The 63366-nt window shown below is 43.7% G+C and overlaps 2 protein-coding genes across 2 annotated transcripts; one reads left to right on the top strand and one right to left on the bottom strand.

Moving 5' to 3' along the window:
* Positions 1-5398: 5398 nt before the first annotated feature.
* Positions 5399-14641, bottom strand: TYW5 (tRNA-yW synthesizing protein 5). Its single transcript, XM_054381347.1, has 8 exons — positions 14555-14641; positions 13525-13679; positions 11053-11122; positions 9016-9060; positions 8399-8536; positions 7186-7273; positions 6221-6337; positions 5399-5668 (listed from the first exon to the last, which is right to left on the bottom strand). Exons 1-8 carry the CDS (start codon positions 14639-14641, stop codon positions 5412-5414), a joined length of 957 nt encoding a protein of 318 aa, XP_054237322.1. The 3' UTR covers positions 5399-5411.
* A 320-nt stretch (positions 14642-14961) lies between these two features.
* Positions 14962-24019, top strand: MAIP1 (matrix AAA peptidase interacting protein 1). The gene is made up of 5 exons (XM_054381165.1): positions 14962-15384; positions 17005-17076; positions 19645-19771; positions 21168-21318; positions 23098-24019. Exons 1-5 carry the CDS (start codon positions 14962-14964, stop codon positions 23174-23176), a joined length of 852 nt encoding a protein of 283 aa, XP_054237140.1. The 3' UTR covers positions 23177-24019.
* Positions 24020-63366: the final 39347 nt, after the last annotated feature.

The following is a 63366-nucleotide window of genomic DNA, read 5'->3' as shown; positions in this document are numbered from 1 at the left end:
AACTAACTTCTCTGAGGACCAGCAGTAACACCAGATTTTTTCAAGTCAAGAGGTGTCTCTATAGCCCTGCCTTGGACTGGTGAGGCTTTTCTGGCTAATGGCTGCATTAGTTTTGATCTAAATCGAGCAATAAGTATCTAAAACATAAGTTGCACAAAACACTTTAGACAATGTTGACTGTAGCTGGTTCAAAATGCTTTGTTTTTTAAAACGATCATCTCCTTTAGGTCTAGTGCAGTAGTTCCTTCCAGAGCCACCCAAAAATCTATTTCCCAAGCCTAACTTTTCATACAGAAAAGGTCCAACCCTGCTGTAATTAAACCCAAAGCTGGACAAATCAGATGAAGATGTAAGCTAGTTCAAAAACCTGAATGTTCTTCAGAATTACTGAAAGATGGACAAATGAGGATATTAATGGAACTGCATTGTTCCAAAACAAAATCTTAGGATCACTCTTAAAGCCAGCTGCAGCTATTAACAGTGAGCCAGTAGCTGAAACCAGTCCTGGATTCCCTGGAAGTAGAGGATTACAAAAGCAAGTTAGCAAAATGCTGTGAAGATGACACAAATGTGGTTCCATTCTGAAAAGACTCAACTTTGTCCTGTGTTTGATGGCTTAGCAAAATCTTCTCCATGCTTACTCCCATACTGGAAGGAAAGTCTGTTTGCATCATTAAAACTTAGGAGGTTCATTGCAGGCAGTATTTTCACAGCTTCTCTAGAGGCTGTGCTTACATTGGTGATCGCTGAAGCATGAGAAAAGTGCATTGAACTCTCAAGGAAATGTTCTTAATACTCAAAATATGAAGGGTGGTAGAAAGGGTTAGGCATACAGCATGCACTTTACAATATAGAAGCGAACTCTGTTGCTAATAATAAATGTACCTAGTTGATCAAAAGGAGAATAATCTATTTTAGTTGATGGAGAGAAAAAAGCACAATGTGCCACGCAACATTTTACAGAAGAATCCGAAACCTAATTCCATCTGTTGGAGTTTTTTAACAGCTCTTTCCTGGAGGTTTTGTTCAACCTTTGTTGATTACCTTCCCAGTGGGCTTAAAACAGCTTGTTGATGCTATCAAAGAAAGGCTGTGTCCCTTTCTGGTCCTTCTGATAACCTTTGCAGCATGTGCAAGGACTTCTTTCTATAAAGGAAATGTGGGTCTCCTAACCCTGTGGTTTTAGTAGCCTACAAATTGATTAAAATCTTTAATTATCCACCTATAAAATTAAGGTAACCAAACCCCCGGACACACCACTGATCTTGCTCCCTCAGTTTTGTACTGACAGCATTAACTTGGGTATGCTAAAACTTGCCCTGGCCAGTAACAGTGCAGATCACAGACCGATTTCTGAATGCTTCTGTGCCAGGCAGAGCAGGAGGAGCAGCTTGTTGCAAGCTTTTGGAAAAGGCTATTAAAATATTGACTTTGTTTTCAGAAGTTTCTGGATGGCTGTGCTATGAAAATAGCATTAACCTGTTTGATGGAGGCTGCTTACAATAACTGTTAAAATGGAATGAGTGTGGCTGTATTAAGGTGAAGAATAAGCACTTTGTTGTGGAACTAATCTTGCTGTGAGACCTCACGTTGTGGAGGGGGAGCCGACGGGTTGTTTTTCATTCTCTGAACAGTTGTAGTGTGCTGTTGGAATGTGCCTCTGTCACTCACCACAATGCATGCTAAAAATAAATTCTGCACACAACGTAGAAAATAAATTATTGCTGATGGGTGAAACCACTTTGTGACTGTAAAGCAAACAAGGAATGTCCAGTTAGGTTTTGTGGATTGAGCTTTATCAGGTGAAAACCTAGTTTAAAAAAAAAAATCGGACTTGATAGCTTTTCTTCAAGGAGGAGGCTCTTTTTTTTTATTTGTGCATCAGCACCTGTGATTCTGAAACAGCAGATGGGAGAGTGGCATGGAGCACCCAAGGGTGTAAATATTTCAGTGTTAAGATAGCATAGACCATGGTTTCTGTGTGCCTGTGTATTGACATGGACTGGAGAGGCAGTTTTTAATAACCTGAGATGCACATGCCTGAAATTAGAGGATTTTCATGCTTACAGTGGTTTCGTTCAAGATACTTCTGGGTTTGATTGAGTGAGCAGCCTGATGCAGCCTGGTAGGTACTAGCTGCTCTTCTTTGTATTTCATGTTTGTTTCTTGTGCAGTAGACATTCAGACTTGGAGAACTGCTAAAATATTTTAAGCTGTGCCTGTTAAATTCCTTCAAAACACATCTTGAGAGACTAAGGGGCCTGAGAATGTTTAGTCCAGAAGAGAAAGCTGAGAGGGGATCTTTATAAATATCTGAGGGGTGGGTGTCAGGATGAAGGTGCCAGGCTCTTTTCAGTGGTGCCGAGTGGTAGGATAAGGAACAATGGGTATGAGCTGGAACACAAGAGGTTCCACCTCAACATAAGGAAGAATTTTACAGTGAGGGTGCTGGAGCCCTGGAACAGGCTGCCTAGAGATGTTGTGAAGTCGTCTTCTCTGGAGACTCTCAAAACCCACCTGAATGCATTCCTGTGTGACCTGCCCTAGGTGATCCTGCTTTGGCAGGGAGGTTGGACTAGATAATGTGTGGAGGTCCATTCCAACCCCTAACATTCTATGATTCTGTTAAATTGTCTAGATTCTCTATGACTTAAATGATTTTTATTTTGTGTATAGCTTAAATATGAGAAAGTGGTAACCTTCTTCCTATCTAGGACTAATTTAATTGCATCTCTGTAAAGGCTGCTGTATAAATCAGCACTGGCCCCTAATTTTGAAAGGTAATTAAGGGTCTAAGTCTTAACATGTTGCTGAGAGGAGCAATCTTTTTTATCATCGCATTGATAGCACTTGATGCCTCCCTTATATTAGCTCAAGCATTTCATGGGGAGCTGTTCTAATTACCTGTGAATTGTCCCACACAAATTTTCTTGTTGTACTTTCTCCACTCCCCAGGAGCCCCAAATGCCTCTCACCCTCCCTTTGGAGCACAGCAGGTACTTCTCACCAGCTGAGACATGATCAGATTGTTCATAGACTAACTACTGTTCCATGGAGCTTTCCTTCTTCGTGCTGGAGTACAGAGGGGGGCCCAAGAACACCAAGTAGGTAGCTCTCTTTTGGGAATGGGGAATTAAGGAATGGCAGAATGAGGCATCAGCACAGCACTTCTCTGTACTAGCATACAGAGAAACTGCCAGTAGTTAGAGTTAACAGTGGTGGCTGTGCAGGCAGTGCTGGAACAGCTTTGCCTAGCCCTGCAGGCTCCCCATGCTTCACCATTTAGTCCTGACACACAAAGTATACACTCTATACACCTCTGCAGTTCAGAAAGGGCCCTCAACATTGCCAAGAGGCTTCCCTGGCCCAAGACACAGAAAGCCTGTCTCACCAGTAAGCACAACTAACCCTTGTTCCTTTTTGAACAAAACAAAAAAAAAAATTGGGAGACCTAGTTGTGATCCCAAATTTAAATTCTGCCCTCAGAACGTACAATGATGCCCATCAGGATCGCCTGGCTGGTTCCATTCATGCCTATTCATCAGGATGGCTGGGTGCCCACTCACATGGTAGCTGACTATTTCACTAAGTCAGACTGCCAAGGAGAGCAGGTTTAGAAGAATAATCTGCATAGTGTTGCAGTGTCTCCTGCTCTTGGACAACGTTCTTTCCAGCACTTTATTACCACCACACATCTTGGTCTAAGAGCCTTTGACAAGTCACAGTTTTTAAAAAGCACTGCTAGGAGGAGCAGACTGACCTAAGCCAGATAAATGCTGCATGCCCCAAACAGTGCAATAACAACATCAGAGGGACAATGAAAATCTCTTTCTTATGAGATACTCTCTTTTCTTTCTTTATCTTTTTTTTCACTGCAACCTCCTGTAAAGTAGCCATCTACAACACCTGTGGTGATGCAGTCCCTTATCTTGGGGTAAGGTAATGCACTGGGGCAGTGGCAGACAAACAAGGCTTCCTGCATGGTTCACTTAGGACAGGGGTAAATAATTTACCTTGCGGTTAAGCTGCCACACAGTTCTAAGCTTCTACCTTGCACCATTAGTTTCTGCTTTTTCCTCTTGCCCACTGTCAGTTTCAATGCAAGAGGGAGGGGAACTCCCCACACTTACCATAGAAGCACGGAATCCTTCAGGTTGGAAAAGACACTTGAGATCATCAGGTCCAACAACTAACCCTACTCTACCAAGTTCACCACTAAACCATATTGCTAAGCACTGCATCTAAATAATCTTGAAACGCTTTCAGGCATGGTGACTCCACCACCTCTCTGGGCATCCTATTCCAATGCTTGACCACTCCTTCAGAGAAAATATTTTTCCTAATGTCTAGCCTAAACCTACCCTGGTATAGCTAGAGGCCATTTCCCTCTTGCTCTATCACAAATTACCTGTGAGACCAGCACCTATCTCTCTACCTTGTCCGTTCAGGTAGCTGTAGAGGGTGACAAGGTCTCCCTTCAGCCTCCTCTTCCTCAAACTAAACAGTCCCGATTCCCTCAGCTGCTCTTCATCAGTCTCATTCTCTAGGCCCTTCCCCAGCTTAGTTGCTCTTCTTTGCATCTGCTCCAGCACCTCAATGTCCTTCTTGTATTGGTGCTCAAAACTGAACACAGCAGTCGAGGTGTGGCCTTAACTAATGCTGAGTATAGGAGGACAATCACTTCCCTTCTCCTGCTGCTCACACCATTGCTGATCCAAGCCAGGACACCATTGGCTTTCTTTGCTACCGGGGCACACACTGGTGGCCACTTGTCCATTAGAATCCCCAGGTCCCTTTCTGCCACGTAACTTTCCAGCCACACTTTCCCCAGCCTGTAGTATTGCATGTGGTTCTTGTGGCCCAAGGGCAGGACGTGGCCCTTGGCTTTGCTGCAGCACATCCCATTGACCTCAGCTCATTGATCCAATCTGCCTAAGCCTCTCTGCAGAGCCTCCAGGCTGATAGTCTAAAAGAAACCATTACCCTTACAACCAACACCAATGGCTTTTCTGAGCCTTCTCAGAAACCACTATGGTTCTATTAAACTTCAGTACACAAGGTGGCATTCACGAACAGGGGCAGTTACGTGCTGGCAGATACCAAAACATGTTCAGAAAAGTTTTAAGTGGAACAACACTCCAAAAAAGGCAGAATTGTAAATGCAGGCAGTGCAAATGTACACCTGGTTGTAGAAAAGGGAGCACCTCCAATTCAGGCAGACTGTGCACTCACTGAGCAGGAAGACCAAAAAAAGGAAAAATCTACAAGGTAAGCTTTATTCCACATGGATGTTTATCAACATCAATTTCACCAGTCTTACATAAAGCATATGTATGTACAAAGGGACAGTTTGCATATGAACACACAATTTTCCGCTCTTCCAGGAGCCTGCTGGATCACAAGGGCTTACTCTATCCATAATCATTCCTATAGGCTTTCTCTTGGATGCGCAACACCATTCTCCGAGCGTAAAAGTCCCTGTATTCCTCAGGTAGTTCCTCAAGTGTTTTCAAGGCTCTGTCCAAGATCTGGATGGCTCGAGAGGCTGCTGTGGGGTCTTTATTTCCGTAAGTGTCGCTCTTATCATAGGACTCAGCAGGAAGGTGCTTCCAAAACACATTCACTGCCACTCCAAATTCCTCAGAAACTACATTGTGGAACCACAGAGCTGTGGGAAGAAGAATGCCAAAATGAAAACTACCATCTGAAACTTCTATGTGACTCATAGACTCAGAGTCTAGTTGAGGAAGAGCCTTGGGAACTGTATATTTTATTTATTTATCAATTTATCTGCTTGTGCAGAAAAATGATTAGGACTTGTCTTTCCATTCCTTAAAAGCACAATAACTCTAACACCCACATTCTTCGTCAGATCATGTGCCTCACAGTTCCTAAGTGGCAGAGCCACAGAAGAACAGAAATGGCACTTCATTCACATTGTGTCATTGGAGAGCTCAGGCCACTGAAGTAATTTCAGATTTCAGAAGGTGATTTTACAGTGCTAACCTATTAAGACAAATTTAGAAGCATACAGTGTACTCTTGAGGGAAGGCAGGATTTGTGGGTAGATACAATAATACTTTTTATTAGGCTAATCAGTGTAGTTGGAAGAAGTAGATGAGTTTTGCCAATGTCTTTCTGATTTGTAACATGGAAACACTTTGGTAACACGGAAAGCAGAAACTACAAACAGAAGTGTTTAAAACCATTTGTTGCTTACCTGGAATGAACAATACATCTCCTGCTTCCAGCAGACACTGATAGCGCTTGGCTCTCGCAAAGAGGGGATATTTCTCTAGGTCTGGGTTATCCACGTCCAGCACTTCTGACTTACTACCTAGAAGAATGTTCAGAAGTAGTGAATAAACATTGCAACAGTAACAACGCATTACCATGCTGCTGGAAGTGGCAGTTCCTGAATCCAATTTCATACTGGTTTGTTGTTGTGGAACTCCTCTATGAACCAGTAAGACCTGACAGCACTCCTACTGAAGGGACATGTTCTGCTGCTGGATTTCTCCTGCAACTGCAACCTTACCAACACTTGCTCAGCCTGGAGAAGAGAAGGCTCTGGGGGGACCTAACAGCAGCCTTCCAGTACCTGAAGGGGGCCAACAAGAAGGATGGAAACTATTTACAAAGACCTGTAGTGATAGGACAAGGAGCAATGGTTTGAAGTTTGAGTAGATTTAGACTGCAAGTTCTTTAGCATAAGGGTGGTGGAACACTGCAACAGGTTGCCCAGGGAGGTAGTTGAGGCCCCATCCCTGGAGATATTCAAGGTGAGGCTTGACAGAGCTCTCAGCAACCTGATCTAGTGTAGGATGTCCCTACTGACTGCAGGGGGGTAGGAGTAGATGGCCTTTGGAGGTCCCTTCCAACCCAAACCATTCTACGATTGTATGTTTAAAACACATTTGAAATCCAAACAGACCACTCTACTCCTCCACAGTTAGGTGCTGAGAACAGAACCAAGCAAACCTAGTGTGCTCTCCTGCAAATTTCCTAACCTGCCCCACTAACATGATTATTTTCCACTAAAGCAAACAGGATCAGAGTTAAACGACAAAATGACTTCTTGCACATGACTATTGGTGATCTTTTCTTTCTACAGTGCAACACTTGTGTGCTGGAAAGGCAACTACAACCCCCAGACTTTGAACTAGACATGCATGGCATCCATACCTGATAAATATAAATAGGGTGCATCTCGAGGACTATAGAGGACAACTCGTTTCTTCCCTGTTATCTGGATTAAGAAGTTATCCATTACCTGGAATAAGAGAGATGTCAGCCAGGAGTTAAAAATGAGCATGCAGCCTGCAACTACACCAAAAGAGCATCAGCTTAACCAAAGAAATTATTAACAACTTCACAGGTTGAAAATTAGCTGAAAGAGCTTCCTTCCAAATGCGGTTAATCTAAAAACCTCAGGAATGGGAGCTACTCTATCCCTAGAGCTGCACATTCTTGACAGTGTATCTGAAAACACAGTATTGCTTTTCCAAGAGCTTTGTGTTTTCCTTTAAATAGGAATCAAGTTCTTCCATCTTGAAACACAAAGACACAGCACACTCTAGACAGGAACCAACACATGGAGTTCCACTTCAACATGAGGTCAAAACTTCTTTGCTGTGAGGGTGCTGAAGGCCTGGAGCAGGCTGCCCAGATAGGTTGTGGAATCTCCTTCTCTGGAGATATTCCAAACCTCCTTGGACACTGTGATCCTCGGCAATCTGCTGTGGGTGACCCTGCTTTATCAGGGGGACGATCTCCAGAGGTCCCTTTTAACCTCTACAATTCTATGATTCTATACAAATATGATAACAAATTATATTTAAAATTCCTTTTCTTTTGCAGTGTTACTCCTAACACATTTTGCTAACTTTCTATTGACAAAGGATTCTTTTTCCTAATTAAAGTGCAAACCCCCTATTTTTCTTATACATCAGTGTGTTCAGAATCATGCTGAACAAGGTTAGAAGACAATCTGATTTGGAGTCTACCACATTGCAGCACCAGATCACCACAATCAATGTACAATTACATAATCTGGCCATTAGAATTGAAAAAAAAAAAAAAAAGAAGAAGAAGGTAGTCTTGGAGATGAAAATTATGTTTCACATTTTTAACTGAAACTCAAAACAATAATAAAAAAAAGAACAAAATCAAACATTTCACCTGGTAAGTATGGAATCAAGACATAAACCCAGTAAAATGTTATGCCCACACAGTGTATCTGTTTAAAATTCACTGTACCACGGAACGTGAATCGTTTCACTACTACAAAATATATGTGAAGTATGTCATTAACTGACTTCAGTCAGAGATTTGTACCCTAACACCAGACCTCCATCATGCCATCTGCAGCATTTTATGCTAACCACCTGTTACCTACATCATAATGTGTCCACAACTGTAATCCAGCTGAGCTGATGCGGAAGACGCTGGAGAAAAACTGCTCCTTCTCAAAATACTCTGGAATTTGAACATCTGCTGCCAAAACAGGAAACTCCTTTCTGATATCTGCAATATCCTGAAGCAAAAAGGACACAACTCTTAGAGAACCATGTATGCACGTTAAGATAAGGGAGCACTTCACTATCACTTCCCATCATATGAAACACAGCAGCACTGGCAAGCAGCTGGAAGCAGCAGTGCTCTTGCAGTGCTGACTTGCTCAATGATATTACTAAGAACAGACAGACAGCTGCTTTGTACCTTGGCTGCTAGAAATCACATTGAAGGAGAAAGAGATCAGAAATCCTTTTACATTAGTTCACAACAAAAGCTAAAGAATGGGAGGTGAGGAACATACTCTTCAGTGATTAGCTAAGCCCTCAAACAACAGCAACTATTTTAGACATTTGGGTTTAAATATTTTGACCTAAATCCAGCCAGATTCACAGACCAAGTGACCATAAACAAGTTGTATGTCTGTCTGACAACAGGCTTTTAGAAATATTGCCACAATGTGACTTTCCAGTGTTAGAACTGAAGTCCCAAGAAGCTCACCTTCCTAGCATCTTCTCCCACTGATCGCAAATAGTACTTTTCATCCTGCAGAGAAGACAAAAAGAGAATTGTTTTGCTTTTTAAACAAGAATTACAAACACACTTAAACAAAGAGCCTGTATTTTCCCATTCATCTACTGCAAGGCTTCATCACAATATACAAATGCAAATGTCATTTACAATGTGCTCTTGTGGCCAAGAAGGCTAATGCCATCCTGGGATGTATTAGAAGGGGTGTGGTCAGTAGGTCCAGAGAGGTTCTCCTCCCCCTCTACTCTGCCCTGGTAAGGCTGCATCTCAAATATTGTATCCAGTTCTGGGCCCTTCAGTTCAAGAAGCACAGGGAACTGCTTGAAAGAGTCCAACATAGAGCCACAGAAATGATTAAGGGAGTGGAACATCTTTCTTATTAGGGGAGACTGAGGGTGCTGGGTCTCTTTAGCTTGGAAAAGATGAGAGGAGACTGAGGGGTGACCTCATTCGTGGTTATAAATATGTAAAAGGTGAGTGCCAAGAGGATGGAGTCAGGCTCTGCTTGGTGATGCCCAATGACAGGACAAGGGACAATGGGTGGAAATTGAAGCATAGGAAGTTCCATGGAAACACGAGGAAAAAATTTTCACCGTGAGGGTTACAAAACACTTGGAACAGGCTGCCCAGGGGGCTTGTGGAGTCTCCCTTTCTGGAGATATTCAAAACCTGCCTGGATGAATTCCTGTGTGATCTGGTATAGGTGATCCTGCTCTGGCAGGAGGGTTGGACTGGATAATCTTTCGCGGACTCTTCCAACCCCTAATATTATGTGATCCTGTGAAATTCAGCGTCTGTGCTATGCTGCCGTGACTCTGCTGCTCCCTGCTGTTCAATTCAAGAAACGGGGAAAATAGGTTCAGAGCAGAAGAGTGAAGTGGGGGGAGGCTTGACAACTGCTTCAGCACTGCTGTTACTTGGAGTCAAAGCAAATGAACATTATAATTGAAATTCTTCGGCAGCCTGATGCAAGAAGCCTTTTCAATTGGCTTCCAAATTTAACAGTATCCTACATCACATAAAAGGTGGAAAGCATGTCCGCATGTCAAGCTGTTTGCTTCCTCATCACAGCTATCTGAAACATGCCCAGTTTGAACAATGCTATGTAAAGCTAATAGCCACACTACTGCTATCACAAACTGTGTTACAATAAATATTTGTGGTTGGATAGCAGATGTAATCAAGCAAATACTTCCATGACATTTTCTAACAAAATGCATAAATGACACAGTTCTTACTCTAAAGCAAGGTTTGATTTCTAATTTTTATGGGGCAAGTTTTGCTCATGTAAGCAAAAGCATCCTTTTGTTAACAGGATGACTGAAATTAGTTAACCACACTGTACACATACAAAACTGTTGGAGCAAGACCAGAGGATGGCCACAAAGATGATCCAAGGACTGGAACACCTCTGCTATGAGGATAGGCTGAGGGAGCTGGGATTGTTCAGCCTGGAGAAGAGAAGACTCCAGAGGAACCTTACAGCTGCCTTCCAATACCTGAAGAGAACCTACAGAAAGGATGTGGGGGGACTTTTCATAAGGGTGCTTAGCAACAGGAAAAGGGGGAATGGTTTTAAGCTGAGGAAGAGTAGGTTCAGACTGCGTCTTAGGAAGAAGTTCTTCAGTACAAGAGTGGTGAGACTCTGGAATAGGCTGCCCAGGGGGGCTGTGGATGCCTCCTCCCTGAGAGAGTTCAAGGCCAGGTTGGGTAAGTCCTTAAGCAGCTGAATCTAGTTGAGAGGTGTCCCTGCCATGGCAGGGAGGCTGGAGTAGATGATCTCTGAGGTTTCTTCCAACCTAAGCCATTCTATGATTCTATGAAAACAACTTCCAAGAGAAATTACTTCTTCCCATTTTTTCCCCCTTGGCTCCAAGCCACAAAACCCAGTTAAATTTAAGGTCAAGTGCTTTACTGGAGTAAGACTTTAAATTTCAGTTCATCATTTTCCCCTCCATATTCTGGCAAAGTAACTGACAGAATAAACTGTGACAGTGAAGAAATTACCTCAGAGAGAAAGTACTCCTTGTGTTTGTCTTCAGCTGCTCTTCGTACAAATACATCAAAAGGCAGAGTTCTGAAATGTCAATATTTATACAGTGAATCCTTGTGACAACACATGGTCCAAATGCCAGGTTTAACATCACAGGCTCCCTTTCCATATCTACTGTAACTGAAGATGCAATATGTTGCTCTTTTATTATTTACCATGGTGACTAATCAGTGTTTGCAGTGGATGTTTGAAGAGTTCATCCAAGACAGAAATTCCACAGTTACAACTCACTGCTTTAGCAAATTATTCCAATGTATTTCCAAACAGAATCAGGTAACTGCTGAGGCTGGAAGGCACCTCTGGACATCTTCCAGTCCAACCCCCTTACACACTGTCATATTTGTGCATAAGCAAGGATACAGATCTTCATTTGTAGATCTCTACCATTTATTTCAGTTATTTCATTAACTTTTTGAAACATGTGCTGCCTCAGCTGTGCACAACAGAGGAATCTTGGTATTGCCAAGTGTTTCTTTACAGTTTTCCTTGAATTTATTAAACAAAACTTCAGAAGATTCAAAAAGAATCACTTGGCGTTAGAGCCTGTCCCTCTGGAGTCAGTACTGTTAAACATTTATTTAAGTAATGAGATAAAGACTTCATCATCAGTGATAGCTGAGTGGTGAACCAACACAAGTAGTAGCAGACCTGTATTCATTGTTACGAATTCAGTGTTATGTTCACTCAACTCACCATCTCCCATTAAGTGTCACTGGACAATGGATATGCTGCATGTAAACCTGAAGCATCCACCAAGTACTCAGGGTTAAAGAGAAACTACCCTCATAGAAAATTTGTCATGATCCTATTATCCATTCTATCAGAACGTGACCCACTGCCTAGACCACTTCTCTAAACATTTCAGGCTTTTTTGTAATAGTCAAAAATACAACAACTGCTGCAGTCAATGGCAAACCAAACAAAACCCAAGCCTCTATCTTCAGCTGAACTGTTGTATCATGTCCATTTACTACTGAAGAAGCTGAGATCATAGCTCTATGACAGCTTAAGCTTGTGTGTGCTGGTGCTGTCACAGCTCTGCCCTGCTGTCTGTTCTCCCTTAGACTAGCACTGGCACTCATCTGATCTCGTGGTGAACCTGCCTGCAAAGCTAAACCAGCAGGAAAACATTCAGATTTCTGCAGTACATCACAACCTGGCTGAATGAGTTCCAGAACTAGTGCAGAGATAGGGCTAGGAGCTTGCAGCTTTCAGCAGAACTGGGGCACTGTGCATGTCCATCAGTTTAAGCCCATGGAACTGCACATTACATCCTCAGTGTTTCTGTCCTTTCAGTTCTACTTATTCTTCCTCCATATGAAAATGGAGAACTTGCTGTGGAAAGGGTCAAAGCTTCCTGTCTTTCAAGTGAAGCAGGTGAAAGTCCAAATATCCACTATAGTGAAGCATCAGCAGAGCACATCCATATGCCTGTCCACAAACCTGCTCCAACTAGCATGCCAGACCAACTGCATGTGAGCTCTCACTAAGAGATATTCTAGCAAGAAACAAAATAGAGCAGGGAAAAGGAAACAGCCATTCAAGTATAACCTTCTTTGAAAGATTCAGAAGTTGACTATGCAGAGACTAGAATATAAAATGATTATGTTTTTCAATCCTCAACAACAGGCTCCACTCATGGAGACTTGTAGTTTGTTTACACTTAACAGCATATGCTTCAGCCTTCTTAAAACTTGAACAAACATATATAAATACATCTTGTTCCTACTTCAGGAAAACAAATAACAACTGAAATGAAGGCATTTACCCCCAAAGAACAACAAGATGACTGAGATTATATGAACTCCAAAGACGTGTTCTGGCAACAACATGAGAGGAACTTCAGGGGAGACCAAGAGTGTATGTGACCCACATCAAGATTAAAGAGGTGAAACATGAGGTGAAATGTGATATCCAGTAGTTTGAACATTCTGAGAACTGCACATTGACTTTGAAAGGAGCTTGGTTCTAATTAGTAACACCCCTCTAGAGTGGAACAGTGTGCCTGCCACATGCCAGCATTCAAAGGCAACTCAGAAACTAGCACCATCCAGCAACACTGAAAATGCTCCATGGAATCAAACAAAAGAGCATATCCCCTAGTATTAGGTGGGGGTTTGTTTGGGTTTTTTAATTAACACCAGTAAATGTCAGGCTCAAGTTTCAAGAGATCTGTCTTAACATGTCTTCCTGCCAGAACTTTTAAGGCCCTGTTTGGCCCCTCCTTTCACCCTCATAGTATTTAGTAAGCATGTTGAGATACTTGTGGAATAAAAGGAGAAATCAAGGAGCCCACCTTTACAGGTAAATTAAAGCTTTCACAAAGTATCTTCATATTCTCACCCTCTGATTCAAAGAGATGCACTGTGTGTTTGACAGTTACAAGTACATGCCTTTAAAATACAAGAGGCCTTGGGATGAAGTACCTATACACAAAGTTCTTACTGAGGAAATCCATCTGTGGCACCACTGAGACGTGAATCTTTACTTCTTTAGATCCTTCAGCTTGGCTCAAGTAATCGACTGTCCACTTGGTTGTGCAAGTGCCCAGTTCCATTCCTTTCAGCACTACTGGCTTTCTCTGAGGAACAAAAACAGTTAAATGGTGACATGGTCACAGCATCCAGCAGAAAAAAAAATAGTTTTTCAAGCTAAGTGCAAACAAGTCAGGTGAATACTGGGACACACTACACAGTCGCAACTGATGTATTGACAGTGGCAATCAAAATGCTGAATGTTGAAGCAGAATGCAGTAAATGGCAGGGCTGTTCCTCCATTTACTTTATGCTTTTTCCTAGTGAGGTAAGGCAAAAATGGAGAGGCAAAGATAACATTAATGTTCATTTTGTTCTGGGGCCATTGAGAAATCTGGCCAGACTAGAGAATAGCTTGACTTGCTCTAGCCACAGCTTGGCAGCAAGCAGACAAAAGACCATGCAGTTAAGGTGTGGCCTGTAAGCTGTGCTAGTGCTCTATGTTCTCACGAAAGAAGCTCCTTCCACCGAAATTAAGGTTTCTTGATGCTGACAATCACAAACAGGCTTGATCCAGCACAAGCACAAAAAGCAGTAGAAAAGCATTTTGCTTTGAATCAGGATCGTGGAGAAAAAAAGAGGCAGCAATGATAAAGTACCAAAAAAAACCCCCAAACAATCACACTTTTCTTTACCAGTGATCAGCTGTCAGAGCTTTCCAACAAGGATTTGCTCCTTGTTCCTAATCTCATATTCAACCAAAGGGATCTCGATACCTCTTCGGAGCCACGAAACAACCAGGCCTACGGTCTGCCTGCGCTGGATGAGGGCGTCACAGAAATCCGCTGCCTGCCTTCCCTCCCTCCTTCTCCCCGCACAGCCGCGGCCCGCTCCAGCGCCAAGTGAGGTCGGGCAGTTGCCCCGGGCCCGCCGCAGCAGCTGAACCTCTTCGGCGCGACGGGCTGGGGAAGCAGAGCCCTACCCGGGGATAGATGTCCCGCAGGAACTCCTCCCTCGTAACCCCGTCCAGCCGCATCACCGGCACCATCGCCTGCTCCCGACGCTCCATGGCCGCCTCAGCGCGGTACCCGCGTCCGTTCCCCGCCGCTCTCCCCGGAAAGATGAGCCCGCACAGAAACGTTCCGCGCCTCCTCCAATTTGGTGAGGTCAGGAACACGGCAGATTCCGCCCTTCTCTGGGAGGCTCAGCCCACGGGAGCTGCGCGCTTCTCCGAGCAAGGGTCATCGGAACCTCCAGGCACGCGGAGCAACACCGCGTCCGGAGGCTGCCCCGCGGAGAAGGAACGGTGGCAGCGGGCGTCTTTGTTTCCTGCGGAGCAGGAATTCCGACGGACGGAAGGGGGTGGGAGCGGGGGTCACCGCGGCCATCATGGCGCTGCGCGGGGCTCCGGCCTGTGGCCGCTGGCTTGCGCGCATGCTGGTGGCGCCGGGGCTGGCCCGGGTCTCCTCTCCGGGGATGGCCGCCGCCGCCTCGGCCCTACCACTGGCCGGGTTCCTCCCGCTCCGGGCCGGTTCCTCCCGCTCTGGCCCGCCACCGGCCGGCTTCCTCCCACTCCGGCCTGTGGTTTCCTCGGCTCCGCCACTGTCCGGGTGCCTCCCGCTCCGGACCGTCGTGCGGTTTGCCAGCACCGCCGGGCAGGGGCCGCAGGCCGAGGGTCCGCAACGGCGGGTGGTGGTGGTGAGGATCACCAGCCCCTTCGTCTGGCTCCGCACCCGCTTCTATTACCTTCTCATTCGCCTCTACTTCGACCAGGAGTTCAGCATCGAGGAGTTTACGCTTGGGGCCAAGCAGGTGAGCGGGCGGCGGCGCTCGGTCACCCGACCTGGCCCCTCAGGGAGAGGCGAGGGGCCCAGCAGCCCCCCAGCCCGCGGGGAGAGGTGCCCGAGCCGAGCCGGCCCGGCGGCGGCCACGCTGAGGTTCCCCGGGCAGCTGCTGCTGTCTGCGATCAACTTCACTTATGGGCATCGTAGCGCTGTGTGCCCGCTTCTGTGTAAAACGGAGAGTGCCTCACTTTGGCTCCAAATACTGGAGAAAGTTGGAATAATCAGAGGTGTGCTTTTCTTCAGACTTCCCTTGGGCTTTCCCCCCTGGATTCCAGAATTAAAATGAGCTGGTCTAGCCATCTGCCCAAGCAGTGTGAAGGAAGGTGATTCTAGATGTTTTAGAGACTTTAAGGGCAAATATATCTCCTCTTAGCACGTTTTCCTGAAATGATAAAGCTTGGCCAGGCATAGAGCTGCTACATGTATTTATTTCTCCAAATTTATGTACCCAATAAGCTTTGTAAACAGAATGCATTAAAGAGGTAACAATCTCACAGAATCACAGGATGTCAGGGTTTGGAAGGAGCCAAAGAGATCATCGAGTCCAACCCCCCCTGCCAGAGCAGGATCACCTAGGGCAGGTCACACAGGAATTCTTCCAGGTGGGCAGCCTGCTCCAGGCTTCCACCACCCTCACTAAAGTATCTCCTCATGTTGTGGTGGAACTTACTGTGTTCCAGCTTGTACCTATTGTTTCTTGTCCTTGTCACCACCAAAAAGAGCCTGGCACCTTCATCCTGACAGCCACTCCTCAGATGTTAATAAGATTCCCTCTCAGCCTTCCCCAGGCTAAAAAGCCCTACGTCTCTGTGTTTCTTCATAGCAGAGATATTCAAATCCATTAATCATCCTCATAGTTCTCCATTGGACTCTGCAGCAAATTCCAGTCTCTCTTGAGTTGGAGAGCCCGAAATTGAACACAGTATTCCAGGTGTGGTCTCACCAGGGTGGAGATGAGGGTGGGGAAACCTCCCTAGACTTTCTGGACACTTTTCTTGATGCACCCTAGGATACCATTGGCTCTCTTGCAAAAAAGGCACATTGCTGTCCCATGGAGAACTTACTGTCCACTAGGACTCCAGGGTCTTTCTCCATGGAGCTGCTTTCCAGCAAGACAACTCCTAGTCTGTACTGGTGCCTGGTGTTTTTCCTCCCCAGCTTCAGGACTCTGCACTTGTCTTTGTTGAACTTCATGAGGTTCCCCTTTGCCCAGCTCTCCAGCCCATCCAGACCTCATTGGATGGCAGCACAGCCTGATGGGGTGTCAGCCACCCCTCCCAGTTTGGTATCATCAGTGACCTTGCTGATGAACTTGCTGCCTGATTTAGTAAGCCATGCATTCACTTGCCTGATATCAAAAGGCAAGGCTTTAGTTGAGAGACTGAATAGAAATCTGATGCTTTTATCAGTTCTTGGGATGACTTTTTTGATGCTGGAGAGCTTCCATATCTATGGAGGTACATTCTGCAAACACTAAAGTGTTAATCATGGAATATTTGGGTAGCTTGTCACATAGTGAGCGATTTATCTGAAAAATGAGCCAACCCAGTGTTATTTGTTCATGTATTTCTCTCTTGGCTTTTGCTAGGCCTTTTCCGTTGTTTCAAAGCTGCTGTCTCAGCGTAAACTTGACCTCCTGGATGAACTTGTATCAGCAGAGGTAAATACTTTCCAACTCTTGTTCTGCCACTTGATTTTCCATGAGGAAGTAATATGCGTTCAGCCTGTCCTTAACTACAAACACTGCCAGTTTGGATTAATTTGGGAAGAACAGCAGAATGTGGAACAGGGCAATTGTTTGTCCTGCTGCTTTTTTGAGTTTAATTTCAAAGCATGAAACTTAATGTGAAGTTACTGTGTTTAAAGAAGTAATCAAATTTGTGTCATTGAGTATAGGGACCAGTAGCCAAAAAAGATTTCTGGTGTACCAGAAGGGACTGAAAGGCAGTGGGTTCTGGGTGGCAGGTGGAGTTGTAGATCTTTGTTAGTACAGGCAGACAGCTGATACTTGGTCCGTGCAGCAGAAGGAAGGAACTGGTTTGTACTGGTTCCTGCTGCACTAATATATTCCCACCCTCAAGCAGGTCATACAACCAACTGCTGGTTTCAGCTGGAAGGCCTCAGTCCTGTGTCATGGTCCCAGGGATATATCTGACCTGGCTACTTAAGCATTGGTGTTCTGGTGAATTTTCAGTTGTTGAAGTTGTCTTGGCCTTCCCAAGGGATGGAGGTAGCAGATGCATCAGAGTCAAGTGGAGGAGATACTTCGGGTCTATGTCTGCCTTGTTACTGGATGTCAGCTTGACCTGCCCTATTACCACCCATGCCTTTGCAGCAAAAAAATTTGGTGCTGTTCTAGTGCATCCCCACTGGACAATCTTGCCTCCTCTCTCTAAGCAGAGACAGCAAGAAAATGTGAGTTTGATTCTTACAGTTATTTTGAAAGATCCTCTCCTCTTCCTCTGCTCATCTTAAATCCTTCAGGTGATTGGCTTAACATTGATCCAGAGACCTCCTGTAACCAGAGCATGTAGAGGATGAAGCTGTGGTACCAGATCTCATTGTTGCTTTGGACGGTGCATTTTATACCTGCAAAATGTACTAGAAACTGATGTCTGATAGAGAAGATTGTCTCTTGTTGCCATGTGACCTCTTATTCAGAAATGGCAATTCAAATTAGCCTAAAAGCTGAGCCTGAATTAAAAATCAGTGCTGCATTGCCTCATTCTTCTTTGTGACTTCCCTTTCTCTTGGTGTCTGAGGTGATGCCTCTGCAGTTTGGGTGCCACATCCTCTTTCTGTTTAACACAGCAGTAGAGGTCATGGGATGCTCAGCTGCCTCAATGTCAGTGCAGTGTGGAGCTGAAGTCCCAGAGCAGTGATTTTTCAGTCTTTTCTGGTTTGCCACTGTGTAAACTTTTCCTTATGGGGACATGGATCACAAAATGGCAAAGATAAACTTGGGTGGTGATGGAACTGATTTTCAAAGAAGTCTGTGAAAGAAATAAACTAGTAACTAAGAAAAGAATCTCACAGAATCACAGAATGTTAGGGATTGGAAGTGACCTCGAAAGATCATCCAGTCCAACACCCATGCCAGAGCAGGATCACCTACAGTAGGTCACACAGGAACGTGTCCAGGTGGGTTTTGAATGTCTTCATAAAAGGAGACTCCACAACCTCTCCGGGCAGCCTGTTCCAGTGTTTTGCCACCCTCACAGTGAAAAACTTTCTCCTTAGGTTGAGGTGGAACCTCCTCTGCTCCAGCTTGCACCCATTGCCCCTTGTCTTGTCATTGGACATCACTGAGCAGAGCCTGGCTCCATCCTCCTGACACTGCCCTTCACTTCTTTGTAAACATGAGAGATGTCACCCCTCAGTCTCCTCCATGCTAAAGAGCCCCAGCTCCCTCAGCCTTTCCTCACAAGGAGATGTTCCACTGCTTTGAGCATCTTTGTGGCTCTGCACTGGACTCTTTCAGGCAGTTCCCTGAGGTCCTTCTTGAACTGAGGAACCCAGAACTGGACACAATATTTCAGATCAGTCTCACCAGGGCGGAGTAGAGGGGCAGGAGAACCTCTCTTGACCTACTAACCACACTCCTAATCCACCCCAGGATGCCATTTGCCTTCTTGGCCACAAGGGCACATTGCTGGGTCATGGTCATCCTTCTATCCAACAGGACCCCCAGGTCCCTCTCCTCTGTGCTGCTCTACAGCAGGTCAGTCCCCAACCTCTACTGGTCCATGGAGTTGTTCTTTCTCAGACACAAAACTCTACACTTGGCATGGTTGGATTTCATTCAGTTACTCCCCACCCAACTCTCCAGAAAGAAAGAAACTGTAACTAAGAAATGATTCAATCCAAAGCCAAGTAGTGTACACATACGGAGGAATGAGAAGTGAGAGGGCAGAGTGTAAGTATGGTTGTGGAAGCAAGCTTAGCTGGTATTTTCTGGCTTTACTTTGCAACCCCATTTTTGACAGTATCTTTTCTAAACATTTTAAACGTGCTTTGTCTTTGTTGGTTTGAGCAGCAAATGGATCTTCTTTCATCTTGCTGAACTGGAGTCTAGGAGTGCCCAAACTTCCCAGTGCCTTTTCAGTTTCACTGTTCTGTGTGTTACACAAATGTTTTAGTGATACAGCTCATTTCATTAACTGCTATAGAAAAGATTTCTACTTCAATTTCTTAATGAAAAGCTAAGTAACAGTTTTTCTGAATTTAGGTACTTCAGGTGCTGAAGGAAAAGATTTCTGTGCTCCCTGACAACTACAGGGATGCTTTAGCAGCTGACATTGATGCAATCATGTATACAACAGAAGGAGATGTTCGCATTTACTATGATGATGATGGTATGTTTAGAATTCTAAACCATTTCAGCCATGGGCAGCCTTATTTCCTGGTTTTGCTACTAAGCAGGCATTCTCCTTCCTGATGTGGGTTTGAGTGCTGCTTCTCAATCCTTGGGGTTTTGTTTGTAGCTAATCTGTGTATCATTCTTTGATTTCCTTTAAACGAGAAAAGGAGATTATTGTTAATAGGTCACGGTACTGGTTTGATTTCTGGATAGGTTTTGCTCATTCCTATTGTTTCATAATTTTCAGATTTTTACATTATTAGTCCTTAGCAATCTCAAACCACTCAAAACCAATTATTCTGCTATATGCAGAAAGCTGTTTGCTTCAGCAAAGAAAATGCAGCTTCCAAGAAGAATAGTGAAGCCTGGATAATGAAATAAACGTTACTTGTTTGCACTTCTGTTTTCATGGAATATATTTTGTTCTAGGACTTCTTGATTATTTTGTTATTATTTTGTTTTCCAAAGTGTTTTGTTTTGCTTTTTAAGCTAAGGGCGAGCCCAGGCAAGTTTTTGTTTTGGTTGAATGCCAGCATTGTGTCAGACACAGCTGAGATGGTTTGTAGTCTAACCATCAGTCTTCTAATGAACATTTCAAATTGTCAGACCCAAGGAGTTGCTCTTCTGTTTTGGGAGATAGGGATTTTTGTTTCCACCTCCCCCCTGGCTTGAGGCTGCTCCTGAGTTTCAACAACTCTGTGTACTTACATAGTTTGAGTAGTTGGCTTTGGACCTTGTGGCAACCAGCTTTTGGTAACCAGGTTTTCTTCAGATGTTTTGATTATCATAGAATCACAGAGTGGCTGAGGTTGGAAGGCACCTCAGAGATCACCTACTCCAGCCCCCTCTGCCATGGGCAGAGAGGCCCCTCAACTACACTTGGTTGCTCAAGGCCTCATTCAACCTGGCCTTAAGCACCCCCAAGGGAGGAGGTATCCACATACTCCCTGGGCAGCCTATTCCAGAGTCTCACCACCGTCGTACTGAAGAACTTCTTCCTAAGATCCAGTCTAAATCTACTCTCCCTCAGCTTGAAACTATTCCCCTTTGTCCTACTGCTAGACACCCTTATGAAAAGTCCCTCTCCAGCCACCTGTAGGTTCCCTTTAAGTGCTGGAAGGCAGCTGTAAGGTTCCTCTGGAGTCTTCTTTTCTCCAGGCTGAACAACCCCAGCTCCAATATCACGCTGCGTTCATGATACAAAACACATACCTGTCTACACAGTGTATTTTAACTGTTGCTGAACAGTATGAATATGGTTTTAAATAGCCTTATTGTTCGTTTCAGCTGCCTTTCCAAGGTCTCACTAGAATATATGGTAGGTGGCAAATGGAATACTTGACCAATGAGAAATACGAGATCTAGCTTACGCTTTGGTTTATTTCCAACAGGAAGAAAGTTTGTTAGCATCCTGATGCGTTTTTGGTACCTGAATGGTGCCAACCTACCTGATGAAGTACCAGGTGAAGCCAAAGTTTTCCAGATCATGTTTGGAGATGAAAGCAAAAAGGAAAAAAGGCATCTTTTAACAGCAAACTATGAGTAAGTTCACTTGTCCCTTTTTTCTCCATGTACATGGGTTAGCTGTCAAAAGCAGTTTGGGAGGTGAAAGCATTCACACTGTGCCAGTGTAGAACTTGGTATATTTTAATTTACCTTGATTCTGATTAAGTTACTTGTCCTTGAGCTTTCCAATTTTGATTCTAGGGCCAAATCTTTTAAATACCCCTTAAAGTCATTATGGTATTACTTTGCTTCTGAGTTGACATTAATGAACTCTCTCTAGCAGGAAGAACAGTACCTGAAGCATTGAATGAGGTGTCTGATCCTTTCCTGTACTATTCCTGCAGCTTTCAGGATATAGCCCAATATCAGTTCTTGTTTCCCATTTCTTGTAGCACAGCTTGCAGCAATGCACTTAAGCCAAGCAGTCAAGTGTGGTGCTGTTGATTCATCACTTGCTGCACAATGGTCAGAAATGGAATTAGCTGCAAAGTAGCTTACGAATTATTTAGCCAGATGCTTTCTGCAGAAAGGCAGAACAAAGCAAGCGTCACCTGGTGTTCAGATAATTCATGCCACTCTGATCAAAGCACACATTAGGTAGATGGTTTTTCATGGGAGTGCTTTGTAAATAATGTCTATGTTGGTGTACTGATGCCAAAGCATTGCAGAAATGTTTGCACAGCTGGCAAAGTGTACTGGATGTAACCCTCTGAAAAGCTGGGAAAAGTGTGGATTTTTGTGTGAGAAGTGCAAGACAATCAGTGATTTTTACAGCCACATTTGAAATGGAGAGGTGGTGTGGCCTGATTGGTGAGGAGCTCTGAAACAGTGGAAACAGACTGATGGCACCAGTGCTGTTTGCCTGGATAGGTTTCTGTGGATCCATTCCTCAGATTAATTCAGCATCTTCCTTACGATTGGAGGCTTCTGAGGTCCTTTTAACCTTAAAGCCCTAAATATCTCCCTAATCCCCAGGAGAGAGATCTTTGCAAGTGCGTGTTCCTGCTGCTATTTAGAGTGCTAGCCTAAACTCGACGGCCAGAGATACTACAGACCTTGAAAGCCTGGTGTTTAGTATTTGAGTGCCTAGAGAAGACAGCTTCCAGGAGTGGATTTGCATGTAGCTGCAGATCAGGGAGGTTATACTGCTCTCATTCACACTGTGCGTATTGCTTGGGAGCGTGACTGTTCAGCTTGAAGCTCAGACTTCTCTTTAGATGACAGGCAGTCAGAACTGGCATGTTCAGGGAGGAAGGCATTGATGACTACAAAAGGAAGACTCTGAAAATAGGGGTGGGCATTTTAATTTTCCTATTAACAACTGCAGAACTTTGTTTCAGGAAGATTAAGCGTTACTGTTAGCTTGAGCTTTGACAAGTGTCTGAAAATATACTACTTTTTTTAAGGATAGTTCAGTAAAAATGAGAATTTTCAGGTAGAATGCCTGGCATATGATTTCCCTTTACCATGCAGTTAGCTCATTAAATGAAACCCTTTATTTAGAGGTGAGGATCTGCCACAAATCTGTATTCATAGTTACTGTTATGAAAACTGAGTGCTTTCTTGATAGCAGGGTCTTATTGTTGCTGCCTGATCCTGTCTCTGGGATCTCAACCAAAACTCTCTGAAGTCAGTGTACTTTGTTTCTACCAATAGAATTAATTTTGATTTTCTGATTTGGGGTGTAAGCATTACAGTGGAAGGACCTTTTACAGGAATAGCTGTGAAGCAAAGTGTTCCTTTTTGATTTCTTGTTGGTATTAGTAACTCTTCAGGGATCAGGTAAATTTTAACTTACTGTATTTCCTTTTCCAGGTTCCAAAGGGAATTTACAGAAGGAGCAAAACCAGACTGGACAATTACACGGATTGAACATCCAAGGCTATTAGAATAAATAGCCTTCTGCAGTCTTTTTATGTACCATTGTGAATGTTCTGATTTAACAAATATCTGGCTCTTTTTGGTCTCTTTTTTTTCCCTCTTCCTGCCTTTTCCTCCGAAAGAGGGATGGATTTTTTTATGTTTGACTTTTCAGACTTGTTTCTGAGGCTTGCACTGGGCTGCAGCTTTACAATAAAGCCTTTTCCCTGGAGAAGGCAAGTGTAGTCGGTGCTAATGCTCGCCCAGGGCATTCACACAGCACAGTTCCACATGGTACTATGAGTGTGTCAGCCACTTGCATCCTGAGAAGAAATGGTACTACTTGAACAAACAACACTTTCTTGGCTGGTGGCCCTTCCCAGTTATTTTCCTGTGTTTCTTTTTTCTGTAGAGACTGTACAATATATAACTGAATAATAAGCAAGGTGAAATAGAGGTAGATGGACATCTTAGATTGTCTAGTGATGGACTTTTAGATTGTCTAGTGATGGGCTTTTAGATTGTTTAGTGATGGACTTCTGAGATTTTCTAGCCTCAGTGGTTCATTATGAGGTTACCTTGCTTTCAAATATGTTTAAAATTAAGAAATAGCCATTATCAGTATTTGGTATAGGATTGGAAAAAGCAAAAATCTTCTACTATTGCACTGGAAGAAGGGATCTGAGATATAGATATGTATTTTTTGAAAAATAAACCCAACATTCCTTTCAATTTGGTAACATCCAGGCAGTTCCAAGTTCAGAGGTTAATGAAAGAAAAATCATCTGAAAACATGACTTTAAAAGTGGAGATGACAGTGAAGCTAAAGGAACCCCTCTGAAATGCTTTTTGAAATTAACAAATCATTAAAATTAGATGTTGCAACTGAACAATTTCCAAATTTTCATTTATCTCTGTCTGGAACATGAGAGTCCTGGTGTAAGTAACCTGAAGTTTTTGTTTGCAGATCCACAGGAGATCATCATAACAGGTTTGGTTTAATCCTCCATCTCAACTTTAAAACCTGACTTTTCATAGATTCATAGAATGGTTTGAGTTGGAAGGGACCTTAAAGATCATCTAGTTCAAACCCACCTGCTGTGGGCAGAGACACTAGACCATTTTGCTCAAGACCTCATCCAACTGGCCTTGAACATCTCTGGGGAGGGGGCATCCGTGACTTTCCGGAGCAACATGTTCCAGTATCTTACCACCCTCGCTGTAAAGAATTTCTTCCTGATCTCCAGGCTAAACCTGCCCTCCTCAAACTTCAATCCATTCCCTCTCATCCTGTCACTGCTTTCTAGCCAGACATGTTGTAGGGCTTCATGCAGTGTTTTGAAAGTGTGCAGTGTAATTACTGTGATTCACAGTCGTTGTGATTGAAATGTATAAACTAAATTGTAAATCAGCTCTTTTGATACAGTGATTTAATGAGAAGAATGTTTAAAGCTTAGCAATACATCTTTAGTGTCAAATCAGGGCTTTGACTCCTTTTTACCTGCCATCCATAAATTCTCTGTCCTACATCTGATTGTCCCAGCTGTGAAGTGAGTGTCAGTGAAGGATGTTTGTCATCTTACAGCATCCCTGTTTCCTGTGGTGGAAATACTTTGCTTTCATGTAACTTGTTCAGGCAAAACAGGAACTTGTGGTTTCTGAGTTGACCATCCAGAAGTATCTACCCCATACCTCCTATTATCTAAGATAAGAAATGTGTTTAGTGCCTTCAGGTTAGCTCCTTAGCTATTTTATATACTGTCAGTATTGTCTCAAATTCTTATGGCAAGAAGGATGGGGAAAGGGTTAGGTTTTTTCATTTTGATCAAAGATAAACATGGAGGAAAACATTGTCTCGTAACTTGGGGATTTCCAGTGCTATCGTTCAAACACTTTGCTCTGAAAATCAATGGTAGATTAAGTGTCACAGGTTTTCAAGAGGGAGCTGAAGGCAGTGTTAGAAACATCATTGTGATCTGGGAATAATGCTGAACAGGGAGTCATAGAGCAGTGTGGGTATCTTGCTGTCACAGCATGTTAGTGTTCCCAAATTCTCTTGCAGATTTGTCTCAGGCATCACCTTAGAAATCTCAGTGTATAATGATTAGGATCTGCTTTGTTTCCTTTCCACCTCCTTGCCTGGCTTTCATGTTTGTGGCTTTTAAGTCAGGGGGACAAGTACAACTGGAATTATGGTGTACAGCTCGTAACTCCTCCATACAGAACCATCTGAAACAGGTAAAGGTTTAGCCTGCAGACCTCTTGAAAACAATGTTACAGGCTTGGTAACAATTTTTAGGGTAAAATACATATCTCTGTCAGCAATGCTGACATTTCTGATTCATTTTACATACAACAGTGAGGTCACAACACGAAGTGTCTAGACTACACATGAACTGAGGATGGAGATGCAAAGTTCCATGTTCATAGATTCATTAGATGGTTTGAGTAGGAAGGGACCTTAAAGATCATCTAGTTCCAGCCCCCCTGCCATGGGCAGGGACACCTCCCACTAGACCGGGTGGCTTAAGGCCTCATCCAGCCTAGCCTTCAGCACCTCCAGGGAGGGGCATCCACCCCCTCCCTGGGCAACCTGTTCCAGTGCCTCACCACCCTCACTGTAAGGAATTTCTTCCTAATCTCCAGTCTAAATCCGCCCTCCTTAAGATTTAATCCATTCCCTCTCATCCTATCACTACAAACCCTTATAAAAAGTCCCTTCCCAGTTTTCTTGCAGGCCCCTTTCTTCTCCCATGAGGAAATCATGTTTCTTTAGGTTCATGTGGGGTTTGGGAAGCCTCTGATTCAGATGTTCATTCAAAACTGGTTGTGTTTACTGATACCTCCTTGGCACAATTTCAATGCCTGTGTCTAAATCTTGACAATCACTAATTAAATATGGCCAAGAAAAAACTCATTAATTTGCACACCCCACTCACCAGTAGATGGCCTTGGTCACACAGCTATGGGGCTGGGAACTGACTGGCATTGATGGGAGAGTAAGAGGGATAAAAAAATATAATGTAGGGGTATTGATTCCCACTGAAGTGCTATTTAAATCATTTAGACTTGTTAAAAAGCTTTGATGCTCTCACTCTCAATGTCTTTTATCCTGAGTGAAAGACTTTTGTTGTCTCTGCAGTGCCTGCCCCTTTTAAAGTGCCAATTTAACAGCGTTCTTAATATGGGGGAGAGTAGTTATGTGTTGAATTCACACAGGCACCTTGGTGACTGTCACTAGCAAACCTTAGTTTGACATTCATATTTTCATTTTCATCATGTTGATCGTGGTTCTTGTCCCAGAATTGTCTGATTAGTTCAGGAGCCACGCTCAGCCTTCTCCTGTTCTTGAGGCATATTCAAGCTTGACCTTACCTTCATTTCAGGTTACATTTAGTTAATGATTTTCAGGTCTTATGGCTAGAAAGCTGTTTAGAAGTAAAAGCCATATTGTTTGTCACAATAGTGATCATACTTCAAACCTTCACAAGTGCTGTGATTCTCTTTTCAGTGGAGTGGTTAAACTTGTTTTCTGCCCTGTGTGCCTCATGGGCTGCAGGTGGGACCTTTGGGATTCAAAACAGGTGGTAGTCACAGAATGGCTCCCAGCTTAATTGAGATGAGGTGCAAATGTGTGTAGTGAGAAGTGCTTCCAGCTTCTTTCTTCCCTTGAGCACAGCTGTCATTGTTGATCTCTAAGCATTGGCCTGTTTGTGGGTACAGGAAGAAGTAGGTGGCCATTAAAAAAAAACAAGCGTTGTCTCCCCAGCTGTGCTCTTGTTCTTCTAAGGGAGAGGTAGTTGTGCCAAATGTTGTGCACACTGAGTACTGACTATAGTAAGTCATAGGGGTTTCTCTCCTTGTCTTCTACTTTTTTTTCCCCATTGCTGATGTGCTCTTCTCTTGTGGGGTTGCAGTCCTGCCAAAGAGGACAGAGTCTGGGTGAGTCACTGTACATTTACAGTGCTGTTGAGAGCACCCTCTTCATCACTCTCTGTCCCTTATGTGTCCCTTATGTGTATTTTGTCAGAATCCAGTGCTGTGTGCTTTTCCTCATAGGAAGTTCCCCTGGTGAAGTTGATGGGGAATCAGTCATGCCTTCTAATGGGAGCAGACTGCAGCTTTTTTGCTGCCTTTGAAGTTACTCTGTCAGAAATAGAGACAAACTAAATTTAGACATGCTGTAGTTTCTTTCCTTCCCTCCTCTGCTGTCACAGAACAAGACTCTTGATAGTGGGCTTGGTACTGTAGTGTATACTTGGTACTGTAGGATTTAAGAGGTATAGGAGGAGGACAAGGAAAGCAAAGGCTGTAAGCAAGATGAGACCACAGTAGTGTCAGGCTGTCAAGACAAGATTGTCCCTGTGGACAAACCTGCCTTTCTGACATTGGAAATCTATGCTTGGTTTGCTGCCATTGCACTTAGCAGAGGAGATGGCATTTCACCAGGGATGCAGCCCCTTGCCTTAAGGACATGGGAGATTTGGCATGTGTAGGGAAACAAGTAGTGACTTGAACATTCCTCTGAGTTGTATTTAGCAGCTGACAATAACCTTTTACATAGGCTACACTTCTACTCTGCTTTGTGTATGAGAGAAGAATCCAGGTTATCAAGAATAGAGCTGAAGTCCAACCTTATGTTTTGCAAAGATTTCACAGTCTGATTGGGGAGGCATGAGAGAGGAGAGCAGCCACAGGCTGTCTCTGCTTTACCCTGATTAGCAGCTGGCACATCCCTCGAAATCAGGAATGAAAAAGGGGAGGAAAGGAAATGCCTTGATAATCCCTCTTTTTTGAACTTTCTGGAACCACTTGGCAAGTGTGGCATCCATAACTCAAGCATCAGCTGCCAAGTCTGGAAACTAAAGTTTCAGTGGTGTGATAAGATAAGTGGGTGGCCTTGTGAAAGCCTGTGGGTCTGCCAGAACATCAATTGCTGTGCCTGCTGGTGATGTTGTACTGTTTCAGGACCTTCAAGCTTCTTATCTGCAGTACAGCCAAACAAGGTCTTGGTTTTTTGTTTGGTTTTGGGTTTTTTTTGTAACAAACTGAGAACTGGTGGATGTAAATAATGATTTGGGGGATTTTTGTTATACTTTCACAAGGAACAGGGTAGATGGACTGCAATATATAATTAAGAGCAAGATAAGGGAAATTAATTTGTGTAGTTTGTGACTTATGCAAGGCATTGGCTATTAAACAGGTGGACAATGCTGGCTTGACTGGGGTGGAAATTAAGTCATTGTGAGATCTGCCTTGGATTGATAGCTGCCTGAAATATCTCACAGAATCACAGAATGTTAGGAGTTGGAAGGGACCTCAAAAGGTCATCGTGTCCAACCCCCCTGCCAAAGCAGGATCACCTAGGGGTGGTCACACAGGAACATGACCAAGTGGGTCTTATATGTTAAAAGTGCATAAATTATTAAAATCTGTAATTGAATTGGGCGTTTTGTCCTTTTTAATTACCTGTGGGACGAGTGCAGCTTAGGTCTACCTCAGGCTCAGCTGCTGTAGCAGAGCCTTTTGAGCTACTAGCCTTTTCCCTGTTTTTCTCATTAGTGTCATTAAGATGCCTTTTTTTCCCTCTTGAGATAAGAGAGATGTTGCCTAAGGTAGAACAATAGAGAAATGGATGATCCTGCTCATTGCCATAGGGTAGGATTTCCTTACTAACACTCAGAATTTAGCACAGATTTCTACTGAGAAGTGCTTTCAGAAGGCATCACTCCTGCTGTGAAAGTATGGTGCAACCCAGTGGTGAGACATTTCAATTGTCATTTCACTCTTGCCATAATGTTCTGGCCCTCTGAGAGTTTACTAAAACTCTCAGTCATTAGAATAAAACCTTGGGTAGCTTGAGTTCTACTGTCAGTAAGGGAGGGCCTTTCCTGTTATCATTCACATAATTCTGGAGTGTTCTGTTTATTTTTTTTTTTCTCTCCTAAACACCAGCTGTTAGGGCTGACGAAAGTCTCTCCATTGCTGAGAGACAGTATAAACATCTAAGGAAAAAGCAGATTATTTATCTGGCCAGTCATTCTGCCTGCTTTCTGATTCTGGGTTGGAAAGCAGTTGGGTTTCAATGCCAGATTGGTAAGGTTCATTCTCTTTCTGTGCATCATAGGCTGTTGTTGCCTGATGGAATCATCCATGTGTATTTTACCCAGTTCTCTGCCAGTACAGTGTCCCTAAGTGCAGCTGGTGCTGCAGGGTCTCCTGCAGTGTACACTTTAATCTCTTGCTTTCCTTTCACTGAAGTATGTGGGTTTGAGCAGGGCTAGCTGGGTGAAAGTGCCTGCTGGAGATCTGCTTGAGTGATGGAATGTGGCTCCTTCTGGCAAAAAAATCTATGAAATTATAATAGCAGAAGTAGAGAGAGGAAGGGAATGAAGGTGGATGGCAAGCGTATTGACGACCAAAATAGGCAACAGAATTTGGCCTGATTGTATAATTAATCACACAATTAATATATTAAATAAGAACTGAAGTAGTGCATCTGGTTCTGCGGCCCCCAAAGAAGGACATCAAACAATTGGAGTAGGTCCAGAGGAGGCCACAAAGGTGAGCAGTGGGCTGGAGCACCTCCCCTATGGGGACAGGTTTGAGGGAGTTGGGGCTGTTCAGTCTGGAGAAGAGAAGGATATGGGGAGACCTTAGAGCAGTCTTCCAGTACCTGAAGGGGACCTACAAGAATGCCAGGGATTTTTTACAAGGGCTTAGGGTGAAAGGATGAGAGGGAGTGGACTGAAGATTGAGGAGGGCAGATTTAGACTGGAGATTAAGGGAATAAAAGGTTTTACAGTGAGGATAGTGAGACACTGTAACAGGTTGCCCATGGAGGTAATGGATGCCCCCTCCCTGGAAGTGTTCAAGAGCAGATTGGATGAGGCCTTGAGCAAGCTGGTCTAGTGGAAGGTGTCCCTGGCCGTAGCAGGGGACTTGGAACTAGATAATCTTTAAGGTCCCTTCCAACCCAAATCATTCTGTGATTCTATGGTTAAAATGTAGGATAATGTCTGTGTTATTGGAAGTAAACTTAAATCTAGAGGATTTACAGTGACTTGCCTCAACTGTGAGGAATCTCTTCAGAAGCTAAAATGTGAAGAGACTTCTGCTGGAACCTTCACATGCAAGCCCTCTGGTTAGTTCTCGTTAGCAGCAGTCGGTGGCTTCTCATGAGACTGTCTGATACCTTCAGCCTGAAGCCAAACAGCCTTCTTGCTTTTATAGCCTCACCAGAGCTAAGCACAGCACAGTAGATAAACCTGCTCAGTTGATCTGGTGTCGCAATCATTTCCTATAATTTCGTAATTCTGTCTCTGTGTTCTCCAGCTTGGTTTTCAGGCTCTCATTTCTCCTGCCAGGCAGAGCAGCAAACAGTCCTTGACATTTCTCCTTAGCATTATTTGTGTGACCTGTAAGGATTTCTTTCCTTATTTCTTTGAGGTTGTTTTGTCTAATGATGCAATACCATTGCAGTCTCTTTTCACTTAGCTTTTAACCCTCTGTGTTCCTAGTCTTTCTACTTCAGTCAGTATGTGCTTCCCTTCTTTCTGGTTCCTTTTGCTTTCTTTCTGGTGCATTAAGTGATGATTTCTTTCATCCTGTGCCCAGGGGAAAAAAAATAAAAAACAAATAATTCTGTGTTTCAAAGATTATGTCCAAAGCTGCTTAAAAAAAAAAAAAAAAGGTTTGCTGATTCAGACATTCAGAAAATGCCAGGGGAAGGCCAGCATTTCTTTTTGTCTCAGATTTTGTGCTCTTGTTGTTTGTCTGCATGTCTCTGCTGGGACAGGCATAGCTATGTCATTCGGAGTCAAGGCCTGTCTGGATGCAAGTGATTCTGACAACTGACCAGGGTGCCTGCCCCTTCTGCACAGGTCTCTAGTTGTGTTAAGTAAACCCATACCTACCTCTCAGTGGGGTTTATTTGACAGGGAAATGTTTTGTGTCCATTCAAGCACTAATCCAGCCAACTGTTTGAGCTCAAGAGACCTAACTGTGCTGCTTTATTAAGACACTGCCCTGCAAACTCCCTCCTTACTGCTAGAAATTTTCCTGACCTTTCACAGACATCTACTTACAGAACCCTCCCTGGTTTGTTTGGGTGTAGAATAAGCTACAAAGCAAAGAGGATTTTAAAAGGATTTAGTTAGATGCAGAGTGTTGTTTGCTTGCTTCTTAGATGGTTGGCTGGACTTTGTGATTTGTAAGAGCTGTTGTGGTAGGGTTTTGAATTGCTTTCTCATCTCTTTTGATTTCTTGTTTCCATTCACAACAGGCTGCCTGTTTTAGTAGTCTTCTCTATTTCTCCCAAGTGGACTCTACTTCCTGTTTTCTTTGTGAACAGCCCCATATGTAATTGTTTTACCATTCTTGCTTTCTTCCTGCATGAGTTAGCAACAAGAGCTTTTATCCAGATATACATCCCTCTCCCAAGTGTGTCAGCTTTCCAAGTTCCCAAGTTAGTCTTGAACAATACACTTTCACATATTTCCCTTCTCCTTGCCCACATTTTTATTATATTTCTTTGTGAAGTCTTGACAGCACCACTGGAGTGTGCCTTCACTGACTCCACAGCAATCTGTACGTGCAGATCTCTGAGGGAGGTGGCTTGACATTGTCACTTCAGCTGTTTTTAAGCTGGTGGTCCTGATTATTGACAAAGGTCCTATCTAGAGATGTAGTCTTTGTGGAGTTTGTTTGGCTTATTGGATTTTGTGTGATGGCATTTTTTTTTGTTTGGGTTTTTCCCCAAGTGCCACATCCAGACCCTTAATGCCTGAGGTGCTTCATGCTTCATATTCACAGGGCTGAAGTTGTACATAATTAAAATCCTGTCCTTTCAGCATGAATTATTTTATTGAGTCATATTTTATTCATGTGTCTTTTCTCATTTAAGGTTCTCTGGTATGCATGAAACACTTGCATGTTAGTCCTGTACTCTGCTGTAGCAGCTTAATTTAGATTAATTTCTTATGCCTCTTAGTTTGTGAAACAGCTCTGGTTTGGAGTTTTGGCTTTTGTATTTTCCACACTTTCTCCACTTCTGTATTTTTCTTCTCCCTAGAAATTGTCCAGAATGTATTTTCAATGGATATGTGAGTATCTGACCCTAAATGCAGATCAAAGACCATAAATAGGGGTTTTAAATGCAGCATATCAATTGTTCAAATAGCTGATACACTTAGTGGTGACTTCCACCAATGCAGACAAGAGCAACACCAGGTAAACACCAAGTCACTTTGTGGCTGGAGTATTGTCCCTGGGAAGAGAACTGAGGAGAGCTGTGGATTTGTAGTTCTCCCCATTTTGTTTTGTCTTCCTAGGCAAGAGCAGACTGCCCAAGCTACTGTGTGACTAACATTATCCTGGTGTGGGTCTGGCATGATTGTTGAACCATGCACTGCAGAGCTATGTGTGGGCATCCATTTAAAAAGGCAGCTTTTTAAATGCAAGGCACCAAAGGAAGTCCCCGTGTGGCATAAACACTTCAGAGGGATCAGAAGGCATGTGTAAGTATATCATCTGCTGGCAAAATAATCCTGGTCTTCAAACTATTGTTTCCATTTTACTCACCTTCCTGATGCTTACTTCTCAGGTGTAATGAAATTAGAGCAACAAAGCTGACGAGTGGTCTAGAGAGTAAGCCTTATGATAAGTGGCTGAGGGAAGTGGGGTTGTTTAGTTTGGATAAAAGGAGGCTGAGGGGACACCTCATTGCTCTCTACAACACTGTGTGAAAGGAGGTTGGAGTGAGGTGGGGGTTGGTCTCTTCCCTCTAGTATCAGGTGATAGAAGGAGAGGAAATGGTTTGAAATCATGCCAAAGGCAGATTAGATTGGATATTGGGAACAATTTCTTACTGGAAAAGTGGTCAGGCATTGGAACAGGCTACCCAGGGAGGTGGTGGAGTCTCCATCCCTGGAGGTGTTCAAAAACCATGTAGACGTGGCATTGGGGAATATGGCTTAGTGGCTATGGTGTTACGTCGATGGTTGGACTCAATGATCTTGGAGGTCTTTTCCAATCAAAATGGTTCTGTGAATCCATTATAACTATGACCAGAGTGCCTGTCACACAGCTGACTTTATAATTCCAGTTCTAGGTTCCTTGTGCAAGTCTGAGACTCAGTTTCCCAGTTTGATAGGTTTAACTAAGAGATACTTGGAACACGTTCTTCTTGAGCTTTACGGTGCATGCTCCTTCATTACTTGTCAGGGGCAATGACTTTCCTGTCTTTGAGTGCTGTCCACAGCCAAGCTTTGCATGAGACCAGACCTATTCTACCCTGGCACAGCCTTGGAGCAGTAAAATAGCCTCAGTGATGCTATGTGGGGTCAGCCTGGCTGCCCAGAGCAGCTGTGTGCCTCTCTCTTCAGAACAGCAGAGCTCTCTGAGCCAGCCTCTCTGTGAATCAAACTGCCCAGTGTTTGTGCTTCATATACTTCCCTGACCTGTGTATCAGACCAAAGCTTCCTGTTCTAATATTGATTTTAAGACTTAAGTATCAGTGGCTTATTTTTCTACACTATAATGCTCTTTCCTGTGTAGCAGTCCTGTGGGATATGCAGAGGGACAAAGTCAAACCTCCTGGCAGTCAGGATGGGGATGGGGGAGGCATGTGCAGGCCATTGATGTAAAGAAGCAGAACTTGAATTACAGTGCAACACATAGAGGATTTTGGTTCAGCAATCAAGTTGTGTGCTGTACTACTTGCCAAAACAGAAGAAATTACTCTCATTCTCTTGCAAGTTGCCTACTCTATTTGTTAGCTTCCCTTAAAACTTCATCTTATTTATAAGCTCTGACCCAGGCTTCTCATTTGTGGCTCCTGAAACACTAGAGAATGAAAGTAGAATCACAGAATGGTTTGGGTGGGAAGGGACCTTAAAGATCATCTAGTACCAAGCCCCCTGCCATGGCCAGGGACACCTTCCACTGGACCTGGTTGCCCAAGGCCCCATCCAACCTGGCCCTTACTGTCTCATTCTTCATTTAAAATAACAACAAAAAAAACCCCATGAAACTCCTTTTTTTTTTTTTTTTTTTTTTTACTACAAGAGAGCCACATTTTTTTCTGAACACTAGTTTTACCATTATCTATTTAAGATACTTGTGGGAATGATGTTGCAGAGGAACAGTGGATGGATGTATTGTTTTGAATCCATGCAGTTCTAGGTTTTGAGATGCAAAGTTTTAAGCTATGCAAGACCCACCCTCTCTTCTAACAGCCAGGTTTCTCTACTGTGTAATAAAGGAGGTTAGAAAAGACATGGTGTGTCTCTCCTCTCTGAAGTGGTTGTATTTCATATGGTGAGGCAGCAGACACAAGGGATGGAACAACTGTTTCAGTCAACTGACTTGAGTTAGGGAACCTTTCCTGGACAAAGAAATGAAGCACAGGATATGATGAACATAGCTCATTGAAAAGGGAGCTGCTCCCAAATGCTGCAAGCAACAATGCAGCATCAGTTGAGGCAGGCATTTTCACATGGTTCTCCCAAATGACCCCCTTTAATGAGGCTGCACTGGCTCAGGCTGAAGAAGAAAGGGAATTTTAGAAGACAGATTTGGCAAGTTTTGCTTGTTTCTGTATGGAAAGCACATGTTTTCTCTTAAGACTGCAGTTACGTTCTGCTAGTCTGCATGCACTAACTTGAATGGACTGTTTATGAAGAGCATGAAATACTTACTGGCAGTAGCATTTATCCCCTCCCTGTTTTCTTCCAGGGAAATTAATTGTATTTCTAGTAAACATGGCTCTCAGAGCTCTGAGTATCAGGGAAAATGAGTCTGTGGGTGGGCTCTTAAGTATTCTCTGAATCTACAAAACACCTTTGTGTCACATGTCTGAAAGATTCTACTTGTGTTCTTGCTCAGAAGGGAACAGGGCAGTTTTACTGAGGGGCGAGGATGAGTCCTCACAAGGGTGAGAAAAATAACACAGTGTAAAATGCCTCTGAAAGGCTGAAAGAATTGGGGCTGTTCAGCATGGAGAAGAGAATGCTCCAGGCAGACCTTATAGCTACTTTTCAATATCTGAAGGGGACCTACAGGAAGGCTGGGGGAGAACTGTTTAGAAGTGCTTGTGGAGACAGGATGAAGGGCAGTGGTTCGAAAGTGGAGCAGGGCAGATTTAGGTTGGACACCAGGAGGATGCTCTTTACAATGAGAGTGGTGAAATACTGGAACAGGTTGCCCAGGGATGTGGCTGAGGCCCTGTGGTGTGCCAGAGTCTCACCACCCTTGTACTGAAGAACTTCAAGATCCAATCTAAACCTACTTTATCTCAGCTTAAAGCCATCCCCCCTTGTCCTCTCACTAGACACCCTTATGAAAAGTCCCTCTGCAACCTTCCTGTAGGCTCCCTTCACATACTGGAAGGCAGTTGTAAGGTCTCCCCAGAGCCTTCTATTCTCCATCCTGGACAGCTCCAGCTCCCTCAGCCTGTCCTCATAGCAGATGTACTCCAACCCTTTGATCATCCTTATGGCCCTCCTCTGACTTAACTGCTTTTGTAGTATTTTCTCACTCATCTGCATACACAGGAAAAATTAACTTAAATAATATAGTGAAGTTTAACTCTTTTGTTCATGTATCCCTGCCGATCAGGATGTGAAAATTAAGAACCTGGGCCTATGTTTAAAGAAAGTTTAGCTGTTTTGTTGTTCCCTGCCCACACGAGCCACTTTGAAATCCTTTATGTTGCTTCCCTTACACAAAGTTGTAGATGCCCAGAAAACAGAAACACTATCATCTGCTTTATCAGATCACGTATGACAGATGTTAGTGATCTTGCTACCATGAACCACGAGGTTTGCCCATGAATCGTGTTGATATTGTATTTGTAGAAAACTTATTTAAGTCAGGGAGAATTCATAAGCAGAAAGAAAACCTTCTGTGTGTTGTTTGTTTTGTTCCAAGGTGCTTGTCACAGCTGATAACTGGCTACACGGCAATACAACTATTTTTGTTTACAAAGTTTGATAAGGATTATCTTGCTTTGATCTTGGAAATGTTTGTAATCACTGAAGCTGGTAGGGATTCTTTCACCTTCCTGTGAATAACATTAACAGTGCAGCTGTTTAGACAAGGAAATGCTGTGTAGCTGTAGAAATCATGGGCAAAATTTAAGTTGGCAGACAGCTCTCAATGCAGGTTGAAATGTTGCAAGGTCACTGTGTCCTTCCTGCCTATTATTTGCTGAAAGAGTGATTCCTGGAATCCTTGATTGTGGTCAGAAACGTGAACTTCTTATCTGAAAGCCAACATGTGTCAGTATGATGATGCCTTTAACATTGTGGTTTGGGATTAGAACTTGATGAAAAGTGGGAAAGACTTTGAAGACTCAATAAGAAGGTTTCATGCACTTTCTCTTCTCTGATATTTGGTTAGATACTTAGAGACATTTGGAAATGTAAAAGTTCTATTTCCTTGTGATGTATTATAGGTAAAGTGTAAAACCTCACATGCTAGGGAGGAGAGTGGGCTCGAATGGTGCCCCAGTGTCCCTTCACTTTCTCTAGGTTTCTGTGGAAGAAAAACATTCGTTGTGCTGGGTCTGTACGCCTGACAACATTTGCATGTTACACAGCAGCCCTGCCCTGTTCTCAAACCCTCACAATGTAGGCAATAGAATGTGCTTCCACCACACAGTGTTTGGGGGGGGGGGGGGACAGTGGAGGGTTGGGTGATGGTTAACTAGAATGTTCCCATCACAAGCCAGGGAGCAGTTCCAGAGGCAGGATTTGAGAGGAGGCTCAGCATGTTGCCAGCATGTTTGGAGTACAGGGTGCCTCTTTAAAATCCCTTCTGGTGCCTCTTTAAAATCCCTTCTCAGAGAAGAATGATGCTTAAAATAGGCTCCTTTTCTGTGATGCCGTACGTAAGCTATTACCAATCCAAACTTTTCCAAAGTCATTGTTCAGCATTCTATAAAGAGGACCTTCTCAAGCAGCAGAGAGCCCCACCTCATGCAATGCAGAGGAAATGTGCTCAGAACAAGGAAGGAGTCCTCCATTTTGCAACCCAGAAAAGGCTTTAGAGGTAGAAACAAAACCCCGAGAAGGATTTAGAGGTGCAAACAAGCAAGTTTCTTGTGCCTGTATGTATGTATTTTATATCTCTATGAAAGTGCCTCTTCGCAGGTCTAGATTTCAGGGCAGGGGAGATCAAACGTTTCAGAGCAGCATTCCTTCTTTTTGCTTTCAGTCCTGGTCCTTGATACATGAAACTAGCGTCCTTTCAAGCTGTGTTGCTACAAACACGCAGCTCGTTCTTACTTGATCTGCTACAAACATGTAGCTCATTCTTACTGGGCAGAGCTCACACAAGGTAAACCTTGTGAAGTCACCAGGAGCTGTCTGCTTGGCAAGACCACTTCTTGAAAGGGTGCTCTGATCACATCTTTGAGCTCTCTAAGAGTAGTTTTCTAGGATAAATACCATAATTTGGAATATATATTACACTGAATTTTGTGGATTAATAACTTTTTAATTACTTTTTTGTCCCCCTGGAGCCATTAGGGCCTTTAGGAACCTTCTTTCAACAGCATGGGTTGCCTGCTCAGTTCTTACTGTGAGACCTGAAATTGGACCTTACACTGTACTTGCTCAATGAATGAAGCTGATACTTGCTTAGCAAAATTTTCAGATGTGCTTGAATAGGGGAGGTACCTAAAATTTCTTTTTTTTTCACCTAACTTTAAGAACCAAACCTGGCTGGGTGGTGCTCTTGGAAATCTCAGTAGATATATAAACAGCTTTGTATATCCTAGCCCCTGATCTTTAGATATAGTAAGGACTTGTGTACAAGGATCCTGGGCTTGGTCTTGAAATTGTGTCACCTGGGACTTCACTGTGTAGCTCCTGTGAAGTGACTAATGGCTTGAGACCTTTTGTTTTATTGGTAAAAAGGTGATATATTGAGAATTGTGATGCCAGATTTCAGCACTCGGGTGCCATGTTTGGTTGGTAACTGAGTGAAGATGTTGGTTTCATTGGTTCATTTTTGTAAATGCTCCATTGGCGTTAAAAATCAGAGAATCATAGAATGGTTGGAAGGGACATCTTCCACTAGACCAGGTTGCTCAAGACCTTATCCAGCCTGGCCTTGAACACCTCCAGGGAGGTGGCATCCACAACCTTCCTTGGCAACCTATTCCAGTGTCTCGCTACCCTCACTCTAAAAAATTTCTTCCTAATATCCAGTCTGAATCTGCCCTCCTCATTCTTCAATCCATTCCCTCTTGTCCTATCATTATAAGTCCTTGTAAGCAGTGTCTCCCCAGCTTTCTTGTAGGTCCCCTTCAGGTACCGGAAGGCTGCTATAAGGTCTCCCCAGAGCCTTCTTTTCCCCAGGCTGAACAGTCCCAAATCTCTCAGCCTGTCCCCACAGGGGAGGTTCTCCAGCCCTCTGATCATCCTTGTGATCTTCTGTGGACCTGCTCCAGCAGTTTGATGTCATTCTTGTGTTAGTGAGCCCAGAACTAGATGCAGTATTGCAGTGGGGTCTCATGAGAGCAGAGTAGAGGGACAGAATCCCCTCCCTGTCCTGGTCACACTTCTTTTGATGTAGGCCAGCACACAGCTGTCTTCTGGGCTGCCAGCAACCATTCCTGGCTTGTGCTGAGTTTTTCAGCAACTGATACCCCCAAGTCTTTGTCCTTGAGTCTGCTCTCAAGCCACGCCTCACCCAGCCTGTGCATATTTATGTATGTAAATGCCACGAATAACTCTCCAGGATATATTTTCTGTAACTGTTCAGCAAGCAGTGCCTTTCAGTCTGGTCTGATTTATGTAGTGATCTATGAATATCAACTAGCTCAGTTCTTTCAGTTCTTGATAGATGGTGACTGAAATCAGTTATATGTGCTGAATAATCATCCAAGAAATACACCGAAGCCAAGAGAGGGAGAGGGAGGTGTGAGAGGCTCTGTCTGAAGCAGAGTACTCAAAGCTTCCAGCTGAACTCTGCTCTACTTCTGATGCCACGTCCTGTAACTCACGAAAAACTGCAGCTGCAGCAGCACTTTCAAAATAATTTTCTGAGGTTTTCAGGTTCACATCAGTGACTGATTGATTTAATCCTGACTGTCTAACAGAGAACTGGGAACTGAACCCAGTTCCACGCTCTGGTAGCAGAATGCGATCAGCCGCAGATGAAAAAGTAAATTCGCTCTTGTGCATGCTTCAAAGCTACCCCTTCTATGAATAACATTTCATTACTTTTGGAAATGGTGAATAACCAAAATAACAAATTTGGTCAGTGGAGAGAGTCTACTTCCAAATAATTTGAATCAAGGAAGTTCTTTAATACATGATTTTGGATGGCAGCCCAGTTAACGTGGAATCAGACTCACAAGTCAGAGTGCTGCATTTTTCCACAGAGAATTGCTGCCCAGAAGAGCAGTGACAGCTGCTGGGGAGTACCTGTTTTCTTTCAAACCCTGATAGTCTTTTCAAAACTCCAGGGCATGCTGTATTTTATTGCAGATTTCTCCTAGTCCCTAAAATAGTCATTCTCCCTACAGGGAATTTTTCCTTTCTGATCTCTGTTATAAGCACTTAAAACAGGGGAGTAACAGGAGCTCAAGGCTGATGGTGGAACCACATTATGGAGGTGAACTGTAAAGGAGAAAGTCCAAGTTCTGAATACAGTTCTGATCATCCTCTTTGCAGTACCTGTACTCTAAACATAGGTGCAAGTTAGGCAGACTGGCTGACATGGTTGTGTCAGCTGCAGGAAGCCTGACTGCTTCCTGTCATGCTATGGAGCACAGGAGAGGGTTGGTGCTAAGATTGTGCAGAATAATTTGGCAAATGTGCTCCCAAAACTGGGAGAGGTCAGTGGAGGATGATTAAGGGACTGCAACAGCTCTCTTATGAGGAAAGACTGAGAGACCTGGGGCTGTTTAATCTGGTGGAAAGAAGGCTGAGAGGGGACCTCAATGCCTACAGATACCTGAAGAGTGACTGTCAGGAGGGTGTAGCCAGTCTCTTTTCAGTGATACTCAGTGATAGGATGAAGAGCAATGCACATAAACTCAATCACAGGAAAATGCATTTCAGCATGAGAAAAAACTTTCATACTGTGAGGGTGCTGGAGCCCTGGAACAGGCTGCCAAGAGAGGTTGCCAAGGAGTCTCCATCTCTGGAGATGTTCAAAACCCACCTGGATGTATTCCTGTGTGGCCTGTCCTAAATGGTCCTGCTTTGCAGGGGGGTTGGACTTGATGATCTCTGGAGGTCCCTTCCAATCCCTAGCATTCTATGACTCTAATCATCTTGGTCCCAGAGCCATTCAGGATCCTGAGAGAATGGCTTTAGAGTATTGAGCTGGAAGTTGTCATCTGATCTGCATAACCACGTGTAGTCACTGCACTGCCTTAGGCTCCATCTAAGCTTAGAGGAGTCTCTTACTAAAATAGTTGTGCTTTTTTTTTTTTTTTCCCTCAATAATACTTACAGTAGATTGTTCCAGATCTTAGCAGGTACCTAACTGGAGCATAAACACTGCTTTGCTGGCATCACCTTCTCACTGCTTGCTGCATCTTGACAGTAGTACAAGAGTGAGATATATTTGTGCACCTTCGTGGAAGCACAGATGTTTGTGGGTCATGGTATGAATAAGTTGGGTATAATTGGGATACTTCTTCGATGTGCACCAAAGAGTAGATCAGAAAAATCCAGCTCCTATCTGGACATGACTTGAGCTCCATAGCTGGGTTTTGCTGCTTGTTATTGGTCAGTTTTTTTAATATGCAGAGAAAGGAGGAGGACATAACTCCGATCACATATCCTTGCCTCTCTGAGTAGGTTCAACCTTCTTTATTGCCATTGATTTTGTCTTTTTTTCCCCCTTTCATATATATATATATATATATATATATATATATATATATATATATATATGTATTTCCCCACCCCCCAGCAATATTTCAGTGCTCGGAAAGATTTAGATCTCCTCTAAGGAGTGACAAAAAATGTCCAAAGCTGGACGTATGTTCACACTCATCTGTGGCATGCATTGCCTAGTAAAATATGACCACTAATGAGATGAGAGAGCATGCAAAACAGAAATGATGCCTTCTCTTTTCTAGTCCCTTGATAAAAGCATGCAGGCAGGACAGTCATGGCTGTCCTGGGACTTTATAGCCAGGCCTCCAGGCTGTAATTGCTGCAGATTTTGTGGCCAGAAGGCCCAGCTATTTTTGCTTACATAATCCTCAAGCCAGTCAGTGTTTTAACTAGGTTCCTCTCATCCCTGCTTCTTCCACTGCAAATGAGAGCAGGCCTGAGGCTGGTGTGAAGGTATTTGCTGCCTACCTACGGGCTGTGTGTCTGACTATGGTTGACTAGAACATTTTTCCTCTGGCCGTTATGAGCAATGCTTTGAGCTGAAGAGAGTAGGCTGTGTAAATCCAGCTCTAAATATATATTGATAACTTCTGAATAAGTAGAAACTATACAGAGATTGTCTGACTCTCCTTATTGGTGAAACCTCTTGTCAGGAGCCAGTTTGTAGTCCTTGTTGATGTGCAAGTTACAAGTACCCACATAACTTGTAGCTTGCCAAATTAACATTTTTTCTTCCAAGTATACCCAGTTTTCTGTTTCAAAGAGGATTGTTACTGGCTTTTATATGCATTGAAGGTTTAGAGCATTTTTTCTGCTCATAAAAAGAAATGCGAATATATGAAGAGTCTGACAGCAGTAGCCAAGAAGTGTGTAATGCAGACTGCTTGTCCAAACACATTTCTCCTAACTTACACCAACCTCCTTTTAGTCTCTTCATAGGGCTTGTATGAATGGATGAAGCAGGTTAGAGGTCACCAACAGCCTAAACTTCTTCCAAAAGACCTTAAATTTAATTCTACCACCAGGACTGTACATTGAAGTTGGGTGCTGCAAGAGTGTGAATGCAGATCAAGCTTTAAACATTTTTATTACTCCTTAGAGGAGATCCAAACCAAGAGTGAGAGATTCTTAACTTCAAAGCAAAACAGACAAAAAGGACTCCCTTGGGTAAGTCTAAATAATGCCTGCTCTGAAGGAATTGATTTGGGATTGCTATTAGGCTAATACATGTGATTAAAATCAACATTTGAGGAGTCCTGTGCAGCATGTGAGAGGGAATAATCCCTTAGCTCAGAATCAAGTCAGAAGCTTGGTCACAAGTAGACAAGAACTGTGCTGGGCTGAATCTCTACCCAAAATGAGCTTTCCCCTGGGTAGTTACAATGAAGACTGATGGCAGCTGTGGGATCAGCAGACTCATTTCCACTTCCCATCTGTATGAATGTATTTCCATGGGCCAGCAGCTCTGCCTGTACCATTTAAATGAAATGTATCACCAGTAAGCACATGGCAGAAGTAATTTTCCATAGTATAAGGAGAGGAAAAAATAAGCTCTGTTCAAGTCCTTAGAGGTATGTTTTAGACTTCATCCTCTTCTCTCCATTGCTGCCCCTCCCCAAACTCAGTCTAAGCAATTCCATGATGGTTTCCTTCATAAATAGTCTCACTCCTTTCTGCATGCTTTCTCTTCATTCATTTTCAGATGTAGCCATCGGAATGTGACAGAGCCGGATGTACTTAGCGTTGTAGCATTTCAAAGTAGGGAAATGACTTGCAGATGCTCCACCAGACTGCAGCCAAGCTTGGCTGTGTCAGTTTTAACATACACATGACAAAACCACATTGGCTCTGAACAGGACTCAGCATAATAAACTCTCCTTCTACATAAACACTTTTATGTTCTTGCTAATTAGAAACAGGACCCTGTTTCTTGCGATAGCAATCAGGCCAGAGAAGGAGGCTCCTGCAGGATCCAAATGGTTTTATGATAATGCTGCCAGGGAGATGAAGCTTATTTGGGGGGAAATGTGTGTGAGTATGTGTGTATAAATATCTATAAAATAACTTCTATAAGTTAAACAAGCATAACCAGTGAAGCTTCCTGGAATATTTCATGTGGGACACTTACAGTTCATACATTTCAGGATATATTTCATGTGGCATGTTCTTGACCTTAAATGATTATTTTCTTGCCCTTATGCCTTAAATGTCTTGCAGTGTGAACAGAACTTGAAAGTGCTTTATGAATTGGCAACAGCACTGTGGTTTACTGAAATAAAAGTACAGGGACAATCTGTTGTTAATTATATAAATCTCCACACAAAAGGTTCTTTAGGTTGGCTGCATGTTTGGAGCATGTATCTGTATCTTTTATCTTGTAGAACTACTTCAGAAAATGGCAATGTTGGAATGCAAAGGACTTTACAGTGCTGTGGCCAATTTGACTTTGGACAAATGAGGAAAAACTTCATTGACCATTTATTGACAGATAAACTGGCATAAGAAAGTGGTCCAGAGGAGGCCATGAAGATGATCAGAGGGCTGGAGAACCTCTTCTATGTGGACAGGCTTGAGAGATTTGGGGCTGTTCAACCTGGAGAAGAGAATGCTCCAAGCAGACCTTAGAGCAACCTTCCAATACCTGAAGAGGACCTGCAGGAGAGCTGGGGAGGGACTTTTACAAAGGTGTGTTGTGACAGGATGAGAGGGAATGGAAGTTTTAGGAGAGCGGATTTAGACTGGAGATTAGGAAGAAATTCTTCAGAATGAGGGTGGTGAGACACTGGAACAGGTTGCCCAGGGAGGTTGTGGATGCCCCCTTCTTGGAGGTGTTCAAGGCCAGGCTGGATGAGGTCTTGAGCGAGCTGGTTTAGTGGAAAGTGTCCCTGCCCATGTCAGGGGGGTTGGAACTAGATGATCTTTAAGGCCCCTTCCAACCCAAACCATTCTATGATTCTATGAAAAATTACTCATCTGCTTTTGGTTATTAATCAGAAACTTTACTTTTTGTGCACTGATATCACATGAATTTCAGACTGGCAGGCAAGCCAGAAGCCAGGAAAGAGGGTGGAGAGAAGGCAGATGGTGACGAAGAAAGCCCTGTATTGTGTGAAAGTCTGATTACAAGTTGCAGTGATGATAGGGGTAATGAGCAAGCAGAGATTTCATCTCCTTGGTAGACTCATCTCTTGGGGCCATAATGCTGCTGGAGAATAGTGGGAAATATAGAGAAAGGTTTACAAAAAATCCCTGAGCTGATTGAAGAAGTCAGAAATGTTGATGAAATGCCTGCTAGTTGATGTGGATCATTTCATAAAGATGTGGCCTTGCTTAGTGCATGTGGTTGAACCTTCAATAACTCATGCAGGTTGGACTTGATGAACTCTCAGGTCTTTTCCAACCTGGTTGATTTTGTGATTCATCAGCATGTTTCAGTCCTGGCTGGTTTCTGTCTCCAGTTTATACCACTCCCCCAAAAGACTTTCTTTCCACCATTGATACTTTCTTATTAAAGTTTCCCACCACAATCCCACTCCAGTGGAAACAAATCCTGCTGCTCTTCTCTCACTTTGTGTGAAAGGGGCAGTAGCATCTATCCCAGGTGGTCTTTTCCATTGAATGTTTTGAATTGCTTTGTACCTGAAAAGGCTGTGTTTGTGGTTCTCAAAATCCTTAAAATTCAAGCTCTTCTGGTTTTCAGGAATATTGTTCTTTGTGCTTTGAAATTCACCTCTGTTCTTCTTCAGGAAGACAGAGAAATAGTAGTGTCAAGTAGCTGTTTCAGTACACCCATGGGAACTTCTTTCAGAATCTTGGTTTACTGCACTGTGCCCAGCACTGGTGTGAAAGGGACAATTCTGTCAGTTACTTGCCTTTCTCTTGATTGTAATCATAAACATGGGAAAAAAGCTGCATGTCAAGTCAGCTAGTTCTTTTACCATATTGTTGTTACTCACAGGTTGTTTGTCTTCCACACCTTTTCATCTCTCTTTACAGACAGAAGTGTTTCAAGTGTATTCTGGAAACTAGGACTGTATTTTCCTCTCCCCTTTTTGACACGGTAATTAAGAAATGCTAGCTGTGTCATCACAACTCAGTTGAAAGTTGTCTTTGTCTTCATTTCTATGAGGAGTGTGTTCCCGTATTTCATAGGTTATCTGAAATAAAGAGGTTGTAGTGAGGTGGGGGTTGGTCTCTTCTCACAAGTACCAGGCAATAGGATGAGAGGAAATGGCCTGAAATTGTGCCAGGGGAGGTTTAGGTTGGAGATTAGGAAAAATTTCTTTCCTGAGAGAGTGGTCAGGCATTGGAACAGGCTGCCCAGGGAGGTGGTGGGGTCACCATTCTTGGGGGTGTTCAAGAAATGTTTGGACGTGGCACTTTGGGACATGGTTTAATAGCCATGATGATGTTAGATGATGATTGGACTCTATGATTTTAGAGGTCCTTTCCAACCAAAGCAATTTATGATTTTAGTATTTAAATAGTACTTTTTAGTGTCTGCAAATAAACCCAAGTCCATAAGTGTTTAGCAGCACTCCTTCAGTGCTAAATCTGTAGTGGTCACAGAAAAGCAAAGTTAACATCAGTTAAGAGAGTAGGCAGGAGTATCATTGCCTGCTCATTAGTTCATCATTTTTACCCTCACAGCTGCAAATGCTTTCTTCCCACCACTGTATCATTCAGGGTGTGTAAGCACCTACCTTGGAACAACAGTTTTGGCCACTTTAAGTGGAGGTCAGCTCACTGTAAAGTCATTTATTAGAGGGTTTGGAGACAGATCTGTCCTACCTTGGCACTTCAGAAAATGGGACAAGTGAATTCAATGGCTTCTGGGCCGAATCTAGGACTGCTAGAAATAAGTGCAATTAATTCTGTTGAGACAAGTGGAGTCATAGTTACTTGTTACTATTTTTAATTAAGCAGGCAGCGTTCATTATCACAGTGCAGTAGGGAGACGTCTGGAAATTACATAGGCTCATAGTTAACAGGTTAATGGCTTTTGAAAACAAAAATTGCCATGTCATTAATTCATGTTATACTTCAAGGGTAGCATGTTTTGACGCAGGGGTGCTTGAGATCAAGAGCTTTGTCCTGCACAATAACCTAGTTCTGTCACTTAGCAGTGGTGGTGCTCTCTGATGTCTGAACAACTTGCTGAATAACAAGTGTGCAGAAAGCTGATAGAAAGTGTGAAAGCGTAAATCAGGTGCCTGCCAAGCCAGGACATGTGTGAAACAAGTGTTATCCTTGGTGCTGACAGGTGTTAGCAACAGCCAGTATCTGGGTTTGCTCCTAGTGTTTGTGGTTAAAACTTTCTTTTAAGTGAATCCCAGCTCTCATTTTTCCATGTGGAAAGCTTCTGCCCTTTTACTTTTGTTAGCAGCACATAGGTAGTGTGATGGTGGGACTGCTTCTGGCTAGCCCAATCTCCACAGTCCCCAGAAAGGGATGGAGGCTCCTGCTTTCCTGCCTGCCTCCAGTTCCCTGTGTAAACCTTCCATCCTCTCTAGCACCAACAGAAAGGGGAGAAGGGGAGTGACTGCTGGCATGAAGTGTGAGTTGTGTTACATCCACAGATCTTGTGTTGACCTGCTTATGATCCACAGCTTCTTTAGCAAGTGGCAAAAAAGCCATCCAGTGAGGCAGGTGGGAATGAGGTCTCTGAAATTTTGGGGAGAGAATGAGAAAATAAAAGGCATCGAGACATTAAAAACCTCAGCCCAGCACACACACAAAACAAAAGCTGCCTGACTCTTTTGGTCTCCTTTTAACTCATTTGAAACGGCAGCAGCGTTACCTAGAGAGCGAGTTGACAGCATAAAGGAAGACCTCATGAGTTCTTCTGATGAAGAGCTGCACCAGTTTTTGCCATGTGAGAATGTAGTCCATTGTATGGGATCCTGTGAGCTCTTTTCCGAAGTGTGCTGTAAGGCCTGGCTCCTGTCAACATGTACGTGAACACGTGCTTGCTGGTTGGTGCCACTGCTCTGTGGCTGTCTACCCCCTTATTCAAACAGAATAACATTAGCAAAAGTGTTGCTGAATAAAGAGCTGTAAAAATCCGTGTTGGAGGGGGTGTCCAAGTTCTATTTCCTTCAAAATTAAAAGACCCATCCAAGCCAGTTAGAAACACCCATGGTCATTTTTAAGTCTGTTGTATGATCTGATGGATAAACACACAGGCCAAGTTGTGTATCTCCATGATTTTAAATATTCCCTGTTTACTCCAACCTTTATCCATGGGCACCAAATATCATTGTCTCAAGAAGCAGTATGCATTTGAAGTAATTAAAACAGGCTACTGTTAGTGTTGAAAGAGAGCTGATTATGTTGCAGCATGAACCAGATTTTTCTTCTTGTGGCAAAACCCTTTTAGCTTCAGATTTAAAACGCTTAGGCCTTGACCCAGGCTTTCCAAGGCTTTTGCTGGCAGCTGGAGTAGGCCTTCAGTGCTCACGTATTGGCCCACTACCTGCTCAGTCCTTGGTTCCTCCGTTTTCTGGTATCTTCTGCCATAGATTAGATGATACAAAAAAATGCTTTGGCTTCTAGTTGCAATTTCACATATGGTGAAATGAGCTCAGCACTTAGTTATGCTTTTTTCTCTCAATCCTCTTTTCTGGTGACAATTCCAAGAGCATATCTGGAAAAGGGAAGCAGAAAATAAGAAAAATTGGAAGCAAGTATGGATGTCTTGACTCAAGCATGATACAGAAAGGACCTATTCAAACTCCCTCTGCAAAGTTGCAGAGTAAAATAGGATTTTATTTTAAGTTTTATGCAAAAGGTGAAGAATCTAGAATGGCAACACTCTGAGTTAATTTGGAAGTATCCATGCTGGTCTGATACAGAGGCAAGAGCATGAATGAAAAGGACTGCAAGCTGCTAGTGGGCCAACACTTGTTGGACACAGAAATTGAGTGAAGCCCTGACAGAGATAATAGAACAGGAAACATCTGGCATGCTGGCACAGTCAGCACCGTAACCAAAAAAGACCTCACCTTGCAGTCTTTGCTACAGCAGGTTGAAGAACTCTAAGTAGAACCGTATAGCTAACACTTTAGAGAGCACATTCCAACTCTCTGCACCAATGACAACTATGTGTCATTATTGGCTCATCTCTGGACTAGAGCTTATTTGATCCTGAATATTTTTGTGGGGTTTGTACTTTTTTGGTTTGATTGGTTTGGGGTTTTTTTGGTTGTTGTTGTTTTTAATCCGTTTTCTCAGTAAGAAGCCACTACTAGATGTCTTCCTCATTCACACACACATTTCTGGTTCAGCCACTAAGTTAAATAAAAATGAATTCATCTGTAGTCATGACCATTATAACTAAACGTTTCTCTCTCTTTAAATGCAGTATTCCTGCAGTGAAGAAATGTGATCTCTAAGTGACAGAAAAGCAGAACTGCTGCTGAAAGGCACTGAATTTGTAGAGGCACGTCAAAGTACAGTAACCACAGTAAGTCCAAGTCCACCAGCAGTTCCACACCTCTCAGGACATGCATGTTTTTTACAAAGCTTGTAACAGACATACAGAATCATAGAATGGTTTCAATTGGAAAAGCCCTCTAAGCTCATTGAGTCCAATCATCAACCTAACACCACCAAGGCCATTAAACCATGTCCCCAGGTGCCATGTCCACTCATTTCTTCAACAACTTCAGGAACTCCACCACCTCCCTGGGCAGTCTGACCACTTTTTCAGGAAAGAAATTTTTCCTAATATCCAACCTAAACCTCCTGTGGCACCAATTTCAGGCCATTTCCTCTTGTTCTATCACCTGATCCAACCTCACTCCAACCTTGTTTCAGGGAGTTGTAGCGAGCAGTGAGGTCCCCCCTCAGCCTTCTCTTATACAGACTAAACAACTGCAGTTCCCTCAGCTCCTCATCAACAGACCAGTTCTCCAGTCCCTTCCCCAGCTTTGTTGCCCTTCTCTGGACCTGCTTCAGCATCTCAATGTCCTTCTTGTAGTGAGAGGCCCTGAACTGAACATAGCATTCAAGGTGTGGCCTCACCAATGCTGAGTCCAGGGGCATGATCACTTCCCTAGTCCTGCTGGCCACATGATTGCTGATCCAGGCTAGGATGTCTGCCTTTGAGCCCACTCCAGAGCTGAATGTAACAAAAGTTATCCTCAAAACATGATTTGAAAAAATAAAAGATCTTTTCAGATGACAAGCATTAAAGAGATGATAAATGCTCCCTAAAAAAGATCTCTGCTATGAAGCTTTGTTTACATATTTTATTTATTGGGAAAATGATTAAGCAGCAGTCTGTATCAAAAATCTTTTAGTTTGGCTTTCTCCTACTGCTTTTTTGAGTAGTTGAGAGCTCCTGGCTGTTTTGCAAGGCTGACTGTAGAACAGATCCATGAGATTTCAGAGATATAAGCAAGTTCCTGGTAGCTGTAAATAAGAAATCATAGAATCATAGAATGGTTTCAGTTGGAAGGGACCTTAAAGATCATCTAGTCCCAACCTCCCTTGCCATGGTATCATAATATCTTCACATTAGGTTGTATTTAGAGTTCCAAATATATCCTGCTTGTGGGCTCTGTGGGAGATGTGCTCCTGCTGTGCAGCCCCCTAGGGATGCCAGACTCTTTCAAGGTCATGCAGTGCTTTCAGCCGTGCTCTGCACAGTGTTTTCCTCACGGATGTGCAGTGTCAGCACTGTGTCCGCAGCAGGGTCTATGTGCACCCGAGGGAGAGGCTTTGCTTCTGCGCTGTGCCGTATGGGCTGAATGCTTTAATGCTCACTGGCATGTTGGCAGAATTCTGACTCGTCTCTGAGACCATTAGGGTTGATGTCTCACTCTTGAATGGAAAGATCAGACAGCTGTGAATATCAGCTCTTGTTTTTTTGGAGAGGAGGATGCTCAGCCACTCAGTGGACCTCAGACAGCTGAATCTATGGATGATGCATACACACAAGCACTCTCTTTGGGGAGGAAAGGAACTGGCTGGCTGTGTAGCTGTGCAGGGGTACTAGCACAGGGGTCTTTCCAGCAGAAAGCTTCTCCGTTGTTATAGCTACGTTGGTTGATGCAGGTGCAAAAAAAGTTCTGCACTGTCACTGTAGCATGTCACCGAATGCCCTAGGAGTATGTGCCCCATGTGACAGCAGCTGAGAGGGAAGGGACAGCCTTTACAAAACCTTTTTTAGTAAGCCTGCCCTTGATACAGAACTCTGGCCAGGTACTCTGGCTGCAGTGGATTTGTGCTTGGGTTGAAGTTAACCTTTGACTTTTACAAAAGAATTGGGTAAAGGAAGCAAAAGCTTCTAGATCCATGAACTGATTTATTCTGAAATCCAATACCTACATTTCCTGGAACTGCCTGGCAATGATGTTTGGGGATTCCTTGTAATTGCATCTCCTCTGCCTCAATATTTGCTTTTGCTGGAAGAGTATTGCATAGGTGCATGCTGGGACTATGACATCTTAATGAAAAAATTAAATCAGGCTGCTGCCTTTTGAATCAAGATTTTTATCTGTATGTTCCCATGATGTACACAGTGTGACTTTTTTATTAATTTTCATGAGAAGGGTGGGCTGAAGGCCAGAGGTTTGCAAGACTTCAGCATGACTTTTGCATACAAATGGCTTAAAATACAAGGTAGAGTTGTTCTTGACACTTATGATAGCTGGAACTGTCTGAGATCACTTTAACATTAAGTCTGTGCCCCTGCTTCTGCAGCAACATAATGAAGTCTCTAACCTAGCAACTGTTGATTATCTTAAACAGGTAACAATGGCATTTTAGAATTACTACACCTGTAGTAACTCTTGTAGATTCAGATGGAAAAACAAGATTTTGCCCTGGCAAATTGCTCTTTGAAATGAGTGGTGTAATAGGTAATCAAAAGATAACACCAGAGTTGAATGATTTTTGTCATGGCTAAACTGGTTCAGTTTTAAGTGCAGCTAACCAGCCAAGTGTTTATAATGTGATACATCACGAAGTATCTAAAGCTTTGGCATGAATTTCTCTCTGCGTGAACTGCGACTGATCGTCCATGGTCTCTGACATGGAAAGAGGTGTAGGGTATGAGGTAGGTCTTTCCTGACTTCTCACTGTGGAGCTGCAAGGGAAGGCTGTGGAGGTTACTAGAACTATGAGTACTCAACTGCTTAGCAAGTAAGGAGAGGATGATTCTTCATTTTAATGCCCTGATACAAATTCATACAAAGCTTATTCAGGTTTTTTACACAGAAGAAACTGACTCTTCAGAACCCTTGCAACAACATCTTGCTGCCTGTAGGGGCTGGATTTTTGCTGCATTTACCTTCCACCAAACAAAATAAACAATCCTAGGTTTTAAAATCATGGAATCACAGAATTGTCAGGATCATCTAGTTCCAACCCCTCTGCAATGGACAGGAACATCTCACATTAGATCCAGGTTGCTCAGAACCCCACCCAGTCTGGCCTTAAAAATTCCAGGGATGGGGCTTCTACCACTTTCCTGGGCAACCTGTTCCAGTGTCTCACTAGCCTCATGGTGAAGAACTTCTTCCTAACATCCAATCTGAATGTACCCACTTCTAGTTTTGCTCCATTCCTCCTAGTCCTATCACTACCCAACATCCTAAAAAGTCCCTTCCCAGCTTTCTTGTAGGCCCTCTTCAGATACTGGAAGGCTACAATAAGGTCTTCTCAGAGCCTTCTCTTCTCCAGACTGAACAGCCCCAACTCTCTCAGCCTGTCTCCATAGGAGAGCTGCTCCAGCCCTCTGATCATCCTCGTGGCTGTTCTCTGGACATGTTCCAGCATTTCCATATCTTTCCTGTAATAGGGGCTCAAGAACTGGTCACAGCACTTCAGGTGGGATCTCACCAGAGTGGAGTATAGGGGGAGAATTGCCTCCCTCAACCTGCTGGCTATGCTTCTCTTGATGCAGCCCGGGATCTGGCTGGCTTTCTGGGCTGCAAGTGCACACTGGTGGCTCATACTGAGCTTCTCATCTACCAGCACCCCCAAGTCCTTTTCTTCAAGGCTGCTCTCAAGCCAGTCCCTGCCCAGCCTATATCAGTGCCTGGGATTGCCACGACCCAGATGCAGGACCTTGCACTTGGTCTTGATGAACTTCATGAGGTTGGCATGGGCCCAGCTCATGGACCAGGACGTGATCTAGGATGTGTGCGCTGTTCTGAATCGGGCCACCAAATGTTTAACAGAGGTTTTAGATAAAAGGAAATGTACATGTAGTGAGCCTGCTGTGTTTTCTTTGAGTCACAGAACTGGAATAACAGGACATTTTTGTCACCATTCACCAAGCTGCTCATTTGCATGTGGAATTCATTTGCATACCATTGACATTTTGGGGAGAGCGCTGGGAAGCATCTGGGTGGATCTGCACTCCATGCAGAACAGATCTCTGGCTGCAGTTGGATGGGAACAAAACTAGCTTGGCCTGTGGGAAAAATTGGCAAATTCAACTTGGCTTCATGAAAATGTCTCTCAATTGTACATTTTTGTTTGGAAAGATGCAGCAGTGCCATGTGGGTAAGGGGCATAGTTGTTAAGTATTGGTAGGAAGGAGACTTCTGTTGCAAATCACCTTCTGGGCTGTTTAGCTAATTTCTGTCTTCAGGAAGTTCTTGGGGAATCACTTTGCCATCTTCAAAACACTTTTCTGATTTTTTCAAAAAGCTCTGTAGAGTCCAGAGTTTGGTTATTTGTTGTTAGTAGGTTGAAAGAGGTTCTCCTGCCCCTCTACTTTACCCAAGTGTAGCCACATCTGGAATACTGTGTCCAGTTCTGGGCCTCTCAGTTCAACAGGGACCTCAGGGAACTGTTTGAATGAGTCCAGTACAGAGCCACAAAGATGTTGAAGGCAGTGGAACATCTCCCTTCTGAGGAAAGGCTGAGGGAGCTGGGGCTCTTTAGTTTGGAGAAGAGGAGCCTGAGGTGTGATCTCATTCATGTTTATAAAGATGTAAAGGGTGAGTGTCAGGAGGATGGAGCCAGGCTCTGCTTAGGGATGCCCAACGATAGCACAAGGTGAAATGGATGCAAGCTAGATCATAGAAGGTTCCATGTGAACATAAGGAAAAACTTTTTCACTGTGAGGGTGGCAGAGCCCTGGAATAGGCTGCCCAGAGAGGTTGCGGAGTGTCCTTCTCTGGAGACATTCCTGTGTGACCTACTCTAGGTGACCCTGCTCTGGCAGGGGAGTTGGACTAGGTGGTCTTTAGAGGTCCCTTCCAACCCCTAACATTCTGTGTTTACTTTCTATGCTGTCCTGATCTGTGGCCTGATTGTGGTGTGAAAGACATTTTTCCAAAGACAGCCTGTGAGTGCTTTTTGGGGTTCTGAAATACACCAGCGACACACTTGTCTGCAAAACGTTGCTTTGGTTTAATAAGTAGAGGAGCCTTGGAAGACTTGTCCTGTGTTTGCCAGGACCAAATAGCCTGGTGGAAAGAGTGCTCAAGGTAGTGAACCGTGGCTGGAGTGACGCAAATGTGTGTGGGCACCCTCAAAGCCACTCTCTTGCTTGGGGTGAAGGTTAATGACTCTTCCATGTCTCATGATGGATTCATTCAGACATTAAGTCACTGGAAAAAATATGCACACATGTTCTTGTTGACTTAAAGCCTTGCAACAGCAGCAGGCTTACGAAAAAGACAAGTTAACTGTGTGATCTTAAAAATCAAATGTTGCTGAAAAAGGTCCTGGATTCTGACTGAACACTTGGCTGTCCCAGCTTCTCCAGGACACTTGGCTTCCCTGTGGCTCAGTCAGAGTCTAGGAGTTGGGATGTTTGTGAGTGAAGGAGAAGGTCCCTGTTGCATATAACCAAAGAGGACTTGGAGCAGTTGGTGAAGTAAGGCTGGAGACAGGATATTTGTGTTAAATTAGTGTATTTGGTATATCATCCTTTCTATAGAAATATTTTTTCAAGGATGCTAACAGAGTGATGGTGGTGATTTCATTGATTTACTTAGTTCTACAATTGCTTTAATTTCTAGGCTGGTACTGAAATTTTATCTAACCTTAATGAGTGAAAGACTGCTGCCTAAGCGAACAGAACAGTACCTTTTGGGACTGCACCTCAGGTGAATATATTTGGGCATTTTCAGTTCCATCAAGTACCAGAAGTAATTGCTCAGCTTGTGCAGCTGACAGTGTTCTTGGCAAGCAATCTGGTTCTGGATTTGATGAGCCTTCCTATGTGATTTCAGTCAACTTCTACTTGAGCTTCCTGTTCAGAAGGCTGAGCATTTGCTAGATGCATAGGGATCACACATTCTTCCAGGGAAGGCTGTCTCTTTGTCCTCATTATGTGTCTAGGAACTGGCACAGTATGTCCTCATAGGTGCTAATGTAACAGAGAGATCACTCCTTTTATTAGTAGTAAAGATTTCCCATTCCTGTGAGTAGGGACTGAGCTTCAGTAAAACCAGGGATGGTCTTGACTGGGTGAGGTGGAGAGTGCATGAGCCTCATGCCAGTGCTACCCAGAGGAACATCAAGTGTCTGCAGCATGAAACAGTGCTGGGCATTGTGTAAGCCTCTAGGGTGAGTTTTTCATACTCAGACCTAGTTTTCTACTCAGCATTAGTTAGATCACACCTGGAATAGTGGATACAGTCTGGCCTCCCCAGTTCAAGAGGGACAGGGAGCTACTGGAGAGAGTTCAACAGAGTGCTACGAGGATGGATAAGGGACCACGGCATCTCGCTTACAAGCAAAGACTGAAAGACTTGGGGCTGTTTAGTCTGGAAAAGGCTGAGAGGAGACCTCAATGTCTACATTTATACATAGGTGCTTGCCAGCCACTGGCATCTCCTACGTAGGGAATACTTGTGTATGTGCTGATGTTGAGATGCTCTCTCTCTGATAAGAAATGCGTAGCAATATGCTTATAAGGAGCTGTCAAATCCATCACAGAATAGTGGCCTGCTGTTTTCTCCTTGCAGGTTTTTTTGGACATGTGTTCATGTTCTTCATGTACAGGAATACATGAGCTCACAGGCTGTTTTAACCATGTGGACAGCACATACCAGCTAACAAACCAATTCAAACCTAAGTGCTTAGGAGATACCAGGCTTGAAGATAAACTTGCAGCAGAAGCTGCTGCTAGCTGAACACTGAAAGGTACACAAAGTCGCAGATTGCACTGGGTTGGAAGGGATCCTCCAAGGTCATCTTGTCCAACCCCCTTGCAGTCAGCAGGGACACCTCCAACTACATTTGGCTGCCCAGGGCTGCATTGAGTCTTGATATTGTCTCCAGGGACAGAGCCTCAACCACATCCCTTGGAAGCCTGCTCCAGTATTTCACTACTCTCATTGTAAGGAACTTCCTCCTGATGTCCAACCTAAATCTATACTGCACCAGTTTCAAACCATTGTCCCTCATCCTATCACCAGAAGCCCTTCTAAACAGTCCCTCCCCAGCCTTCCTGTTAAGTCCCCTTCAGATACTGAAGCCTTCTCTTCTCCACACTGAACAGCCCCAATTCTTTCAGACTGTTTGTAGGAGAGGTGCTCCTGCCTTCTGATCATCTTGGTGGCCCTCCTCTGGGCCCGCTCAAGCAGGTCCAGGTCTCTATTTTGTTGGGAGCCCCACAGCTGGACACAGGTGAGGTTCACCAGAGCAATGTCACAATCATCTCTCTTGACCTGCTGCCATGCTTATTTTGTACATCAGTCTCTACCTTCTCTTTCAATGGGTACTAAGAGGAACATGGATGTCTCAAGTCTGACATTAATAAAATTGTTACTAGGATGTGGATTCCAAAGTGTGTGCCTTTGGGGTTTTATTCTTTTTAGATTTAAGCATATATAGGCAGCCCTTGTAAAGGTCTGATGGCTGCTGATGTGCACTAGCTAAGGATCCGGTTCAGGGGCTGCGTCGGCATCCTGACTCGTGCCAATCACACATTAGTTCCTGTAGGGTGGTTTGATATTCACATTGTACGTAGCTGAAGTGCAGTTCAGTTAACCCAAAGTCACTTCTGAAAAACACAAGGGAGTTTACTCCAGATATTCAGGCACTTGGCAATGGCAGGTAAATCCCTCACTGCCTTTTGAAAATCCTATTTGGTTCTTCCTCCTTGTTGACTTCTATGGGAATTGAGCTTGTTTGTATGTTTGAAAAATCCCATGGGTATTTGATCTGCTTATAATTCTGGCAGTCAACAGCTTTGAAAGTGTCATCTGATGGCTTGCAACCTGGAGAGCTGATGTGTTCCTGTTCTGTCATTGCTAACATGGTCCTGTCTACAGGGTATAACTCATTCTTTTGTTTGGCATGAAGACTACCTTCTGGAAAATACTAACTGATGGATTTGTTACTTAGTTTGCATTTATGACATTTCTTCTACTGTCCTTTATGTTATCAGCTACTCGAGATAGAAAGGATTTTTGCACCTGAAAGTCGAAGACAGGCAACAGGAAATGGTGTTTATGTAGGTGGGTCCCATTGTGTTGAGCTAATTTTCACAACACCAGAGCCTGACCTTTAAAGCTGACAGCACTGCATTTAATGTGCTTCTAATATATTTGAAGGCTTCACTGATCATTGTTTTCTTGCTTTCAATTTTGACAGCAGAGGGCTGGAATACCTCTGCTATGGGGATAGGTTGAGTGAACCTGCAGAAGAGAAGGCTCCAGAGGGACCTTATAGCTGCCTTCCTACAGGAAGGCTGGAGAGAGACTTTTCATAAGGGTATCTATTGATAGGACAAGAGGGAATGGTTTGAAGCTGAGGGAGAGTAGGTTTAGACTGGATCTTAGGAAGAAGTTCTTCAGTACAATGGTGCTGAGTCTCTGGAATAGGTTGCCCAGGGAGGTTGTGGATGCCCCCTCCTTGGAGGTGTTCAAGGCCAGGTTGGATGAGGCCTTGAGCAGCTGAGTGTAGTAGAGAGGAGTCCCTGCCCATGGCAGGGAGGTTGGAGCAGCTGATCTCTGAGTTGCCTTCCAACCTGAGCCATTCTGTGATTCTATGATGATTCTATGACACATTCTCATTACTAAAGGATTCTGCCAAAAAAGGCAATCCACATTGTAGTTGAAAAGGAGAAGATTCAGAGTCAATGGCCTCACCCCTGGCTCTCAATGCTCCTTGCAAACCTCTGTGAGTGGGGCTGTTTGATATCTGCCTGAAGAAGCTGAGAGTTTAGTGCCTTTTAGGAAGAGTTATTACCCAGCATGAACACATAAAAAGTGTCTCTCTTCTGAAGGTCAAGTAAATAACTACAAACACAGGGAGAATTTTCCTTATGAAGTATTGGTAGTGAGGAAACTGGCAGATCATGAAAGTCACCCAGCAAAAGTAAATTGGATTTGAGTAACTGATGAGAGTTACAGTGTAATCTGTTCATCCTCTGCTGGCAAGGAGCAGTAGGCATGGCGCTTTATTGTGCTGCAGTGTATCAAGAACAGGATGGACAACTGCAGCTGACATGGGCTGCTTGGCAAGAGAGCTCCAATGAGCTTTAGCCCTCTGGATAAAGTTTGTTTACTGCAGTTCCAGCCCCAGAATTGTCTTGAGACAGCAAAGCTCCAATAAGAAACAGGAAGTAACAAGCACTGCAAACAGGAAGACATCACCTGATCTTCTGCTAGCCTTTCTAACAGGGGAGGTTCAAAGGTCTTGGAGCATAACAGAAGAGTTGCTGGGACTTTCCACATGTCCATTCAGTCTATTATTCTTCTTGGCCTTTTGACTAAGACTGTCATGTCTTGTCTGATATGTCTTTTCTGAGAGGACTTGCTATTAAATAGCTTTGTGGAGCTGGGCTGTGGCCTGTGGGCTTTCTCTGTCTTTCCCCCGCACCAAAACCCCTCAGTGGCCCATCACAGTAGAGCACAGCAGGAGAACAAGGCAGGAGAAACACTGCTTCCCTCTATACTCTCCCACCCTCCAGCAGTTTGCAGCTCAGGGGTTTCCTAAACTGTTGGTATTATCCTTGTGGTAAGCTCTTGATGGAATCTATTAGCCATCTTAACAAGAGTCTTCCTCTCTTTGAGAAGGTAAGGCTAGGGGTGGTGATTAAGGTCAATGTCTTTTGCTGTCTTTCTCTCTGCACCTCAGTGGATTGCTGAGCTGCAGGGCGCAGGCATGGCTGGCATTTAGTGGCTGGCATTTAGAGGCTGACAGGAGCAAGCTCAAAGGTGAATTGTGCCAAGTGTCTGTCAGAGACTGCCAAGGACCAGAACTGTTGGTGGGAGCTACCCCTAAGGTAAAGGCTGACCACAAATCTGATAATTGTTTTGGTTGGAAAAAAATTCTAAGATCACTGAGTCCAACAGTCAGCCTCAGGCCTCCACGGCCATTAAACCATGTCCTGAAGTGCTGTGTCCATGTTTCTTGAACACCTCCAGGAAGGGTGACTCCACCACCCACTGGCAGCCTGTTCCAATGCCTGCCAGGGGGTGCTGTGAGAACTGTGGGCACACAGAGGTGGCACTGGGCCAGAAGCAAGCCAGTGGTACATGAGATGGCAGGAGCCTGTGGGAACTGCTGCTGTAGGCAAGCCAGAAAGCAGAACCAGAGGCTGGAGTGTCCCTTATCTGGAGAGAAAATTTAGAAATGTGGCAGAGCCACGGAGCATGCAGCACCACTGAGCAAAACGAGAGTTACTTGGCTTCAGAGATGAGTAAGGCTGTATGAGTACAGAAAAGTAGTGCTGGAAATGGCATTTCTGCCAAATTCAAAATTAGCAACTGGGAATGACAATTGCTAGCAGATGTCAGGCTTCTATTTATTTCCTTGTTTTCAGGAATGTTTATAGGTTCCACTTTCATCTCTATTTGTATGTTAGCCTTTCAAATTTTCTCATGTGAGGTGCAGAGAATTTGTGTTCCAGCTCTTTAAAATGGCAACATTGATGCATCTGGGCAAGATTGGATATGACAAAATTCTGTGTGTGGTTATTGTTGCTGTAGATCTTGTTTGTTTACAGAGTGGAAGGTTATTAACCAGCTCAGGTAATAAGCAGAATAAAACCACTCTACCCTCTCTGGGCTAGTATTGACCATTATCACCCACCTAACTGCTTTGAAGAGCCTACTGATAAAATTACCATCCCTCCAAATACAAAGTAGCTGTCAGACAAGTCTGGGGCCTGTCAAGGCAGTGGCAAAACCATTCCCCTCCCATGGAAGAGAAGAGCAAGGACTCACAACTCATCAGCTTAGTGTTCTGGGGCCATCCTCTGTGCTGGTGGCTGTGCTGTCATTACTGATCCTCCACACTTGCATGGAAGGCATGAAGAGGAAAGGAAAAGCTGTATAATTTTGCTTTCCAGACAGTCCTTTCGCTCACTGTTCTTGGTGCAGTGAATACTGCAGAAATCCATGTTAGCAGCTGTTTTACCTATCAAAGTATTTTCCTTGGAGGAGAGGGACAAGACTGTCAGCTGGCTAAAAAACTGTCTCCAACCATTTGACTTTCCATGGTGGGGGTGTTACTTTTATCACCAATAAAATATGAGAACCTTTGGATGTGGTATTACCTGGCTTACTTAAACATCCTGCTAAAATTTCCAGCAGCTTTTTCTCATGTCTGCCAGCTTAATTTAAATCTAACTTTTTTGTGCAGGGAAATAAAAAATGCAAGCTGAATGGTGGGTTTTCAATGTGCTTCCTCCCCAGAAGGGCATATACTTTGTGTGCTGAGCAAGAGAGAAATGGAATGGGATGGGACAGGAGGAAACACAAGCTTACTCCTCTGCAGTTTCAAAGGAAGTGTGAAAAGTTGTTCTTGAGTTATGCACACCCTCCTTGTGTAGGCAGCTAGACCCTTGGCAAGGACTTAGTGTCCTTCCTCACTTCAGGAGTCTGGAGAAATTTACTTTTTGACTCACTGATTTCCTTCCATGTTAGAAACATATGGAAGGGGTGGGATGGAATCTCCAATAGCCTACTTCAAGAAAACAGAAGGTCAGACTGGAGAGGAGAGTGTTCTGGGAGGCCAAAGACACTGGCCCTGTTCTGATGTCTGTCAATTGATGCCTAACTGAAGGCAGTCTTAGTTGTCATGAGACTAACTATGAGGTGTTAGATATTAGGTAATAGGTTAGGCTTGATGATTTCTGAGGTCTTTTCCAGCCTGGTTGACTCTGTGATTCTGTAATTCACGTTAGGTCTCTCTTGTTTTCTTCTTGTGCTTTTTCTCCCTGCATATTGAGCCTTTGAAAGTCCAAGTGGAAACTGGAGGGCTGGATGGGGCTGCTGATACTGGCAGTCACGATGACAGTGTCTCTGCAGTCTTGCAGCTGTGTAACATCTGCCATTCCTCACCCATTACTGTTTGGCTGTGGCAGCTTGACTTTTCTTACGTGTATTGTCTGATCCAAGAAGTAAATATTAATGATCTGGAATGTTCTGCCACAAGGAATACTTTGGGCAGCATGATGGCCATCAGGTAACTCTGTTTATCCTGCCTATGCTGGTTAAACTGTCCGCGTGGTTTTTGGCATCTTGGTTGTCTTCTGGATCAAGTGTGGCAAAGTATGCCAGAAAATGTGTAATCTTCCTGAAGCCTCTTTATGAAAAACTAATGAAGTACTTCATAATGCTCTTTTTTTATCTTTTTGGTGGGCATAGAGACAAAATGTGGAACTAATATGTAGACTAAGGCTTCTTTCATCTTGATAGGTGAAATCATAACAGCAAGCAAGACAGCAGAAGATCATAACAGACATATTGAAGAAAAGAGCTTACCTTCTGATTTAAATCTTGTTCCAAAAGAGAAGTTTGGATCCCAGGCTGCAAGCCACTGCAGCTTTTGCTTATTCTCCTTGCTTGGTGCTCTAATGTCTCGCAGAGCCTGGAAGAGAGTTACATATTTTCAGTGTGCCTGTCTCTGTTTCAGAGCTGGCAGCCTTTCAGCTACAGGCAGAGATGCCATTGCCCAGCACTGTCTGCACCTGCTCATAGACCAGCATCTTCCATCAATGCTGTCAAACTGCACTGCTTTGTTGGCTCTGATGGTTCCAGGGGCCTCCAGTGTTACAGCAGAGGTGGCCTTTGTCCGGGGATTCAGCCTTACTTCGAATGTCCCACCTCCACTCTCAGGAGCTAGGCACAGAGATTATTTCAAGAGAGTCTATGCATGTGGGATAATTCTCATGTGTTTGCCTCAGCAGGGTCTGATGGCCTGCTGTGCTCTTCATTTTCCATCTTTGACATAAGGAATTATAGCCACAATTGCATAAAGCCATCTACTAACTAATTTTTTCCACTGGTGACTTCTTCTTTTTCCCAAAAAGGTTATGGACTAGAGTGCTGCTCACTGTTTACTTAAAGAGAAAGAATGTAGTCACACTTGTTCACATATAGAAACCATAACTGGGCTAATACTGGGCTCTTTACTGTGTCTTTTTGTAAAATAACTGAAAGCGGAACAGTGAGCTGGTGGACACTGAGAGCTGAGTCTACAAGGAAAAAGGAGGGAAAAGCTGAGTTGTTTGGTGTTTTGTTTGGGGTTTTTTTAACCAAATATTGTGGGCACTGTAAAGCAAATAAATGGGTAACTTGTTTGAAATGTCTGCCCAATCAGGAAGTGGCTAACTGATGAAACTGAAACCCTGTTGTAAACATTTGGAAGGACAGTTATGCTGCCATGAGATCCCCTAGTACAGTGAAACTGAACTGCATCTAACACCACTGTTCCTGAACAGGGCAGGGGTGGCTCTGTAAAATCCTGCTTAGTAGTGATTTCTTGAAGAAAATAGGTCAGAGACTCTTCATGATTTTCTTGAGAAGAAGTCTGTAGTGCCTTGAGATAACTTCAGTATTTAGCTGAATGGGCTTTATGTCTTCCTGCCAAAGGAGGTATGGCTTTCAAATTAGAGTGAATCACACCAGTAAGTGGTTTCTCAGGTCTAGTTATGACAGCTCTGTTCCAAAGGCTGAGGAGCACGTGGCATTTCCAGCTATCTAGCTCTCACTCCAAGACTGTAACAAATAATGTGATTTGTATGATTCCAAGGACCTGACAGAAACTTCTGTCCTGTAAAAATTTACTAGAGTGATTGCTGCACTTCTTAGTTTAAATTGCAGGACATGAGAGGTACTATGAAGATAAACAGCAGGGAATGGATAATATACTGAGCAGAGAGGTGGAGGAAAATTAGCCATGGAATGTTGTCAATTAATTACACAGACTGAACATGGGAAGAAAATAACCTGTCATTATCTTTGCCTACACTCAACAAAAAGTTGGTGTTCATACATCAGAGGCTGATCTGCATCCCAATTGTAGTTTACTCCATGCATTATGTAATGCTTGAGGGCCAGAAAACATGGAGGATACACATGGTTCTTAGGAAAGCTTCTGAAATGTCTGCTTACTCTCCTGGTATTTCACAAATGGTCCCCATGTACAGATCTTGCTGCTTACATCACAGCATTGTTGTGTGAGCTCCTGGGTTTGCTACCAAAAGCACATTCTTTCATCTTTATGGGTAAGGAAGGAGGCTTACAGGAGTAAATAGGAGACTTAGTACAGGTCAGTAATTAATCTCCTATATCTGTTTTTCCAAGTCTTATAAAAGTTATGTGTGTTGAGATATGTTAAGTACAAGGATGTTGTTGCAACTCTATATACAGCATACAGAATCATAGAATTGTTTTGTTTGCAAAAGCCCTCTAAGATCATTGAGTCAACCATCAACCTAAGACCACCATGGCCATTAAACCATGTCCCCAGGGTGCAATGTCCACACATTTCATGAGCACCTCCAGGAACAGTGACTCCACCACCTCTCTGGGCAGCCTGTTCCAATGCCTGACCACTCTTTCAGGAAAGAAATTTTTCCTCCTCTCCAACCTAAACCTCCCCTGGCACAATTTAAGGCTGTTTCCTCTCATTCTATCACTCAGTGCTCATGAGAAGAGACCGACCCCCACCTCACTCCAACCTCCTTTCGAGCAGTTGTAGAGAGCAATGAGGTGTCCCCTCAGCCTCCTCATTGATATGGCCATATCAAGGACCACAGAAGCTTGCCTAAACCTGTCCATGCACAGCTGAGTATGCACCTCACTCTGGCAGCAAGGTGCATTTCCTGACAAATGTTTGTCTCATGATGTTCCTATTTACTTAGCTTTATGTGTGCTTTGAAGCTATGGGACTGCATTGGTGATTGTTTCCCTGAGCAAGTACTATGTGGCAGACACAAAAAAAGCTCATTAATAAAAGGCACTAAAGGGAAATGAAGAGATTGATGTCCTCTGAATGCTTGTCTTCCTCTGAAGGGTTGTGTGCTGCTGGTTGTGAAACGAGGCATAAGGACAGGGGATGATGAGTTAAAGTGCCATTGGAGTAACAGATAAGGCTTAAGAATGCTGGCTTTGATTGACAGTGTCATTCAGCGAGCACAGAGGAGTTC

Source organism: Indicator indicator, chromosome 5 (genome assembly GCF_027791375.1).
Source record: "Indicator indicator isolate 239-I01 chromosome 5, UM_Iind_1.1, whole genome shotgun sequence".
Taxonomy (NCBI): Eukaryota; Metazoa; Chordata; class Aves; order Piciformes; family Indicatoridae; genus Indicator; species Indicator indicator.
The sequence above is the reverse complement of the archived record's forward strand: the minus strand, read 5'-3'. Positions and strand labels throughout refer to the sequence as shown.

Coding starts and splice junctions, on each gene's coding strand:
- TYW5 (XM_054381347.1), bottom strand. CDS start 14,641: ATGGAGCGTCGGGAGCAGGCGATGGTGCCGGTGATGCGGCTGGACGGG. Junction 11,123..13,524: donor AGTAAGAACTTTGTGTATAG/GTACTTCATCCC, acceptor TTGACATTTCAG/AACTCTGCCTTTTGATGTAT. Junction 6,338..7,185: donor ACCCTATTTATATTTATCAG/GTATGGATGCCA, acceptor ACATTCTTCTAG/GTAGTAAGTCAGAAGTGCTG.
- MAIP1 (XM_054381165.1), top strand. CDS start 14,962: ATGGCGCTGCGCGGGGCTCCGGCCTGTGGCCGCTGGCTTGCGCGCATG. Junction 17,077..19,644: donor ATGAACTTGTATCAGCAGAG/GTAAATACTTTC, acceptor TTCTGAATTTAG/GTACTTCAGGTGCTGAAGGA. Junction 21,319..23,097: donor CTTTTAACAGCAAACTATGA/GTAAGTTCACTT, acceptor TTCCTTTTCCAG/GTTCCAAAGGGAATTTACAG.